The sequence below is a fragment of the Urocitellus parryii genome, chromosome 11 (assembly GCF_045843805.1).
Source record: "Urocitellus parryii isolate mUroPar1 chromosome 11, mUroPar1.hap1, whole genome shotgun sequence".
Lineage (NCBI taxonomy): Eukaryota > Metazoa > Chordata > Mammalia > Rodentia > Sciuridae > Urocitellus > Urocitellus parryii.
This window is the reverse complement of record NC_135541.1, coordinates 99511183-99583271: the sequence shown is the minus strand read 5'-3', so window position 1 is coordinate 99583271 and position 72089 is coordinate 99511183. Positions and strand designations below refer to the sequence as shown.

The 72089-nt window shown below is 33.8% G+C and overlaps 1 pseudogene; it reads left to right on the top strand.

Annotated features, from left to right (window-relative positions):
• Positions 1-41234: 41234 nt before the first annotated feature.
• Positions 41235-47610, top strand: LOC144249349 (nudC domain-containing protein 2 pseudogene; annotated as a pseudogene).
• The last annotated feature ends 24479 nt before the right edge of the window (positions 47611-72089 follow it).

Here is a 72089-nt window from a genome sequence, read left to right as displayed (position 1 = left end):
AAAGTGATATTAGAATGAAAAGTTATATATTTTTTTTCTTATCAACAGAATGACTTATCTGGTTACCATAAAAGTTCAATGAATGCTTTTTCAGAAACATCAGTTGATCATTCATAATCCTCAATAATATTGTTATTAAGAGGAAATTAATATAGGTATGGGTAGATTAAACTGCATTTATTAGCCAGCAAAAATATCTAAAATTTCTATAATATGCAAATTAAGAACAACAGCAAGGTAATTATCATAGTTTTGATATCTTGCAAAATTCTGTTTTGCTGAGGCTTATGAACCTATTGAAACAGTGACATGTGCCAATGGAAACATGTGATAGTAATTTTTATGTAACTGAAAATGGTAAGTGATACATCTAAGAATATAAATGCAGGGAAGACTTTTTTCAACTTAGAAATCTTAATTATCTACTCATGGAAGTCATATCAATATTTAAACAAAAAAAATCTAATTTTTTTAAGGTGCCAGGGAAATTATAAACATTTTTCAAGTGAAGACTCATAATATTTTCTTGTTATTAAAGACATAATTTTATGAGCATAAGAGATGGTGACTTTTTGTTCTTTCAAAGGTAGTGGAAATCCTACTGTGATCCGTCAGTGTCACAGCCTCTTGCATTCCAGAGGCTGGTGGTATGGTTCTTGTTGTTATAAAAAATTATTCAATATGATAAAAATTAATCTAACAGACTTGAATAATTAAACAATAATTTTTGAATTCAATATATTACTTGTGTCATACTTTAAAATAATGTTAACATTTAGAACAGTAAGTGATTATTAAACACTGTTACTATTAAAAACAACATTAAAAATTAAAAGCAAATTAAGCCAATAAATAAAAAAAATTCCTGTTCATAATGATTCTTTCCCCTTTTTTAATTAAAGGTTGTACAGGGTAATAACTTCATTTTTTTAAATGTAATTTTTGGGCTGGGGATGTGGCTCAAGTGATAATGTGCTTGCCTGTCATGCACAGGGCACTAGGTTCGATTCTCAGCATCACATAAAAATAAAACATAAAGATGTTGTGTCCACTGCAAAACTAAAAAAAAAATATTAAAAAATTCTCTCTCTCTCTCTCTCTCTCTCTCTCTCTCTCTCTATATATATATATATATATATATATATATATATATATATTTAAAAAATATAATTTTCTAATTGACTTTAATTAATTAATTAATTTTTGGTACTGGGGATTGATCCCAGAGACGCTTAATCAATTAGCCACATCCCCACACAGTTTTTTAACTTTTAATTTTACTGTATTTGAAATTTTAGACAGGATCTCACTCAGATGTTCAGGGCCTCACTAATTTACTGATACAGGTCTTGAAGTTGTGATCCTTCTGCCTCAACTTCCAGAGTTTCTGGGATTACAGCTGTGCACTTCTGCACCCAGCAATAGCTTCACTTTATGAATGGCATGCAGAAGAAACAATAGGTTATCAAGTTTCCCAGGTTTGAAACTGAAAAGCTGTAGAGTGAAATAGGCAGTCAGTGTTGTTATATTGGCTGCACTATGTAGACAAAAGCCAAATAGATATAACTAAGACCCCATAATTTAGAGTTGAGCTATTTTTCAAGAATTACTTATTCAGCATAATGAATTCAGTAGTTGTGATAGTAAAATTGAGGCATAAACTTTACCTTTTAGCAGCTCACATGAGCGAAGAAGAATGGAAGATAATTTCAATATGAAGTTACAGGTTTCTGAATCTAATTTAGAAAGCATTGGTGTAAATACATGAGGTTATGTGGATGTAAACAATTTAGTACACACCCCCCCACACACAAACACACACTTCTTTTCAATTCTTCTTTCCTCTTTCTCTCCTTTCCTCTTATTCACCTATATTTCTTTCTCTTTTCTCCCTCTCTTTCCATCTCCTTCTCCATCTGCATCTCTATCTCCCTATGTCTACTTTTCTGTCTGAATTTATCATTCTGTACCTTCCACTAAATGCTTTCAGAAGTTCTTTGTACAGTACCTGAGTTTAACTTGAAACTACATTGGGCTTCAAATACTCGGTTTATGACAGTTAAGAAAAGTTTTCACTCTTGGAGCATTCCAGTCTCTCCAGGGAGGACAAGAGGATTATACATTTTAATGTTGATTATTATGCAACCCTGAAGATACTAAAGACTCAAAAACCCATGTTTTCTGATGAGCTAAAATACTGATGTAAGAAAAGCAGGATGAGAACTGTCCCTTTATATTTGAAAGTTTTAATTGAGAAACTCAACATGCAGTTTAATTTTCTATTTGATATTTACTGTTATTTTGTGAAAAACACAGGTGCTTCAGGATGCCTAAATATCATAGAAAGACACAAACTAGATCTTAATAATCATATAGAGAGAATAAGGCATATACAGTAGTTTAAGCTGAGTGCTCTCAGAAAACCTAATATAAGTCACATCAGGCAGTCTGTTAGAGGAAGGAGTAAACACAATTTTGTTTTAAAGAAAAAAAATCTACCCCATAAAAAGCAATCATGAAATGTATCTGGAAATATAAGAGACCCAGAATACCTAAAGCAATCATTGGCAAGAAGAGTGAAGCAGGTAGCATCACTAAACCAGACCTAAAATTACACTACAGAGCAATAGTAACAAAAACAACTTGGTATTGGCATCAAAACAGATTAGTAGACCAACAGTAGAAAATAGAGGACACAAAGACTAAAACCAAAAATTACAACTATCGTATATTAGACAAAAGTGCCAAAACATGCATTGGAGGAAAAGATAGCCTCTTCCACAAATGATGCTGGGAAAACTGGAAATCCATGTGCAGGAAAATAAAATTAAACCCCCATCTCTCACCATGCACAAAACTCAACTCAAAATGGATCAAGGACCTAGGAATTAAACCAAAGAATCTGCATCTAATAGAAGAAAAAATAGGCTCCAATCTTCATCATGTGGGGTTAGGCCCCAACTTCCTTAATAAGACTCCTCTTGGGCAAGAATTTAAACCAAAAATCAACAAATCAGATGAACAAAAACTAAAAAGTTTCTTTTCAGCAAAAGAAACAATCTGTGAGGTGAATAGAGAGCCACATCCTGGGAGCAAATCTTTACCCCTCACACATCAGATAGAGCACTAATCTCTAGAACTCAACAAGCTAAGCATCAAAAAAAAATTACCCAATCAATAAATGTGCTAAGGACCTGAACAGACCCTTCTCAGAAGAGGATACACAAACAATCAACAAATACATAAAAATTGTTAATCATCTCTAGCAATTGGAGAAATGCAAATCAAAGCTACTCTAAGATATCATCTCCCTCAAGTCATAATGGCAGCTATTATGCATAAAAAACAACAATAAGTGTTGGCAAGGATGTGGGAAAAAAGTACTCATACATTACTGGTGGGATTGCAAATTGGTGCAGCCAATGTGGAAAGCAGTATAAAGATTCCTTGGAAAACTGGGAGTGGAACCACCATTTCAACCAGCTATCCCACTTCTAAGTCTAGACCCAATGTAAAACACCATATTACAGGGACACAGTCACATCAATGTTTACAGCAGCACAATTCACAATATCTAAACAGTGAAAACAACCTAGATGTCCTTCAGTGTTGCTTTGGGTCACTTGGCTATCTCAGGCACAGTGGGTGTGGGGGATCTGGAGTCAACACACAGACACTGAGAGCTGGTGAGATCTGGCAGGCGGCAACATCAGCTGACCTCCAGCAGGCTCATGTAATGCAGAAGTGATTACAATTGATATAGGGCATATCCTCCAATCATACATAAGCAAGCAGGTTATATAACATTTAGAAAATAATCATTTTATAATCAAAGTAACTGCACTTTGAGGAAGCTCTAAATATTGCTATGCAGTGGAAGGCAGACTGGTAGGATCATGGTCCCTATGAAAAGGGGGCCATATAAGTTGGGGAAATTATGCCCTAAGGCCTCTGTCTCTTGGATCCCTGGCAATGCTGACCTCAATCATTGAGGATGTGGTTTCTCAGACTGTTTGCAAGAAAGTAGAGCCCCATCCTGCAGGTGTTCCTGTCAGACCTGTATGAGTGTAGGTTTCTCAAGCACTCTGAGCTGCTTGTAGATGATAGCTGCAAACCAAGAGTTACTCCTACATTTTAGTAGATTAATGGATAAAAAACATGGCACATATACACAATGGAATATTACTTGGCAATAAAAGAGAAAAAATCAAGGCATTTGCAGGTAAATGGATGCAGTTGGAGAAGATAATGCTAAGTAAAGTTAGCCAATTCAAAAAAGACAAATGGTGAATGTTTTCTCTGATATAAGGTGACTGACTCATAGTGGGGCAAGGAGGGAGAGCGTGGGAGGAATAGAGGAACTCTAGATAGGGCAGAGGTGTGGGAGGGGAAGAGAGGGAGCAGGGGGTTAGCAATGATGGTGGAACGTGATGGACATGATTATCCAAAGTACATGTATAAAGACATGAATTGGTGTGAACATACAATATATACAAAAAAAAAGATATAAAAAACTGGTCTCTATATGTGTAATAATAATTGTAATGAATTCCATTGCCATGTATTTAAAAAATAAAATCAATTTTAAAAAGGTAGAACATCTAAAGATAGAATAAATGATGTTTGAGATCTCCATAAAAAGGTATTTCTTAATTTTTTCATGCATAAAAAACTTAGAGAAAAATATAAAGGATAAAGAAACTTCCTCCATAGTAATATCAATATAATATAATTATTACACTAATTTCTTTATTCCCCTTACATTATTTTTTGGTAAAACATAAAACTATATAATTTCTTATATTTTTGGTTTAACTAATGTGCTATTCTATTTGTAAACATAATGTATATAATAATCCAATTTAATGTTTATAAAATGTCAAATTGGTAGTTATCTTTCCATAATTTCTTCCCCTGTTGAGCATTTATGTTGTTTTAATTATTTGACATTATAATTTATAATTCATATCTTTCTCTATGTAGTTTCTTTTTATCCAAAATTGAGATTATATTCATAGGGAAAAACATGAAATGAAAAAGACAAGTCAAATATAAAAATCAGTGCTGGCTGTTGAACCTTGCATAGTTTATTCTTTTGGCTATTCAAAGAGGTTAAAATAATTCACAATGCTATCAGAATTTTTTTCTTTATACCAAACATAACAACGGGTCCAAATAAAATCCACATCTTTGGTAGTACGATACAAAAATACACTAACTTCCTTTGTATTTTTGAACTAATAGTAAATGGAAATACTTAACAATATGTTCATGTGATTTTGTTTTGAACAATTTGTTTGATTATTAATATGTCCTAAATGATTCTTTTGAATTTTCTTACTTTTTTTTTCAAAAATATGTTATATGTGTTATACTTTTTCCATTTTGCTGAAGAAGTTTTCAACTCTTTTTCTCTTTCAGTGCCAATTTTCATATTCTGAGTCATCTTAATGTTCCCAAATCTGCTTTCATTATCTTTTCTCCTTTACTTCTAAAGTGGGCATCACTCTATCAAGAAATTTTCATTTTTAATGGATAATTCTGATATACCTGTTGTTAATATTTTTATGTAATGTGAAATGAGATTCTGAATATAATATTTTAACAGTTGCTGAAAGGTCTTATAAAATATTATTAGTGATTCTTTCACCATTGATTTTCACTGTATCCCTTATTATAAACATTTAATTAAATATCACTGATAATAGTTTTTTTATTGGTTGTTCAAAATATTACATAGCTCTTGACATCTCATATTACATACTTTAGATTCAAGTGGGTTATGAACTCCCATTTTTACCCAGTATACAGATTGCAGAATCACATTGGTTACACATCCACATTTTTACATAATGCCATATTAGTAACTGTTGTATTCTGCTACCTTTCCTATCCTATACTATCCCCCTCCCCTCCCCTCCCATCTTCTCTCTCTATCCCATCTGCTGCAATTTAATTCTCTCCCTTGTTTTTTTTCCTTTCCCCTCACAACCTCTTATGTGTAATTTTGTATAACAATGAGGGTCACCTTCCATTTCCATACAATTTTCCTTTTCTCTCCTTTTCCCTCCCACTCATGTCTCTGTTTAATGTTAATCTTTTCCTCTTGCTCTTCCTCCCTGCTCTGTTCTTAGTTGCTCTCATTATATCAAAGAAGACATTTGGCATTTGTTTCTTAGGGATTGGCTAGCTTCACTTAGCATAATCTGCTCTAATGCCATCCATTTCCCTGCAAATTCCATCATTTTGTCATTTTTTTAGTGCTGCCTAATGCTCCATTGTGTATAAATGCCACAGTTTTTTTTATCCATTTATCTGTTGAAGGGCAGCAGGGTTGGTTCCACAGTCTACCTATTGTGAATTGTGCTGCTATGAACAAAGATGTGGCAGTATCCCTGTAGTACGCTCTTTTAAGATTTTCAGGGAATAAGTCCAAGAAGGGCAATAGCTGGGTCAAATGGTGGTTCCATTCCCAGCTTTCCCAGGAATCTCCACACTGCTTTCCAAATTGGCCACACCAATTTGCAGTCCCACCAGCAATGTACAAGAGTACCCCTTTCCCCACAACCCCTCGAGCACTTGTTGTTGTTTGACTAAATAATGACTGCCAATCTTACTGGAGTGAGATGGTATCTTAGGGTGGTTTTGATTTGCATTTCTCTGACTGCTAGAGATGGTGAGCATTTCTTCATGTACTTGTTGATTGATTGTATGTCCTCCTCTGAGAAGTGTCTGATCAGGTCTTTGGCCCATTTGTTGATTGGGTTATTTGTTATCTTATTGTTTAATTTTTTGAGTTCTTTGTATACTCTGGATATCAGGACTCTATCTGAAGTGTGAGGAGTAAAAATTTGTTCCCAGGATGTAGGCTCCCTATTTACCTCTCTTATTGTTTCTCTTGCTGAGAAAAAACTTTTTAGTTTCAGTAAGTCCCATTTGTTGATTCTAGTTATTAACTCTTGTGCTATGGGTGTCCTATTAAGGAATTTGGAGCCTGACCCCACAATATGTAGATCGGAGCCAACTTTTTCTTCTATCAGCCACAGAGTCTCTGATTTGATATCAAGCTCTTTTATCCATTTTGAGTTAACTTTTGTGCATGGCGAGAGAAAGGGATTCAGTTTCATTTTGTTGCATATGGATTTCCAGTTTTGGAACATCATTTAGTCACCACTGAATACCTTGCCATACTGCTGCAATGTCAATCTAGGGACATGGCTGTTGATGTTTATATTTTCTTTAAATAATATTATTTCTTTTTATAAAATTTGACTAATACATCTTATACATTGTTTTACCAGGTTATTATGTAGATATCAAGGTCAATTAATTTTTTTCTATTTTTGGTAGAATTTTTCCTCTATCTATATGATACAGTTCTCTATATTACACATTTCATTAAACAGAAAGGAATACATATCCATATTTATATACAATGTACACCTGCCAGTTTATAAAACAGCCCAAATTATCAATATCTTCTTTTAAAATTATTAATCATTAAAGTGGACCATATCTTATTTATTCTTTGTACTATAATTGCCTTTTAATGTACTTTTTATTGTGGCAACAAACACACAATAGAATTATCATCTTGTTACCTTTTAATTGAAGGAAGATTAACAAAATGTGAGTTAATTTTTCATAAGCTGAAAAATAAAATATTAGTTTATAGACATTTACTTAAGAACATGCATGTATACATATGTAATTTACTTTTATTTCCTTGGATGTCATAACTAATGTATAATGGAAGGGAACCAATCTGTTATGCAGAAATAAATGAAATGTCAGTTGATATTTATTTTCCAGTTATTTCCCTTGGGATACCATTTAAGACTGCAAGAAGACTGCTGCTATGGAAGGTTCCTCAATATGTTGGGGAGGGAGGGAGAAAGGGAAAAAGTGGGTAATTTGGAGAGATGTTAAAGAGGAAGTACATGTACTACTTTCTCTGTCTTTGAAGTCATGCTCATGCACCTTAGATCTCAAATTTATTAGAGTCTAATGCATTTACATACATTTGAAAAGCATAATACTGATTTTTGAAACATCTTTTGCTGACTGTATGTTCAATGGGCTTTACAAGAGAATTGTCAAGGGGACAGGAAGGCTGGAAGTTGTCAATGAATCCTACAATTCCTGAGATTGGTGCCAAGATAGATTTACTGAGAGCCACTTCTGTTGCTTGAGCTGGCAGCAGCAGGTGCTGATGTTGAGCTTTCAGTATGGTAATGCCCTTCCAGGAGACTGGGTCAGCTAGAAACTTGGTGGTAAAATGATGACATGCAAAAACTGAATGATTATCTTGATGCCTTTGAGGACCACTGCACTGGGATATAGATCCTCATGGAGTGATGCTTTTATATTGGCTGTGACTGTTTTTGCCCTTTGAGAGCCAAGTCATTGAAACAAAGACCATTGTCACCTACAAAGCCCAAACTATCTACTGACACTTTATATAAGTTTGCAGAAACCTCCATTAAACCTACAGGAACAGTTCCCCAAAGTTGGAATACTCAAGTCCATGAACCAAGCAACACCAGCCTCTCTCAGCAACATTTCCATAAACTAATTTGCAGAATTTATGCTTTAGGTCTCTGCACTTTTAGGACCTGATGTATTAGAGGTCCTGAATCCTGAAGATTAGGTAGACAGGGTCATACAGGCAATTTTCTATGAAATCTAACAGTGTCTGCCACTTAGTCACTTTGGGATTGCCACAGTGGTGTCACAGCAGCAGAGAAAGGAGTTATAATATTGGTCATCCCTGTAATCCTGAAGGCTGGGGTTACTGCCATATAATAGGCAGAGAATTCACAGAAGTAACTCAGTGTCTCTCTGCAATCAAGTCCCTGAGGCCTCCAGAGTGAAGGTGTGGATAAGTATACCAGAAAGCAGCTTAGAGTACAGCTGAAGCAATGGCCAATTATGAGGAAGTTCTAGAAAGGATAGTGGAAGACACATGTAGATAAATGTGATCATGATCAACAATGGGATCCAGCTAGTTCCACTGAACCTCTACACTTCTCCATGTTGTGTTTTCTAGAAACTACAAGTGACCTCTCCCTCAAGCTGTCCAAGTGGACTTAAAGTGAACATAAGTGGATCTGCATCGTGTGAGGGGTGGGCTGACATAGGTGCTGTTGTGCTGTCACATCTCTGTGCACACCCACTTTTGGTTGAAGCTGTGGTGGGCAGTTCTATGTGAGCTGAGCTCATTCCAACAGCATCACTTCTCCACCCTGCACCACATCTCTCTCCATGTTTCTGCTCTTAGTCCTGTTTTTATGTGGTAAGGTCCCCAGCTTGCAGGCAAATGTGTTGAGGAATTTCAAGGCTAACAACACCCCTTGAGAAATCATAACCAGCAGAAATAAGGTCAAGCAGAAATGTCCCAGCACAATGTTTTTCAGACAGGAAATTATGGAATGCTTTCCTTCATGTGGTCAGAATAGGAATCTAGATGGTTGCCTGCAGAGTCAACTTCCACAGACCCTGGGAATTGGCCTTTACTCCTTTTCTATCTCATTTTCTAATACAGGTTTCTAACATCAACTGCCTATAAATTACCTGGAACAAGTCCTTGTCTTGGTCTCTCTTTTTTTTTTTTTTTCACATAAAGGCAAACACAAACACGTTGTGAGCTGGGCTCTTCTAATTTCTTTCCCTCTACCTCTCATTACGGTTTACAGGATTGTAAAATGGAGTGCCTCTTCCAAAGAGAAAGGATTCCCCATGTTACTGATTATCGTCCCCTTTCTTTCTAGCTGCAACCTCTTTTCTTTTACAAACCAACCCACTACTCTGAAATTTTAAGTGCACTTAACCAAAGCCAAACCCTCCAAATTCACGTTGAGGTGTCCTGTTCAGGAGCCAACTGTGTAGCCCTCATCCAGCATGGGCTACTAAACCAGGGTCACTCAGATGAATTTGGGTTAGCATAAAATAATCGTGCAAACACACACAAAAAGTACCTTTTTCATGGGTGGTCCAAAAAGGCTTTTCCACCTCAGATGTAAGCTCCCACAAGGCAGGCAAGAGAAAATCAGGGGAGGGAGATGGGAGAGAGGGAGAAGGCACTTTTTGAAGCCCAATTTATTGATGGAGGGGCAGGTATATTTGATGGAATGTTCCATCAATAAAAGGAAAGGGTAATATTACAACAAACAGGTGGGTGTAACTCAGCCCCATAGGGTGACACCCAATCCAGAGCTGCACCTCACCTGGCTCACTGAGGTAAGTCCACATGCATCACAGTGGGTGCAATGCCAGTTCAGTACCTCTTTACTCAAGACTCAAAAGATGTGTGCATAGCTCCTGTTCAGGGTGGCCTCTGACAATATCTAGGACTTTTGTGAAGCCTGGCTAATGAAATGTGAAAACATTTGCACACTGTAAAATGTGATGAAAACGTGAAGGTTCCATCACTTCTCCTTTCACTCCTCAATAGAAGGTGCCACTTGGAATGTGGTACCCACCCTCCCTAAATGAAAGGAATTGTGAACAACACAGCTATAAAAAAAAAAGACAACCTGAAATAAGTGCTGGAAAGAAGAGAAAATTAACATACATTAGGTCAAGAACATGTATATATCTATGAGCACATAATCATTGTGACGCTTGGCTAATGTCCTAATGCTAAATTTCCAATTTTCCATGAACCACACTAGAACAAACAGTATGTAAACTTTCAAAAGCTGCCTATAAGGCATGGTTTATCAGTTTAAAATAGTTAATGGTGCTGTGGTTCTGATCACTGATGTGGTCAATTAGTTGCTCGGCTACCTCAGTCATGGGGGGTAGAGACACGGAATCAACACACAGACTTTAGGAACTGGTGAGAGAACTGGCTGGATACCCACCTCAAGTCTTTTTCCAGTAGCTCAATTTATTTTTAGAATGCATGCGATTTTTATAGGGTTTGAGTGGGGTGTGCCCATCAATCATATACATAAGCAAGATAGTATTCATAAGCCAGTTATCTTATGCCTAATGTAACCACACTATGATGATGCTCTAAATATTGCTATCATCAGGGTCTTTGTCCCTAAGGGAGTGGGTTTCTAAGTTAAGAGTTTCATGCTTGAAGCTCCTAGCTATCGGTTTCCTGGTCTGGCAGCTTGGCAATGCTAACCACAAGTGCTAAGGATGTGATTTCACTAACATCTCGCTAGAGCAGAGCATACCATCCTGCAGGCGTTCCTATCAGGCCTAAATGAGTGTAGATTCTTTAAGCACTCTGAGCTGCTCATAGCTGCTAGCTGCTAGCTGCTAGCTGTAAACTGAAAGTTATTCCAACATAATGGTATACTTTTAGTCTTAATATACTTGAGAAGATATACATACAAATATTAAATACAAATACAAGATATTTAGAATCCTATCTATTGTATAAATTATAATCACTAGAATAAGAGCAAATAAAGAATATTTAAGAAGAGAAAAATTAAAGAAAATAATAGGAGAGTGTTGGAAAAGGAAAAAATAAGATGGTTGACTTTTGACAAAAGCAAGAAATGTAAAAGGAGTTCCAATTAATGCTACAAAATGAAAAAAATTTCTGTACAAAATTGAAAACATGCTCAAAATAATGTTTAAAATAAATCTTTGCAAGTTGTAGGAGGGACAAAATGTTTTAAAAAGTCGTTATTTGATATTATACCCATCTGATAAATGAGACTTTAAGATGAACCTGGGGCCTGTTGAAAGATTATTTGATATTGATAAATGATACCATACTTAATAATTTGTCTACCATGAATCACATGGATTGAATAATAGAGTCCCAACATATAAAATAATACCTACTATTTATGAGAAGAATTAGCAAAATCACATTGCAACTGGAAAGTTAACCCTACCTCTCTCAATCTTTGATGGAGAAAGTAGACAAAAGGGGATTTAATTGAATACATGACTTACTATATGTACATCAAACTTTATGCAGTTTGAGCATATTTAGCCCCCAAATCTGAAATCTGAAAATGCTTGAAAATCTGAGAATGTTTGTTTGGTCACTATGACACCACAACTGGAAAATAGCCTTCCCCACATAGTAGCCCCTACCTTTTTGACAATGGACAGGGCCTAGAAGCAGCTGCATCTCTGAGCAGGCATCTCAAAGGGAGTGTGGGGTTCTCACCTTCAGCCCCATCTGTGTAAGACATTACTTCCCTCTTGGGGCACCTTAACTATTATCTCAACTTACCTCAGCTATTGCCACCACCACTTTTAGATGCAGTAGCATACTTTGAGGGACACCAGCAGGGTCTGGAAGCCCAAAATCAAGGTTAGGTACAGGCAATATGCATGGGTACTACAAGAATATAGGGAATAAACTGTAATATCTCAAATCCACACTGCAAGAAAGGAAGACACATAGACAACACGAAAAAACAAGAGAGGAAAGTGCCACAAACAAACCAGAATACTATAATAACAGAATCCATGGACAGCAAAGATGCTGAAATATCAGAGAAAGAGTTTAGAAAGTTCATAATTAAAATGATCTGTGAATTAAAAAATGAACTGAATGAGCAATTATAGACAAAAATTTATCACTCCAACAAAGAGATAAGGAAAAAATACAAGTAGCAAAAGATTACTTCAAGAGAGAAAGACTCTGAAAAAAAAAACAGTCAGAAATCCTTAGAATAAAGGATATAAGAAATCAAATAAAACACTCAATGGAAAGCATAATCAACAGACTACATCACTTGGAAGAAAGAATGTCAGATAATGAATACAAAGTATACAATCTGGAAAATAAAGTTTATCACAGGGTGAAGACAGTAAAAAACCAGGAACAGAACATCCAAGAATAATGAGACAACATCAAAAGACCAAATCTAAGAGTTATTGGGATAGAAGAAGGCACAGAGTTTCAATCCAAATAAATGCACAATCTCTTCAATGAGATAATATCAGAAAATTTCCCAAGCATGAAGAACAAATTGGTAAACCAAATACAAGAGACTTACAGGACATCAAACTTACAAAATTACAACAGATATACACCAAGCCACATTAAAATGAAAATGCCGAGCATATAGAATAAGGATAGAATCTTAAAAGTCACAAGAGAGAGAAATCAGATCACATATCAGGGGAGACCAATTTGTATCTCAGCAGATTTTTCATCCCAGACCCTCAAAGCCAGGAGATCATGGAACAACATGCACCAAGCTCTGAAAGAAAATGGAAGCCAACCAAGAACCATATATCCAGCAAAACTAAGCTTTAGATTTGATGATGAAATAAAACCTTCCATGATACACAAAAGTTAAAAGAATTCACAACTAGAAAGCTTGCACAAAAGAACACCCTCAGCAAAATATTCCAAGATGAGGAAATTAAAACAATGATGAAAATCAGCAGAGGGAGGGATTACACTAAAGGAAAATCTAATCAGAGGAGAAACCAAGTCATATTAAATACCAAAAATAAACAAAAATGGCTGGGAATACAAATCATGTCTCAATAATAACCCTAAATGCTAATGGCATAAACTCACCATTCAAAAGATATAGAATAGCAGATTGGATAAAGAAAATGCCCAATAATATTCTTCCTTCAAGAGACTCATCTCATAGAAAAAGACATTCACAGACTGAAGGTAATGGGAAAAATTATACCACTCACATGGAAACTGTGGAATCAAGCAGGGGTTTCCATCCTAATATCAAATAAAGTAGATATCAAGCTAAAGTCAATCAAAAAGATTAAAGAAGGACACTACATACTAATCAAGGGAACCATACACCAACAAGACTTAAAAATATAAATATATATGCCTAAAACAATGGAGCGACTATGTTCATCAAACAAACACTTCTTAAGCTCAAGAGTCAAATAAACCACAATACAATAATTTGGGGAGACTTTAACACACCTGTTTCATCATTAAATAGATCTTCCAAACAAAAGTTTAACAAAGAAACTATAGAACTCAATAATACAATCAATAACATAGACTCAACTGACATAAATAGAATATTTCATCTTTCAATGAGAGAATATACTTTCTTCTAGCACATGGATCCTTCTCTAAAATAAACCCTATACTATACCACAAAGCAACTCTTAGCAAATATAAAAACGTAGAAATACTACCCTGCATTCTTTCATATCATAATGGAATGAAATTAAATATTAATGATAAAATAAGAAATCAAATCCACTCCAACACCTGGGGGCTAAATAATATGCTACTGAATAAACCATGGGTTGCAGAAGACATCAAGGAGGAGATTAAAAAACTTTTAGAGGTGAATGAGAACACAGATACAACATATCAAAATCTCTGGGACACTATGAAAGCAGTTTTAAGAGGAAAGTTGAATGCATGGAGTTCATTCTTTAAAAGAAGAAAAAGTCAACAAATAAATGACTTGACACTACATTTCAAAGCCCTAGAAAAGGAAGGACAAATTAATACCAAAAGTGTTAGAAGACAGGAAATAATTTAAATCAAAGAAATTCAAATCAAAGAAATTGAAACAATTGAAAAAAATTGATAGAACAAAAAGTTGGTTCTTTGAAAAAATAAATAAAATTGACAAACCCTTAGCCATGCTAACAAAGAGAAGGAGAGAGAAAACTTAAATTATTAACATATGTGATGAAAAAGGAAATATCACAACAGACACTACAAAAATACAGAAGATAATTAGAAATTATTTTGAAAGCTTGTACTCCAATAAAATAGAAAATATAGAAGGCATTGACAAATTTCTAGAGTCATATAATTTGCCAAAATTGAATCAGGATGATATACACAATTTAAACAGATAAATTTCAAGTGATGAAAAGAGAATGCCATCAGAAGTCTACCAACCAAGAAAAGACCAGGACTGGATGGATAAACAGCCAAGTTCTGCAAAACCTTTAAAGAAGAAGAAATTACAATACTCTTCAACTTATTTTGGAAAACAAACAAACAAACAAAAAAAGGTAGTACTTTACTTACAAATTCATTCTATGAGGCCAATATCACTCTGATTCCAAAACCAGGCAAAGACAATCAAAAAAAGAAAACTTCAGATCAATATCTCTAGTGAACACAGATGCAAAAATTGTCAATAAAATTATGGCAAATTGAATACAAAAGCATATCAAAAGATCATGCACCATAATCAAGTGGGATTCGTCCCAGGGATGCAAGGTTGGTTCAATGTATGGAAATCAATAAATGTAATTCTTCACATCAACAGACTTAAAGATAAGAATCATGTGATCATCTCAATAGACACAGAAAAAGCATTTGGCAAAACACAGCTCCCCTTCATGTTCAAAACACTATAAAAATTAGGGATAACAGGAACATATCTCAACAACATAAAGGCGATGTATTCTAAGCCCAGGCCAACATCATTCTAAGTGGAAAAAAAAAATGAAGGCATTCCCTCTAAAAACTGGAACAAGACAGGATGCCCTCTTTCACAACTTCTATTTAACATAGTTCTTGAAACAATGGCTGGAAAAATTAGACAGACTAAAGAAATTAAAGGGATGCACATACGAAAAGAAGAACTCAAATTCTAACAGAAGCCACGTATGATCAGCAAGATTTTGACCAATCCTGGCAGATGGCACCACTGTTAGAGGAAAACTAAAGGGGCCAAGAGGCTTCACATGGATTCCCAAAAGTGATCTCTGTGGAATCTCAGCTGACTCTTAATAGTAGATAGGAACAAGGTTGCTTTGGACCAACTTGGTACAGTCCAAGCACAGTCTTACACAGACATTTAAAAGGAAAGCAATGTTGTTGTTTTTTTCCAATGTAACTTAAGAGGTACACTCATGTCAGCCCTACCAAAATTAAGTAAAGATGAAGGCTATAAAGGAAGGGTTGTGTTGTGGGGGTGCCTAATAATAATGATCACAAAACACTAGAGTTTTGAGTTTGTCCTGAGTTAATCTAATACTGATCTCATAGACCTGCAAATCTTCCTAACCTCCTACATTGATAAACATTATTTGTTCTTCAGTGATATGATTGAGTTACTACAGAGACGTGAAGCAACCTGTCAAACTCCACCAAAATAAACATCTGTGAAGGCATGGAAGGAGCAATTACACAAACCAACAGTAAAGCCCTTCCCCTAGCTGGAGCTATTAAATAATTCAGAACTTGCCTCCTTTAGGAATAAGAATCTGACTCCTTATGTTCAGGTTCTGCACACTGATCCAATGATGGACAGACAGCCAGATAAGATGGAGCCCCAATTCTCTCAACACTAAAGGCTGTACTAAACAGGAGAATCTGAAACTGACTCCCTTCAAAATTACTGGAATGCATCTAAAATTAAGAGAAATTAAAGCTCCAAACTGTCACACCTTCTGAAATTCCTCATGTAGAGAACAGAAACTACCCCTGCCCTGGCCAGGCCCCACTGACATGTTCTCTAACATAGACTAGCTAAACCTTCATATATATATTTTTCTCCCTCTTGTCTCACTTTAACACCTTCTCCTCTTATGAAAGCTTTCTTGGCCCTTGAATTTTCTGAAGATGTAAATTCAAAACAAAAGTTTTCTTTTATCTTTCTTCAAAGCTGGCTTTGAGTAAATCTATTTTCCTGCCCATTTGACTCTGAATAATTTTAGAGTATTATGATCAGTACATTCTAGATTCTGACTCATGTAGGGCAATACTTCTGGTGAGTAATAATTTGGTAATGAAGATTGAACATTCTTTATGCAAATTACTCAAAATATTTGGAACTAGGAGTGTTTGGATTTGGGGTATGGTGAAATTTCTTTGGGATGGACCTAAGATATTTGCACATTGTACACATAACCTGAATGTAATTTTAAACAATATTTTTTTTAAAAAATTAGGGGCATAAAAAAGTTTCATTTTCCAGTTGTGGTATCATATTGACCAAACAAACATTTTCAGTTTCAGATTTCAGAATTGTTAGGAATATTCAACCTGCATTCAGTTTTATGTGCATATAGTAAGTACCATATTCAATTCAAACTCTTATGACTTGGTAATTTTTCTCTAATATCTCCATCAATGATTGAGAGATGTAGGGTTAACCTCCCAGTAGTAATGTGATTTTGCTAATTGTTCTCATACTACTAGTAGGTGTTGTTTTCTGTGTTGAAACTCTACTATTGAATCCATATGATTAATGATGGTTAAATTATTGAGTATGGTACCATTTAGCTAGTTACTAGCGAGCCAATAACCAACATCCACAATCATGAATCTCAGTGGTATATATTCAGGATGGAGCAAAGTTGGAAATCTGGTTTCTATCATCTGACCCCAAACCAGGGGGTCATTTAACTGCCGCTTACATAGACTCATCGTGTTGCTGATTCATTGTGTTGCTGACTCATGGCCAAGTGAAGAACTGTCACTCAATGACATGTGGGACATCCCAGCACCTGCCCCAGAAAAAGGACTGGGTTCATGTTTAATGAAGTCTGTTAAAATGATCATCCTTAAAAAAAAAAAAAAAGATTCTTCAAAGCTACAAGGCATTGTTTCCCTGAATGTCCAGAAGGTGCGGTACACACCAAGGCCATTCATTTCATCTCCTTTATGAAGCAATGAAAGCTAAACAGATCCTGAAACCTTTAGGATCAAAATTCAATACTGGATATTAAGCACAATAAGCAAAAGAAAGGAAATATATCTTTAATTAATGGCTACAATATTTATATTTAATTATTATTTTTACTACACCATATTCAGCAATGAAAATATTAGAATAAATTTTCAACATTTCTTTTTACAAATAAAAAAATCAATGGCAAAATACTTCCAGAGCTCTGTATTAATCCATTCAAATTACTTTCTCATTTTATGTTAATTGAAGGTAATGAACTTAATCACTTGGTTGGTATTTTGAGCCTTCACTTATTATTCTTTCATGTCAGCTGTTTCCCCTCCATAGGCTCTGGATCCATGAAAAGTCTCTACAGAGTGTTTCATACTGTCAGTGCCTTTGTCAAAGCTGGGCAGGCAGCATGCTCCCTATTGCTACTCCCATCATGTCAAGTATGATAGAAAGAACAGGAAACTTGACAAGAATAGGAATCCTCACTTGTCACAGTTCCTCCTTCCCTGATCATCGCTGGAGCTTGTGTGGGTGCTGAAAGCTCAGGTTTCAAGTGTGGCCTCCCCTCCAGTACCAGAGGAGATAGTGATGCCTAATAGTGATGCCCAGGGCTTTTAAATGTCTGAAATTATGGAATTAAATATTATATTTCTAGATTGAAAATAGAAGGTGCTACCATTAAATGAATCACCTAACTTTCTCAGCATAACACCTATAAAATGGGAATTTGGCAAGAAAAATCCTTACCTCAGTTTCAGGAAAGCACTAAAGATCAGTGGCATCCCTGTGAATGTAAAATATGCATGCTACTATTTCAGCCAAGATGCATTTACTAAAAACTTATGAATCATTAAGCTCTGCCCAGGAGAGGAAGAGCATCCTAGTGGCAAACTTCAGTGCCGATCATGAGTTGTCTACTGATTGAATGAACGAGACACTTGGTTTCTATTGCAAAATATATATCCCTCTTCTCCACCAGATGATTTTTTTGCAGTGCATGGTTTGTGTCTCCTTTTTCTTCTTTCTACCTTGTAAAATATCTTTACATCCAAAAGAAACCTTAGAGTTTTTTTGTGAAGTTTTCATTTTAAAAATGTACAATATTTTGAGCAGTATATGTACCAGAAGACTTAATGGGGACCTGAAAAGGAAGGAATCCTTTGGGAAAGAGGCCTTGAGAAGTCTGGTTCTTCTTTTGGTGCAAGATTCTACAAGTATGAAGGTATTAGCTCATAAAATGACTTGCTGATAACTTGGAATGAGCGGATGTAGTTTTGGATGTAGTTTTTGCCTTATAAAGGCAGGGAAAGAAGAGATAGATACTCTTTTTGGACAATCTATGCATTGTTTTTGCTTTAGTTTCTCTTATTGCAGTGCAGGTTATTGGTTGAATTACCAGCAACATTTGGTGTGGTTCAATTTAGCAATTAATTATATTGGTAAAGCTCATCTAATACATCACCAATTTTGGTTCCTTCCTGGAAAACAGTGAGTTTTTTTTTTCTTTTTCCTTTTTTTGCCTCCTTATCATTTACTACATGGTGGAAGAGACAGTGAACATCTACAATCAGAAAGTATAATTTTTCAGGATTTCTGGAATTGTCTGGACACAAGTGATCATTGTGGTAGTTTGGAGAACATCAAATTTTCTACCCTATTCTAAAATATTATCCTTGATTTCCTTAGCATTTTGTATCTCAATATTCCCAGGAGACAAACTGAAATTTTATTTAATTGTGTACATTTTGGGTACCACTTATTTTCCAATTTGTGAGGTGAAACCTTTCTGAAGCTCAATAGGCATTCACAGTGAGCTCTCAAGCACAATCATCACACAGAAAAATTTGCTACTTCATATTTGTCTTTGGCGTGATACATGAGATTTGGGGAAAATTATTTATTTGGGGGTTTGCTAATAATATTTTCTCATCACACTTACATTTTTCTTTTACTGTGAACAAATACCTTTTATAAGAGACCAGTAAAAAAAATATTTTTTTTCCCATCATAGGCCTTAGGTGGTTGTGCTTAGTTTGGGTTGCTGTGTTTCAATTCCCAAAACTTGACCATTAAGATCTTTGATGCAGGGATCCTGACTGCACTTCTGACATCCCCCAGAGCTGTGCAGGTGTCCTATATCCAGGGCTGTGAACTGCACAACCTGGGCATACATTCTTGGGCCTTGGCTAGAGCAGTGCTCCAGGTGGCTTTGCCATTCAGACACAGTAAGTCCCTCCTGGCTCCTAGTCCCACCTAAATATGGGTATAGAAGGCCAGCATTTCAGTCACTGTGCAGATTCAAAGCAGTGACCTAAACCATTGTTTCATCCACATAATTAATAAACAAATATATGGCAGATACTGATACACAAATAGAATTTCCTGAAAACAATTCTGTGGTGTTTATTTGTTAGTTTTTTTTCTCTTTTGTCTTTTGAGAAAAACTATCATGAATCCTTGTAAAAGTAAGCAATCCCATTTTCAAGGTATTCTAATCATCCTGGAAAATTGTTACCACGTGAGGCTGCAGCTGCGTTCTGTTGGCTGCCTCCTCCAAACAATAAGAACAGTGCCTGTCATGAGTAGGGATTCATCAAATCCTTTAGGAAAAAGAGAATAGAAGTACTGGGTTCAGAAACAAAACCAAGTCTTTTTCTCTCTTCTCTCTTTTAGTCTTATTGTGATTAACATATGTAACTGAAAACTCGCCATTCTCACATTTGAATGTGTGGAGTGCAGTAGCATGGACTGCATGCATAGTGTGGGGCCACCATCACCACTGTGCACTACCAGAGCTTTATCATCCTCCTACAGTGGAACTCTGCCCATCAGCACTGACTTCCCATCTCGCCTTCACCTCAGCCCCTGGTAACATACTTTCTGATTTATTTATGAATTTGACCACTCTTAGTGTTTCATGTAAGTGCAGGGGTACAGTTTTGATCTTTTATGACACACAATTACCCTTGGCATAATGTTTTCAAGGTCTGTGCTGTACTGTATATCCAAAGTCCATTACTTTTTGTGGCAGAACATGTATTCCATTGTTTGCATGTGCCACATTGTGTTTATCCATTTATCAGTTGATATCTTCCCTCTTATACAGCTACTCAAAATCAAGAATTTTAGCAGGACTATAAGCCAAAAGTCCACACCATATATGTCAGTGTGCCAAAGGCCTCTTTGGGGTTTTTCATCATGTACTTAATTATTTACTTAGCTTAGGCTCAGTTAGTGCACCTTGTCTTTGGTGATCTGGTTGATGATCTCAGTACTTTCCAAGAATTTGTGAAAGCACAAATAAAATTAAGAAGGAAAATATAATCAGTAAATATAACAACTGTCATCTCAAGGATAAAGAAATCTTCACAGTTGTTATTTGATCACTATGACAGTGTTAAAAATATTCAAGATAATAGTCACCTTTCCAAAAACATCTATCAACAATGCAAAGTTGTTAATCCATTCTGAAATGTTGATGCTAAACATTGTAGCCCTTAAGTAAAGAGATACAGTGGAACAGCCACAGAAAACCAACACTATTCCAAGGCCAAGGTCTTCTTAGTGCTCCTTGCACATGAGAGGCTCTAAAAGGCCATTTGTGTATATTTTTATTCTGGTTTAATATGTTGCACTACATTTTGAACTTTGAGTTATAGGAAATAAGTATTTCAGACATTCTAGAAGAAATGTAGCAGTGCATAGAAATTTTCTCGCTTCTTCCCCAAATTTTTAAAATATGACAAAGCAAAACCAAAAAAAAAAAAAGAGCCAGTATCAGATTTCTGTGCCATCTACAAAGGAATTAGTAGTTAGGAAAGGAGAGGAATAACATGATGATGAAGTTGACAGGGTTTTGTGCATAGGGACCCCTAATTTACTTTGGTGTTTGATAAAAGTCAATAATGGAAATGATTTTATTAAGACCCAGCACTCACCACATCCAGCCACTTTTCTTTCACTTTGAATGAATGTTAGAATATAGGATTGTTGAACACATACAACTCTGGCCATCCTTTAAGAAATCTTTTCTTTTAAAAGATATTATCTTCAGGCCCAGAGTGACCATGGTAGAGATATAGATCTTCTAGATTTCACCCAGATTATGTTTTGGATTGTTAGAGCCAAATCCTATGTAAGTTATTTAGTAGTAATTATATTTAATATTAAACAGATGGAAATAACATATAGTATGAAAACATATTCTTATTACAGAACATTTCCATTGCTGATCTAAGGAGAAGACTTCTCCAAAGGAATTGATGATTTTCTATTATTTAGCAGCCATCCATTTTGCTGTAATGTGAAATCATCCTTAAGAAATGTTGCATCAGTTGCTGGACATTCTTTGTTTCTGTATTATGGTATTATGTTGTGTTTTGTTTTTATACCATTACCCAATTCTGTATCACTTTGAATGATATCAACTTTGCAGAGAAGCTAATCAAGACTTGGGATCCTTTATTATATTACTTTTGTGCTCTTTTTGTTCTTCATCTTTTGGTATGTACAGTTTTGTTTATAATGAAAAGATTTAAATTTTATTTTCATAAATCTTCCTCTTTTATTCATACTTTATTCCTGCTTGTTTCAAATAAACTAAGAAGTAGAAAAAATGTTGAGTTTGGAAAATTTATTTTACTTTTCTTTCATTTAGAGTTTTAAGCATTAAAAATATTTATTTTCATTGCCTTACATTTATCCATATGCATGTTTCTACTCAATGAAAAAATAAGAACAAGTGCAGATTAATAAAGTTATCTAAGACAGTGCTTTGCCTCAAAAGAAGAACATGCTCACTCACATGATTTTTAACACAAATGTTAACACTTCATAGTTACTTGGTAGCATGACTTTTCATTTCACTCTTTCTTTAAAAAAAAAAATAGAAACTGAAAAGCAAGCTAGATCCAGGATGTCACAGGAAGTGTTTGAGTGAATTATTGCATGCCAAGATAAAGACATTCTCTTTTAACTCATTCATATTTTACACTTCGTAAATATCTAAAGCCTACCTACAAAGAATATGCATATATTACCTGTGATACTCAACCAATAATGAATGTAAACTGTTTTAACAATTATTTAAAAAAAAATTTAAGTCTTTTGATTTGGTACAAATGGACACTTTTAACACTTTTATATAAGTTAATTAAGATAGCTTTAAAGGTTTTTTTCTCTGCACTCTGTCTTAACATCTGTGCATTCTCTTAGTCCACTGAAAAATATTAAATTATGTTACCTTAATTTAGGTACCAGGTGTTTTTCATCTAACACTAACGTTTTATGCTTTCCTTAAGAGTCATCTTAAAAAAATAACTAAATTATATCTGTTTTAGTCAGCTTTTCTGCTGCTGCAACTAGAAGTTTATTTGGGGGCTTATGGTTTAGGGGCTTTAGTTCATAGGCAGCTGTCTCCATTCCTGAGGGGTCCAGGTGAGGCAGAAGAGCATGGTGGAAGAACATGGCAGAGAGAGATGGCTCACAAGATGATCAGAAAGCAGAGAAACTCCACGTGCCAGATAAAAAATATAGACTCCAAAGACAAGCCCCCAATGATCCATCTCCTCCAGCTACTCCCTTCCTCCCTTCAGTTACTCAGTTAATCCCTAATGGTAGATTAATTCACTGGTTGGGTTAACCAACATGGAACTGCACACAATGGCTGTAACCAAAACCACCCAATTCAGCCCATGCTTTTATGAGGTTACCCATATTATTCTGTCTTACATAAAAAAAGAAAGAAAACTAAGTATTGTACAATGCAGTACATAGTGATAGCGGCCATATATACAAGCTTTGTGCATCTGGATTGTTTTAATCACAAAGATGAAAAAGGAGTTCCCCAAAAATGTTACTCAGTCTTTGTTCAAATATGTTGAACCAACATTTCTCAAGGATGTGTTCTGAGAGATGTTTATAGCTTTCACTAAATAAATAAATAAATAAATTCATAAATGTTCAATGTGTTAATAGAAAGAATGACTCTCAGACAAATTGATAATAATGTCTTCCAAATCAATTTAATCAGGAAAACTAGCACATTGAATAAACATTTTTATATAGATAATTCATTTATTCTAAGAACTTCTAAATACAACTGCTGGATAGGGGTCAAATCTGAATCATGTAAATAACTAGTTTAAACCAAGCATAGCTATCAGACAACAGTCAGGGTCTTATAAGAAGGAAGCCATAAGACAAATCTGTCTTAACACTTTAACAAATCTGTCTTCAAAACCTAGGCAGGAAGAACAGTCCAGTTTAAGAGTCCTGAGCCACAGGAATCATTAAACTGTGCCCCACAGGCCAAATGGGGACAGCCACTGTTTTTTCTTCTGACCACAAACAACTATGGGCCTGATAAATGTAAAATATTAACTATTTGGTACTTTCCAAAAAAATTGGTTTGCCTGTTCCTACACAAACATTCCGGCCTTTAAAAAATTGTGGAATATACTTTTCTGTGTGTTAGGCAGAAAAAATAAGCACTAGAAATGCAATCCCCTCCCTGCTGTAACCCCTGGGGGACTCCTTACTTCCAACCCTTACTTTCTGAGGGAGCCTGTTTTGATCATTCATATATATATCTCCTTAACCCTAATATAGTAGTATTTTAAATAGTTCAAATTTCACATACATAGAGAAGTTATATGCATACTCCCGTGATTTGCTTATCTTGTCAATGTGATGCTTTGGGGATTTATCCATGTTGCTAAATCCAGCTCTGGTTCATTCAGTAAATGAGTCAATATAAAGAACGTAGTATCTTTCACCTGACGCTACATGTTTGCTTATTTTTTTAATAGATAAAAATTCATTTCCACTGCAGAGTAGTAGAATGTTGTGCTAATATTATATTAAATGTATTTATCAGTGGGCTGGGTTTGTGGCTTAGGGGGTAGAGAACTCGCCTAGCATGCATGAGGCACTGGGTTTGATCCTCAGGACCACATAAAAATAAATAAATAGACAAACAAATAAATAAGTAAAGGTATTGTGTCCAACTACAACTGAAAAAAAATTTAAAAACAAATGTGTTTATCCTTTCTCCTGCTGATGAAAATTTGTGATGTTTCCATTTTGTGCTTATTATAAATACCACCAAGAACACTTTAATTCACATCTCCCTATGCATGTGAGTTTCTCTACAGTAGACAGCAAAGGCCTGCCTTGCTTCAATGCTACAAGTTACTTCCCTGTTGTTTTCCAAAATGATCATACCTAGCAGATAAGTTATTCTGTTCCCAAAATCCAACTGAGTACCTGTGCTTCTCAGATTTGTTACTTATTTTCCAGTTTAATGAGTGTGTAGTGTTATTTCTTTATGGTTTCAATTTGCATTTCCCTGATTACTAAAGAATTAAAGATTGGACATCTGTTCATATATTTATTGGTCATTTGTATTTTTCATTCTGCAAACTCCTGTCCAAAACCCTTCCCTAGTTTTCTATTGATTATTGCCATTTTCTTATTGATTTTCAATAAATCTTTATATATTTTGGAAAAAAAAATTGTTGAGATTTGTTCCACTAAGCTCAGGGATCTCTAAGAGTTCTCCCCTTATTCTAGAGACTACTATTCTCTGAATATTGCTGGACTTCCTTTTGCAGAACTGAGTTCACTGATGAGACCAGAAGGCTGAATATCAAGCCTGGAGGCACTGGGCTTCTGTTTGCATCTTAAGGACACCTAGGACCAAATGCACAATCCTGGTGTATTTGCACGTAGCTATGTCCTAATCATACTCTGTCCAGAACTACTACTTTGAGAAGCAAGTAAGAAACATAATACATAAATCATATGAAAGAATAAATGGATTACATCACATTGTTCAAAAACATATAATGCAGGCAATAATTACCTATGAAAATTATAATGATTAATGTTAAATAGTCAGTAGTACTTCATTAGAGCCTACAAAGGTCATCGTTCAATACTCAACTGAACATCAATGATTGATAATGTACATTTCATCTTAGACCTCCTTAAGATTCAGACCAAGCGCCAGGGTCTAGGCTAAACTGATTTCAGCTAAACTGATTTCCTTACAAATAATGGACAAATGAACTGGAAGTTAGAAAAGCTTTGTATGACACAGAGTTAAAAACAACAGAAAAACCTTGAAAACTGATAATCAACAATGACCACAGAGCTAGTCAAAGATGAAAAGAACATTATATCATCCTAGTTAAGAGGGTTAACCTGACAGTGAATAGCCTTGTTTAGTCTGGTTACTATCTGTGCATAAAATGCAAACTCTTTGAGGTATCTAGTGCTTTCTAAAGTTTAAAAATCTCTCAATAAGAAAGGTGAATTATAAGGAACAGCACTTTGCATACAGGATCCTCCACCAGACAGTGAGCAGCCCAGACAATGGTCAGCCTAGAGAACCCTCAACTGTATTCAGTAACATCAAGTTCTCTCACTGCCTCATTTCAAGGGCCAAACAACCTTCTTGCCCCTACTGCCTTTTGTCTCCCGCCCCTCTTCTCTCTCCATCTGTGCTTAAATTTTCTGTACAGACCTTTCTGCAATCTGATATATCAATTATCATGTCTCTACCCTCATAACAAATGAATTGCATGAGAACAGAAATGTTTATTTTTACTCATTTTGTGTACTGCTTTGTGAGTTCCCAAAATGCAGCATATGATCTTGTGAATGACTCTGCAAATGAAAGTGGACAGCTATGCAATACCCATACATATCCGAGATACCCTGTCTTTATTTTCTTTCTTTGAAGAAAATTTTTTTCTACTCAATATTACCCATTATAATTTTTCTAAATCAACAAAAATTCTGGGTGAGGTAATCTAAGAATCACTAAGAAACTTTCCCATAAGTAAAACTTGTGATTTTGTTGTTGTTGTTGTTCTATTGGCCATGATTACATACCAAATGAAGCAAGGATAATAAATGAATGGAAGAGAATAAACCAATTCCTGAAGTAGATCATATGAAAACCATGTTACTTCTACATGGGTATTTCACAGCATAATTAAAAGAGTCTCAGGATCTCTCAGCAAGTTCTTGAAAAAACACCAGATAATCCATCTGAGCTGATGATAGAAGGAGTGATATAGGTGGTCTCCTTGAAGGCTGAGCTCCTCTTCTTCTGACCATAAGAGTAAGGCTAAGTACAGGAAAAAAGTTTTGAGGGCCCAGATGCATTGTATTCTCTGAGTTGATCCAGGAAATACGGGAATGGCAGTACTAATGACAACAAGATAGCTTTTCCACCTATTAAATTCATATTTCAAACTTATCATCTGTCAATCTGTCATAATTCCAAAGAGGAACAAATCCTTCAGGGTAGCATTCTGGAGAGAAAATGACCAGTACAGTACACCTGAACTCTTTCCTCCACTTCTAGTGGCATAAATCATCTAAACTTTGCCTGTGGTCTGATTCCTGTCTCTTCTGGACTCCCCAGATCCATACATGCTTGATTATTTTTAAAGAAGGGATATTAAACAAAAACAAATTTAAAAAGACAACTATTTGAGGTCATAGAGAAGCATCTATGATCATACCCAAATATCTCTGAAGCAGATTCTATGAGCTATTTTTTAAAAATCACATAATTTAATAAAAAATTCAAAGAATTAGGCATCCCTGAAATATTGGTCCAATCAGATTTGGGATTAGCCATTCCATTGACTAATAGATCACTCACACCCACTTAAGTCCTAAATCTTCAGTCTAATGTTTCTAGAAAGATAAGTAGTATCTCCATGAGCTCTCGTGGAAGCAGAACAAGATTACATGCCATGGTAAAAACAAAAATAAAAAAGCATTCTTTTATAGGTCTCAAAATAATAATATTGGGCCATTCCATAAATATTTAACTGACAGAATAACTGGATATAAATCTAAGTAGTTAAATTTTGAACTTTAAGGGAAAGATCACTGTTACGGTTTAGATATGAATTTCCCCAAAGATTCATGTTGTTTTAATCAACTGTGACCAAAAGACCTGAAAATAAAAACATAGAGAAGGAAAAGTTTATTTTGGCTCATGATTTCAGAGGTTCAGTCCACGGTCAGTAAACGCCATAGTGGTGGGCCCAAGGGAGATAGAACATCATGGTAGAAGGGCATGGAGTAGGAAAGCAGCTCAGGTCATGATAATTAGGAATTAGGGAGAGAGCTTCACTCACCAGGAACAAAATATAAACCCAAAATGTACCAATCTAGATTATAAAATGTAAAAAAATAAGAGGTGTCAGGCTTAATATTCATAAGAAGTGTCAAAATATAATATTACCAACATAAGAAAGGTGAAAGAATTGCATAAACTGTACTCATAATTTTAAAATTAAGGTAGTTCATTTCTGGAATGTGACAAAGAGCTAACAGTAGGCATGTCAAAACTCAATTTCTTTACTAATAATTCTAAGTTTGACAGTTTTATGTTTCAACTTGAATCAATGGAGTTGTAGAGGAGTTTCCCTACCCCAAATGAGTGAACATCATCCACATCACTGAGGTACTACATAGACCAAAAAGCAAATGATGGAAGGTTTTATCATTTCCTGCCAAACTGCCTGAGCTAAGACATCTATTTCTCTCCACCTGGGACTGTGATTTATACTACTGGATCTACTGGTTTTCAGGTCTTCAGATTGGACTGAATTATAGTAACAGTTTTCCAGAGCTTCTAGCTTGCCTAGAGGAGATCAGGTGACTTCTCAATCTCCATGACTGTGTGAACCAGGTCCTCATAATTAAGCAATCTCTCTGTCTGTAGTTTCTTTTATTTTGTTTTGTTTTTGGAAAACCTTGCCAATTACATAAGGAAAAGTCACTCTCTGAGAAAGGGTATTTGACAAGTTAGTAAAAACTATATATTCAAACTGATTAATAATAAAACTTTAGACATGTCCTTCATATGTCATAATTTATTTAAAGTGTATATCAGCATGATTTTCATAATTAAAAATTCAGTAATAGTTATCTTGAAAATCAGAATAAAGTCATATCAGTGTTTTTGGTGAACAATGTTCTGGATATTCATGCAAAAATTTTAGTAGTAAAAAGGCAGCAGCGGTGCAGCAATTGGAAATATCACCATTATTTTCTGAAAATAATTATTAAAGTTAAGAACAATTTAAACACTCAAAATCCACCATCTGCATCTTCATCTCCACTGCTCAAATTTAAATAGTCATTTCTTTCTTCCTCTTCAAAATTTTCCTCATTTTTCTGTTTTGATCTTGGTGAGGGATGATGGTTGATAGATGGTGACATCTGAGAAATCTCCAGGGAATCCCTCCATTGAGACTTCCGCCCCTGCTTCTCTCCAAGGCCTTGTTGCAACTCCAAGCTTATGAGAACCTCTGGTCTATTCTTACATACTTGGATTATGGACCTCCTGTCCTGGTCATGTTCTTAGGCTTACCATAGCTTTTCTCTTTGGGCCCTTGGTTTGGCACCTCATGTAGACATCAGATGTCTTAGATTCCTGGGCTAGAACAGGGAGATTTTTTTTGAATTGAACCCGTTTTTCTTCAAACTCCCATTTCTCTTTCTGGAAATCTTCAATGTATTTCATCTTTATTTGTTTGGGGACCTCCTTTTCTTTCTCAGACAGGACCTTGGTCCACTCATGGTTGTTGTGCTCAGGGGGCACAATACTGGGTCCACTTCTCCTTCTAAAAGTAGATATAGGTAGTCAGAGGTATAGGGGGGGGGAAATCTGGGTGTTTCTCATATTTTTTTTTGCATTTAATGGGAATTTTAACACATTCTTTGGTTTCCAGAAATAATTCTTTCAATATATGCAACTTCCTCAAGAAAACTGTAACCCTTATGATTTTGCACATTTCTGTGAATAAAGCTTAAAACCTTTTTTTTCCCTTTCCATATGTGACAGAGTAGTCTTTAAGGTTTCTCTATCATTGTATTGGATGCTATTCTCCAATTTCAGTAACCTCAGGATGTTTTTGTCTGACCTGTGGCCTTAGCTATGACAGGATGCCATTTTGATATTTCTCCCTGGGCCACTGAAAAGGTCTCAGTTGTGCAAACACCTCAACAAGTGCTCAAATTCATTCAGTCTCACAATTCAGCAGATAAATGATTTCTAGAAGCCCTGTAGCATACATGATACTTTATTTCTAAAGAGAAAGAGAAAGTTACTTTTTTTTTCATTAGGGGTTAATGAAAAAAATCAAACCTCACTTAACATTATGTTACTTGAATAGTTTAGACTTAACAATGTAAATGGAAAATTATCTACTTATAAAATGGAATATGTGCTTGCTTTTTATATTCTGCACTTGCAATATTTAAAATCTCTACCTCTCCAGCCTTGGCTGCTTCTGCCAATTCTTAGCAGAGACCCCTTTAATAGAACTCAATAATACAAATGTTGGTCTATTCATTCAAAAGTCTTCAGATAACATAAAAACCCTGAATACAGAGTTAAAGATCTAAATCTAGAGAACTAACTAAAAGGGAAAGGACTTTCACTCTGTAGTGGCCTAAGTGAGAAGCCACTTTCTATGTGCAACCCAAAGATATGTTACTAATGCTAAAGATAAGAAACTGAAAATGAAACAAGATAATCCAATGAACTCCAATGAACTCTCCAGACATGCTTCCAATTGTGGTCTATAGGTGGAAGGTGAACCTGATGTCATTGACTGACAGATGCTTCTGGACCTTGCAGATGGAAACAAATATGTCTTAGAACAACTCCTGTCAAGTTAGCCCATTTTCATGAGAATTATAACACTCACAATTTTATTTGGCTTTCTGTTTCTTAAATTGAAATCTCAGTGAAACTTTTGCCCCTTCTATAGTCACTCCAGAACACCTATTACCTAAGAGAACTTAGACACATGGCATATCTGGTAGCTACTGTTCTCTTACCAATCTTGTCTTTTCTAGTGTAATACCTAGTTCATCAATATTTTTAGAAAAAAAAAACACAAACTTAATCATAGAAGAGAGAGCATAGCTGAGTTAAAAGTAACAATTAATCCAATAAAGTTGAAAAACAAATAAAAAATAACCCTGTATATTGTATTTATGATCAAAACTTACACTAAAATCATTGCAAAAAAAAAAACATTTGTTTTAAGCCTCCAGCTATTTTTAAGTGATGGTTATTAAAAATAAAAATAGTATAGAATATATTCTGATTGTTTGTATTCAAAAAGAGATGTGTAAAATTACCATTTTAAAGAAATGTGTAAGAGCAAGGCACCAACAATCATAGTAGACTTATGATATAAAAAAATCATCCACATTTGGAAATAGGAAAACCCCATGTTTAAATGGCAACTGGTGTTATCCAACACACTGTGCTTTTACAATGAATGACTGGAGGTCATCAAAATTTTCACTTCTAAACTAGAATGAATACTAAAAACACTCTCACGTTCTGCACCTCCTTGTTTCTCCAATGAATGTCATCCTTCCACAGCCATCACCATATCCTGGATTGCCATTGGGTACTTCATAGACCAAAGCCATAACCTGAAGTTCCTGAAAACAGCATTTTACACATTCTTCAATGTTTTCCAATTAAGCTTAGATCCCACTCCCAAAATAAAGGTATAAGACATTAAGAATTTTTTTTACTCCATAAATTCACCATTTAGGAACACATGGATCATAAAATAAAATATATTGATTTCTACATTTCAAAACAATGATAGGTTAAAATTCTGTACCTCAGTCATGAACTGGAAATAATTATATGGCTTTTATTTAATAGACTTCAGCATCTATTTGGAAAGCCCTCTGAAAACTGAATTAAAATAAAAGGAAAAATTATAAGTTTATTTACCCAGAACTTGGTACTCACCTGAAAACTCTTTAGTTGGCCTTTTCAGTGTTTGCAGGAAAATTCATCCAAGTGGCTCAGGGGTTCTGTGTCTTCTGAGCTCTCAGAATAACAGCTGTAACCTCTTTATGTTTCCAAAGTCTAGTTAACCTCAAGTGCCTCTGAAGAGAATGCATTTTTTCTTCAGTAAATTCTAATATTATTTTGGATCCTTAAAGTCCACCACCCTGATTAGATTTCAGCAGGACAGTGTATTACCATAAAGGACAAAAGGTCAAGACCATTTCTTGAACCAATTATCTTCTTTACTAATCTCCTCAATACATTTTAATCTTGTCTTAGTGCTGGTTTCTCTCTTTGTCTCTCTTTTGCACTGGGGATGAGACCCAGGCCAAGCTGTCTACCACAGAATCACATTCCTACTCCCTCTGATTTCTAAAAATATACTCCCAGGAAAATTTATTTCTATTTTTGTATAGTACCACATTCTTCCAATCCTGTTTCCCTATTTGATAGTATTTTAATATAATATTTTAACATAAATACTTTTTTTCTCAAAAATTTATGCCCTTTCTTCATTATTACCTAGAAACTTTTATCATCTTCACTTTTATCCAGGCCATTTAATTTCTTTCACTCCTAGCCAATTTCTACCAGCCTTTAGAACTGAAAATTGAAATACCAATGACTATTGTAGATAGTTTGACAAAAGTAAAAGAAGAGACTAAATGTCTGGGATCCTGATTTATTTAATTTTCAATTTAGGAATCTAGGAATATGATATAGGCACTTAAAAGGAAAAAACTTGTTGAAAAAAACAATTTTTATAAACTTAAATTGGTCAAAAGATGTTACAATTCAAACAATGACATGTGAAAAAAAGACTATTTGTTCATATGATTTTTTTTTTAAACACCAGAGATTGAAACCAGGGCCACTTAGCCTACTTAATCACTGAGCTTCATACAAGGACTTTTCTCTTTTTTTTTTTCTTTTTTTTTCTTGAGACAGTGTCTGGCTATGTTTCTGAGTTTGCCTCAAACCTGAGATTCCCCTGCATCACTCTCCCAAGTTCCTGGGAGTACAGACATGTGTCAACCACACCTGGCAGCTTCAATATGTTTTTAAAGATACACTTCATCCACTTAAAATTTTTATATATGAATAATTTACCAAGTAGTAATTAACTGATTATAACTAATAATGAATTCTTGTTTGGGAAAGACTAAGTAAATGAAATGTTTGAATAAACGCTTAGCTTTTCAAAATAGTAACTAAAATCACATTAGAGGGGTGCATGCCTGTAATCCAAGTTATTCTGGGAGGTAGAGGCATAAAGATTCCAAATTGAAAGTCAACAGGGCAGGAAATGTATGTCAAAGGGAGAATGCTCCTGAGTTCAATCCCCAGTAGCACAACAAAATGAAACAAACAAGAAATATTTAAATATGATTTAATTTTGGAAGCATTTTAAAATTATGGATAGACATCGACATAGACAAAAATGTGAAAAATAAAATATTTAGAAGACTAAACTCTTTAGATACTTCAATGGTAATAACTTGTTGGGAATCATTTTAAAAATTTACCATGAAGATTATATATATGTATTCATTACTGGAGACTAAATCCAGAGGCAATTCACACCTAAACTATTTCCCCAGCCCTCTTTGTTATTATTATTTTTTAAAAATAATACTTGCTAAACTGCTGAGCCTCACCTCAAACATGCAAGTTCACATTGTTTCCTACAATTAAATATTTCTGTAGAGGGCAGGAGGTAAAGTGATAAACTTTAAATGAGGGACTGGTTTGTAGAGTTGTTGCCTGGCACAAATGAGGCCCTGGGTTAAATCCCTACAACTGCAAAAAAAAAAAAAAAAAAAGGAAAAAAGAAAAACCTTTAAAAATATTTTAAAGACTATTATTTCATTTTAAATATCTGATTATTCTGAATTGTTAAATGTGGTTTGTTAAAGAAAGGAATCCCATGAAATCTAGATAGCATTACCATCACAAATTCTTTCCCCACCCGCATTTATAAAAATAAAATGTCCAAATTCTTACTTTTGGGAGAACTCTTGAAAACATGCATTATGAGCTTTTCAACATTAATGGTTCTTCAATATTTCATAATCTAGAAAAACTCGAAAAATCTAGAGATTTCAATGTTGTTAGATGCTAATTGTATTTTATAATAGTCTTAGAGTCAAAAGGGCCAAATGCTTCATTATTACTTGAGAAATTTAGAAAAATTATAGTAAAATCATAATGAAATATTTAAAACAAATAAATTTTAAAATTTTCTTGTTAATTCTTACTATTTCTAAATTCTAATAACTTCTCAGTGATAAAACAACTTTTCTTCACCAATAAATATTTAAGCCTTTCTTTGGCTTATTTTTGTGGTCTACATTACAATTGTGTGATCTGTGACTGTCTTCTACCATTTATTATGTGTGCATTTATTAACTTATTTATTTAGCAAGACCCTGTCTCATAAGGTAAAAAGGGTTGGTATTGTGGGGCAGTGGATAAGACTCCTCAGTTTCAATCCCTGGTGTCAAAACAAAAAAGTTAAAAATATTGTGGTTTAATATAAGAATATTAAAGGCAGCAAAAATGTACATAACCTTTCAAGAGTAAAAAAAAAGAGAGAGATGATTTTGAAAGAATGAGAATTAGATTAGCATCACACTTTAACTTAATATCCGTGGCTGACAATGGAAAGCTGAGTAGTGTTTAAATTACTAAGACAAAACATAAAGCCTGGAATCATAAATTTAACCAAATAACATTTAAATGTGAGGGCACAGTTAATATATTCTCAAGTATACTAGATTCAGAAGTTTGCTACAAAAAGATGTTTTAATGTTTTTTTTTTTTTTTTTTTTTTTTTTTTTTTTTTTTTTTTTTTTAGGAAGGATAAAATAAAAACAAAATTAAAGTATGTACAAATGTGTGAAACAAAAATGATCAAATGCCTTAAAGTTTATTAGCTTTAATATTAAAGCAAATAAAACAAACAGATATATATTTACTAAAATGTACATTTTAAAAATACGCCCATAATTGTTCTTTGAAAATGGAAATAGACATGAAGGCATAATTTTATTGATTGATGTTACCACGAGGGAAATAATAATAAAAAGAAAGGCCAGGCAATGTGGTGCACCCCTGTATGCCTAGTAATTCAGGAGGCTGAAGCAGAAGTTCTGGAAGATAGAAGACAAAGTTAGCCATTTAGCAAGCTCTAAATCAAAAAGCAAGAGAGAGAGAGAGAGAGAGAGAGAGAGAGAGAGAGAGAGAGAGAGAGAGAGAGAGAAATGATTTAGTATGTATTTTAAGGATAGATAGAGAACTCCTGGATCCATTACCTGGTACCAAAAGAAAAAGAAAAAAAATGATACAAGAAAAATGAGCTTCAAAAATTAAACTCATAATAACTAGATTTAATATAAATAGATTAAATTGACCAGTGAGCAAATAGATAATTTGATATCAGACCATAAAACTATAAATGGCAATTTGTTGCACAGAAGAGACACTTAAGCATTTTCATAAGGAAAATTTGAAAATCAAAGACTAGAAAATACAAAGAAAACATAAGTTTTTTGTCTGGCTGCCAGCTAAAACATTCTGTGATAAAATATAGTTGGTCATAAAAATCAGGTGCTAGGGATGCTGAGGCATAAGAAAGTAAAGTTTGAAATAAGCCTTAGAAATTACTTGACATCCTATCTTAAAATAAAATAAGCTAAGGATATATGCGTGAGCTATCTCTTGTCCAGTGAGGAGGTCCATGGAACAAGGTAGGGGAGAGTGTGGCTGTGGAGTTGCTAATCAAGACCTTCAGAGACCAAACAGGAAGCAGGTCTGATTTTATTGTGCAGTCACCATGTATATACTCAGACAGTAGCTAAGCAGATTACAGGCAGCCACCAATGCAATGTCTGCTAACTGTCCTTGTAGGAACCAATCAAGGAAAGGGCTGTGGAGCCAAGGCAGGGACAGCAACAGATGGCCTCAAACCCAGGGCTATGTCTACAGGGAGAGCACCTGCTGCTCATGCACCTAGTATGAGGGAAGTGGATTGCCATGCAGACACCCTTAACATATGCCATGTATGCAATACTCCATGCACTATGACTATGCTGCAAGGACTTCAGCCAGTGTCCATTATATGGTTACATAAGCATCTCAAAACAAGAAAATATTATCACTATTATGAACAGTAGGGCCAGTGTATTAGCATTATACATATTAGTTAAGTTGACTCAGTTTTCCTCTTTGATTACTTTTTTCTTTAGTTATGACCTCCCTCTGCTGATTTTCATTGTTGCTTTTCATTTCCTCTTCATGAAATATTTTGTCAAGGCTGTTTTGTAATGCTGCTTTTCTAGATATTAATTCTTTTAACTTTTGTTTATCATGGAGGTTTTATTTCCTCTTCAAAAAAAGCTTAATTTTGCTGGATACAAGATTTTTGGTTGGCACCCATTATGTTCCAGAACTTGAAATATGTTATCCCAGGATCTTCTAGCTTTCAGTGTCTGTGTTGGAAAAATCTGCATTATCCTAGTAGATTTCCCCCTATATATAATCTGATTCCTTACTCTTGTGGCTTTTAAAATTCTGTATGTTTCTCATTTTCATTATAATGTGCTACACTCTCAGGACCTAAAATTGTTGACCCAAAGGCTTTATTTACAGTTCTAAAACAAACTTTCTAGCACCGTCTTCTCCTCAGTAAAGTATATAAAATGATATATACTATGAAAATCCAAGCAGGAGTGTTGGTGCATGCCTGTATTCCTAGCCACTCAGGAGACTGAGGCAGGAAAACCAAAAGATTGAAGCCACCATCTGCAATTTAGTGAGGACCTAAGAAATTTAGATAGACTGTATCTTAAACATTTAAATAAATAATTATATTTTTTAAAAAAGGTTAGGTATGTAGCACAATAATTATTGGTCCTAGTTTCTATTCCAAAAAAAAAGAAAAATAAAGATTAAATTGATCTTTAGAATAATAAAAGGCTTGTGATGTAGTTCAGTTTAAAGTATACTCCTAGATTCAAAGAAAACAACAACAACAAAAACGAAAGAAATAAAGAAAGATAAAAGAAACTATTATATATATTTTCCCAAAGTATTTATAAAGTTTCTGTAGAAGTAATGAGAGTAAACTTATTTAATTTTATATTTTCTTTTTTGGTATTTTACAAAATCTTTATAATTCAAATTCATGTGTTTCTTGTGTAATTGCAAGTAAAATCTAAATATGTTTTTGCCTTGTTTGGGAGAAAAATAATGTATGATTCACCTAAAGTTTTCAAAGGTTTGAAAGCAAACTTTTAGTATTATCTAAAGAAATAAGCACCACTTTCCTCTGAGAAAATCTATCCAAGATCCTCTCAAGATGGATCTGAAAGTTGATAACAGAGTCAGAAGAAATGTTCAGGTATGTTTCCTTTTTCTTTGAACACTTCATTGGTATCTACTGCCACCACAGAAATGAGAATAAGATTGAATTGTTATATGACAATGTTCTTGCCAAACTCTTACATGGTTTTTATTTGTTTATTTATTTATTTACTTACTACGAAATCTTAGAACCAGACACCCTGAAATAAAGTTTTCTTAGAAGTTGCCAGTTGGTGGATGGCAGGAGCCGACAATGCAAAAAAAAATTTACTTTGGCACTTTTATTCTTTAACATTCTGTCCATGTTTACAAACAGACCTCAGTCCAAATTTGGGGCTAGTCCTTAATGAATTTCCTTCTGTAGCACTAACCAAGAAAACATTCCAGCTGAGCTGCCCTCCTTCAGAGAGCTCTCCCAAGATCCCCCACCTCAAGCTTACAGCAAGAGTGCTTGACTGGACTCTCAGAGCCATAGTTTTATAGTTAAACTGCATCCCAGGGTCTCATAAACTGACTTCCAGACCACTCAAGAATAATTGAATCAAGCCTTTATTGAAGCACAGCAGTGGTGACTGACCAGAGCATACAGCTGTTCCCCTGACCAGACCCTAACAATTGCAAGGGCATTCCTCATAAGCGTGCAAACTGAAAAAAAGGTTGTTTGGGGGTCTAGCCAATGCAAGCAAGCTAGGTTACAGAAGCAGAAGAGTGCAGTCAAGTGGAGGAAAGTATAGCCAATCACATTTATCCCAGTCACTCTAGTTACAGAAACAGAGCCCTTTACCCTAGTTACAGAAACAATAGCCCATAAGGAAGTTGTGTTCTTAAAGATTTCTATAGCAAAAGGAAAAGAACATTTTGCCCCAGTCATGATCCTTCTACTTGGCATGGTTGTTTTACAGGATGAAGTCATAAAACAAAATGGAGTCACATTTGCTTCTACTATCACAATTAGTTGTGGCACCACCACAGTTCTTTGGATGCTGGTACCCCACATTTGGGGCCCACCCTTTTTTAGCTCCATCCTCTCAGTGTACACCAAGGCTGTCTTTTATGTTTAGTGAGGGCTTTGGTATTAACATAGCCTGAGGTGATTTCTTAGAGGGGACTGAGGAAAAGAAAATGTCACACAAACCAAATGAGTAAATAGGCATGCCGAAGTACTAGAGATGATCCTTCTCTATCTCATTATTAATATTATATTTTTTTCTTTTCTTTAGGATTTGGGGATGTATATGAAAGGTGCGTTATATAATTTCTGGTTTATGAGACGTTGTTGTTGTTGTTGTTGAAAGGAGGATGTTCATGATTTCAGTTATTAACATCTTTTCTTGTGGTTACTTAATGTTGTGTTTGAAAAGAGGCTCCAAGAAAATATGTTCCTTGGTCTCAAAAATGTTCTTCTTACAAGGATGAATTCAATTATACCTACAAATGATTTAGTGTTCTGGGCTTTCTTTCACCCATTCCTTCTATCCTCTTCAGTCCAGTCCCAATAAATCTTAGAAAATAAAATGTTTTAAGGTATCCAAGAAAAGTGTTCTATTCTAGTAAGGTAGAAGGTAAACTAGACAGGAAAGAGTAATACTCCACAGGGATAGGAAATGGAGGAGGCTTCATTACCATAAGTAGAAACAGCACATTCTGTTTCAACATGGCACAGCCAAGGTAGACAGACCTCAGAGGGCAAGAGCTGCCTGAGAACCCTCACAATCAGTACTGCCAGGCTACTCTGGATCCCCTCATTGAGTAGAGATTATCAAAATCACTAGTTCAAGGTACCTTACCCTTTAGAAGTGACTATATCATCGCTGACCTATATGGAATGATATTTTAAAGGTTGAAGTTTCTGCTCTCTGTGAGATTCCAAGGATCTTTGTATTCCTGGAGGATGGGTTCACAAATAGAGGGAATGAAACTTATTAATTTTTAAGTTGGATAATGTTTGAGAAGAATAAGGAGATTGAACTTTAGTGCATTAATATTAGAAAAAAGTAGCATATTTTATATCCCCAAGAGTGTTGAATAAAATGTACAATTAATTCACCAAAATGGAAGATTTGTAAAATATCTTGGATTAAAATTGGTATTTCTGTGGATCCATTTCTTGAAAACCCCAAGCTTCTAAACTAACTCAAAACAAATAACTTTAATAGTGTTCTATTATTAAAACTGTATTAATAAAAAAAGCAATTTCTAGGTTCCTATGGATTAATGAGATAATTCTGTTAACTAAAGAAGAAACATTATAAAAGCTATAGAATTTTTTTCAGAAAATGGAAAAAGGAGGAAATACTTCATGATTCATTTTGTCAAGTTAGCATGACCTTAATACAATACTAAAGAGATCCCCACTTTCTAAAAAAAACACTACCAGAGAACGCCAAAACCTATATATCATTAACCCTCATGAATACACATGCAAGTTTTTAATAAAGTATTAACAAATTAATTTCAGCAATATACAAAATGAACAGTACAATAAAGAGGGTGTTTTTTTTCTTATATGAATTCAACTGCATTAGTAACTGGTGAGACATTTTTTTTCTACCAGTGTAAAAATTAGTATTTGATTCAGCACTGGAAAAGAAGATTCATCTTCACTGATGTGGATACATATTATTCAATGCATCCATGATTTCATAAAAAATAAGGATAGAGAACTGAGCATGATGGCTCACTCCTGTACTGCCACTTCTTGAGAGGCTGAGGCAAGAGGCTCTCAAATTCAAAGCCAGCCTAGAAAACTCAGTACGACCCTGTCAGAAAATAAAATAAAAATGGCTGGAATGTACCTCTGTGGCAGATAGCTTGGCTAGTATGTAGAAAGCCCTGGGGTCAATCTCCAATACTGCAAAGAATAAAAATATCAAGAATAATCAAGATGGTGGAATAACTAATTCACTTTGTCTTCTGGAGCTGGGACAGTCATCACTTCAACTCTGCAGTGAAAGCTCCCCTGATTTTTAAGCCTGTGGAATCAGACTGAATTACATATGGTTCTCTAGCTTTGATGGCATGTCATGGGACTTCCTGGCCTTTACATTTGTCAGTCAATTCTCGTAATGTATCCTCTCATATCTATATATCTTATTGGTTCTATTTGTTGGGGGAGGATCTCCTTAATTGCTGGGTTAACCCCAGGGATGCCTGACTGGCTCTCTGTAAATAATTAATTGTTGTAATTTACTATGTTGATAGTTTAAATACTAAAACCACATAATAATATCAGTTGGTATAGAAACTGTATTTGACAATATGTATTGCACTACCCAATTTTAAGACTTACTATAATGCTACAGTTAAAAAGATATTGTACTATGGGCAAAGGGATAAACACATAAATGAAAATAACAAAAAGATTAGCCTACACAAATAGAGCCCCATCAGTATGGCCAATTGATTATTGACAAAGGCTCAAAAGCAATTCAGTGAGGATATCTACTGGTGATTAAAAAATATAGCATATTAGGAATAGAAGAAAAAAATCCTCAAACTGATAAAAGATATCTACAAAATGGAACAGCTAATACCACGCTACCAAAAAGCTCTCCCAATCACACTGGTAACAAGGCACGGTTTCCACCCTCACCATTCATATAAACATTCTATGTCAGTCCTAACCAATGAGATAGTGCAGAACAAGAAAAGGAATCCCTTCTGGGAAAGGCAGAGATGAAACTATTTCTATCACAAATGATATGATTGTCCATATAGAAGATCCCAAAGATTCTGGGTGGAAAACTCACCAAAATATTAACACTAATGAGTGGTATTAGCTGAATTGTATGGTGCAATGTATATGAACAAAAATAAAATGTATTTCTATTAGTAGCAATATTCAACTAGAAAGCAAACTTTTAAAATCAATACCATTTAAAATGCTTTCCCCAAAATGAAATACTTCAAAAAACATATTAGAGGGTATAAATGTCAAAGAGTTTTAAGAGCATAAAAAAATTAGGTGATATAATGTGTTTATGCATTAGATGACCCACAGAATAATAGCTGAATAATATCTGTACTCAACTGAGGAAGAAAAACTGGGGCATGATGGAGCCTGAGAAAAGGCTTGCAAATCTAGCGCGAGTTGGGACTTGTTCATTACTGTGGTTCCATGCAGTAATGATGAGCACTCTGGACACTTTAAGTCCAACAATCAGAGTTCAAGTGTCAGTGGAAGCTTTTGTCTAGTTGGGGTAAAGTCCATTTTCTCTGACTCCTTAAGTGGGACTTGGTTTCCCCTCCAAGTTCTACTTTAGGGGACAGGAGGGATGCAGGGCAACGAAAGAGGCTGCTCAGGACAGTGGCTGCTCCCTGAGTCCTCCATGGTCCCCTGCTGTTTGCCCACTCAGCCCTGTACCCCAGCGCTGTCCCTAGCTCCTCATTAATTCGGTGCCTGAAGCCGAGACCACTGGGAAACTGGATAAATGGAATCTGTGTGTCCAAGTTTGGGACATTTTGTCCATGGTGACTCTGAGGGCTCCATATTTGCTGGCACTGGAGGTCTCCACCCCGTGGTCAATGGGCCCCCTGGCCCTGCAAGACCCCTCTCTGTCCTCAGGTGACTCTAAGCCGCTGGCCACTAAATCCTTCGCCAGGATACCTGCTTCTATTTGGACCTATTGTCCTATTTCCATACAAGTAGAAAATACTTGAAATAGGAAATGGTGTTCCTTAGCTCAGTGGTGGAATGATCAGACTCAGTTTCCAAGTCCTGGGTTCAAGTGGGTTGGGAACAGTTCATTCGGTTAGATTCTTTTTTTTTTTTTATTGGTTGTTCAAAACATTACAAAGCTCTTGACATATCATATTTCATACATTAAATTCAAGTGGGTTATGGACTCCCATTTTTACCCCAAAATACAGATTGCAGAATCACATCATTTACACATCCACATTTTTACATAATGCCATATTAATAACTATTGTATTCTGCTACCTTTCCTATCCTCTACTATCCCCCCTTTCCCTCCCCTCCCATCTTCTCTCTCTACTCCATCTATTGTAATTCATTTCTCTCCTTGTTTTTTTCCCATTCCCCTCACAACCTCTTATATGTAATTTTGTATAACAATGAGGGTGTCCTTCCATTTCCATGCAATTTCCCTTTTCTCTCCCTTTCCCTCCCACCTCATATCTCTGTTTAATGTTAATCTTTTCCTCATGCTCTTCCTCCCTGCTAAAGACCTCATAAGAAGCCAGGCATAGTGGTGCACACCTGTAATTCCAGTGGATCAGGATGCTGGGGAAGGAGGATTGTGAGTTCAAAGCCAGCCTCAGCCACTTAGTGAGGACCTAAGCAACTTAGTGAGACCCTGTCTCAAAAGAAAAAAATTAAAAGGGCTGGAGATGTGGCTTAGAGGTTGAGCATGAACACCCATGTTCATTCCATTGTAACAAAACAAACAAACCTACCTACCTGCCAAGAGTAACATAGAAGAAGAAAAGTTTATTTGGGGCCCCCAGTTTCAGAGGTCTCAGCCCATAGATGGCCAACTCCATTGCTCTGCGCCTGAGATGAAGCAGAATGTCAGAGTGGAGCAGCTCAGAACATGTCCACCAGGAATTGGAGAGAATTCAACTCACCAGACAAAAAAATTTAAACCAAAAGTCATGCACCCCAGTGACTCACCTCCTCCAGTCACATCCTACTTGCCTACAGTTACCACTCAGTTAATCCCTATCAGTGAATTAATGCACTGACTAAGTTAAGGCTCTCATAACCCAATCATTTCAGCTCTAAACTTTCTGACATTATCTCACATCTGAGCTTTTGGAGAACATTTCATATTTAACATTAGTAGACATTTTGATTATTGAACACAGTATGTTTTCTGGTTTGAAATTTAAGTGCAACTTTTTTTTTAAAGTTACCAAACAGTGATGATTAAATCATGGATTTGGGGCAGGAAAAAACTTATTTATGCAAAATAAATGTAAAAGGAAAGACATGTCCAAGATAAATTTACTTTCAGAATTTCTTCTGACAGTTTATTTAATAGACATAATTATAACTTCATTACTAATATAGAAGAGAAATGGAGCACTTTAAGTATTGGAGAGTAGGAAAAAACAAATTACATCATATCACATGAATATAGTATCAATTTCATCATTTAGAGAATATTTGAAATTCTTATGATTTCTTGATTTTTAAAAACACATTTTAATCTAATACCATTATTTTAAACCAATAAGTAGAAAGACAAATAATAATAAATAGAGATAAAGAAGTTCTTTTTTATTTCAGTATTCTTAAAATATATTCAAAATTAAAGAATAATGAGTGGAAAGTGCATTATTAAACTTGAATTCAACATGTTTGAGTACTTGTGACTTGAAAGAAGGAGTAAGAAAAGTAAAATATAGAAAGATAATGCAGAAAATAAATAGAAGAGATTGATGACAGCATCATACCATAGAATATTATCTTCCATAAAATTTAGAATTGGCATTTACCATAGCATATATAATATAAAAAAATCACTCTCTGTGGGAAGAAATCTGCTCACTGAACATAAATCATTATCCAAATGCCTTCACAGTGTCAAATATTTTTGAAGGAAGATGAGATGAGAACTGATGGTGACGAGACATACAGACAAACTCTCTTGGACCCGTCACTCTTAAAAATGTGAACAGGAGAGCAAAATTTAAAAAGTAAGATATTAGTAGTAAACTTAATTAGCATGAAGTGAATTTAAATGATATGTTTCAATATGCATTTTAATTGATGGAAAGTTATTTTGTGTCAAAGATAAATACAGAAATTACTAAACAATTTAGTTCATAGTAACTTTATCCAGAAATATGTAAACAAATGAAAAATACATTGAATCCTTTAATTATCTTAACATTCAATCTTTCTCTATAATGACCACAGATTACAGACAAGCAAAACTGAAAGATGGACAGCTTGTCTCTAGAAAATTTATTTTAGGCTATAGGATCCCCTTGAAATGTAGGACAAGAGGCTGTCATACAAAGATTGGTTAGATTATTGAAGCCATCAGCTGTGAAATTAGTGCATTTAGTTTAAACTTCTCTGTTCTCCTAAAAGTCTCTCTCCATTTGTGAAGATTCCTGCAAAGCATGGATACAACATCACAAGTCCTTTACAGATCTAAATTGATTACTCTATCAGACCAGTATAACAAATATCAGAGCATCACTTCAGGTAAATACAAGTAAAACATCAAACTAGAATTACTAGTTAACTAATTAAGGGAAATGTCATATATTTCTGAGTCATTGCCCTTACTCTTCTTGTATTTCTCCATATCAGCGAAGCACAAAAAAATTTAGTCTATAAAATGCAAGTCTATAAATCATCCATTTTTCTCATGTCTTGCCTTGCTATACATAGCCATCAAGTCCAATAGTTTACATCTCTTCATATTCCTCAAATCATCACCATTTCTCTGTCTTTGCACTACTAATGCCTTATGTGGTCTTTTTCCATAGTATGATGAGTATTCTGCCTTCAGGTATACTCTAAACTATCTTCTACTATCTGGTGAGTGTATCTTTTATAATATAAAATTCTAAATATTTTGATTGTTATTCATGAATATTTGGGTAAATCACATATTTTTAAACATTTCTCACAGAGCACCACCTGATGGAATTCCATGGTATGGTGTCTAGCCTCAGCTCTCAGAACTTCCTACTGCTCCTTTCATTCTTTCTCCCAAAGTCCACCAACTCCTTAGTACTACTTGCTAATTTATGTCTCCATGGCATGCCAGATAAATTAATGACAATACCAAGATTATAAAATATGCCCCTACTTTTTCAATTTAGAAGGCTTTCCAGTGTGCACATAGGAATTATTATCTATATTACCCAGGGCAAAATCTTTTATTGAGAGGTATCTCTTTTTTTAACATTTTTTATTTGGACACAATATCTTTATTTATGTTTTTACATGACACTGAGGATCAAACCCAGTGCCTCACAAACTCGAGGAAAGTGCTCAACCACTGAGTTACAATCCCAGCACTTGAGAGGAATCTTATGATATATTTCATATAAGATGAAAGACTATAAATACAATAAGCAGTAACTATCATTTTAGAGGAAAGCTGCAGGTACACTTTTATAATTTCAACTCATATTTAAATCTTATGCACATGTATAAAGCATAAAACTAAAAGCACACAGCTAAAATTTTTACTAAAGCAAATGTTATTGCCAAATCGGGCAAATATAAAAAATTACCAGCATGTAAGTTAAACCTTTCCAATAATTGTTCACTGATTAACCCTACTTTGCCCACACACACTCCAAAAATGAAAAGAAACACTGTGCTGACTTGTAACAATATCAATTAATTTTGCCTGATTGTAAATTTTATTTTGTGGCATACTAACAAATGTTTTCTTCACGAAGACCTTATGCTTTGTCCTGTATTGGTGAAGGTAATCCATGTTATCACAGGTAGCCATGTTTACTGGTTTTAATTGATACTTAAATTCTATTTTTTTGTATGGTCCATATTTTGTTGTATTCATTATACTTTTAAAGAATAACTTTTTCCTTAATGTTCGATTATCTATCTGTACTTTATTCAGTTTGTTCTAAAAGGAAACACAACTTGTGAAATTTTTTAAAGTGAGGAATTACAGGAAAAAAATCCTCAGATATTATTTTTAGAACATGTCTTTGTTCTCCCTTATTATTAGCGAAATACTTTTAAAGATATAGAATTCTAAGTTGGGAGAATATTTTCTTTAAGATTTTAAGTAAATAATTCTCTTGTATTCTGGTCTAGGATTGCTTCTGATGAAAAAAGCCAATGCTGCTCCCATATGTACTGCATCATTGTTCCTCTGGTTGCTTTCAAGATTTTTCTCCTTATTCTTGCTTTTAACAGTCCTGGTGTAATGCATCTAGATATAATTGACAGTATAGATTTCCTACTTGGAATATTTTTAGTTCCTTAGATCTGTATGCTGACATTTTCCTTCAAATTTGGGAACATCTCAGTCTTTATTCTGATTTTTTTTTTCTGTGTTAGTTTCCCTTTTATCATCTTCTGAGTCTCCATTTACATATGTGATTTTATATTTCACCAGAGGTCATTGACAATGTGTTTCTAATTATTCATTTTTCTCTCCATAATTTTTACTCTTGTACAATGATCAAAACATGATATTTAGCATATCCATGATCTAAAAAATTTTATCATTTCTTTTTTGCAAGAATATTTTGAATATTTAAAACTAGTTATTTTGAAATGTACTACATGCTAACTACAGTCAACCTACTGTATATAAAAAGACAGAAGGAACTGCTATAGTCATAGTGCTCCTCACAACTGTGCTTGTTGTCACTTTTGGCAAGATGACACCTTGAAGTTCTCATGCCTTGGACATTATGAAAATTGACAGAATAAAATTGCTTTCAATACCATTTGCCTTTGAATAACATCCTTTATATGCTGCTTCATGGAGTTTAAAACAAACAAAGTAGAGTGAGCTGGAGGCCATGATAACTTTGTGGGATTCAAGATTGATGCTGATGGTGCCTGGATCTGTGGCAAAGACTCCAAACAGTAGTAAACACAGAGGGGGTCAAGATGCTGCCAGAGGCTGGGCACCAGTCAGATTGTTCTAGGGTGTCACCATCTGGCACAGTTGTGAAAGGTTGCCAGCTCCTTGAGTTAGAGCACTGACATGTATCAGCAGATTTACCTGTCTTCTCTGATTGCTAACAGATTGGTTCAAATACAACATTTTATTAAATTATAGGGCTGATAAAACTGTTGTTACAAAACAACTCTCAAAATAGCATGTTTCATTGTACTTGAAATTAACCATCATTCAGACAGGAAGACAAAGCCCTTGTAAAACCTAATGGAACTATTGTAGCCTCTTATGATCATGAAAATATTTACTATCAATACAAATTATGTCTTTCTTAGAGAAAACTTGCAAAAAATCTCACCTTTCTATAACATTTTCCATTCTAATTAGACACTACTTATAACACTAGATTAATGTGGTAATAATATCCCATTACATAAATTTTTAGAATATTTTACAGGCAGTGCATCATCAGTATTACTAAAAAAAAAGTTCTGTTTTGTTTTTTTTAAAAATTTTACAGATGACTCAGTTTGAATGTTTGACAATTACAGTGAAATATTATTAAAATAAAATGTCTCATTTTCTCATAAAGAATAGAAAAGAAATATCCTAAAATTATAACATTCAAGGGATTCATCTTCAAGAACTGAAGCTGAACTCAAAAAGGAGATTATGTTAAAGAAACTATAAGAACTGTTACTTTTGTGGGATTTTAAAAGATACCCTCTAATTTTCTTTTCTTAAATAAAAAAATGATGTTGGAATTATGAAGTGTGTGAACAATTAGTGTAATGAATTCATAATGTTTTTCTATTGCTCAGTATTAAAGTCAAAATTGATATTGAAGGTGTGGCTCGGTGCAGCAGTGGCTGGAGCACATCAGCCCCAGTTGAGGATCGCAGTAGGGTAGTTCTATGCCAGAAGCCCTGGGGGCAAACTCTTTGATTCTACAATAGCTGATGAGGGAATGTGAACTTTGGAGGATAGAAAAATGGTTCCTATTGTTCTCTCAAAGACAAATAGAGCTGTGGCAAATTGTTGGACTTCTCTTCTAGAATCTGAGTATGCAGTTGATCTTTCTGTACAAGACCAAATGCAGAGAAAACTTACATTAGAGAGATTCCAAAAAGAAAATCCTGGTTTTGACTTCAGTGGAGCAGAAATCTCAGGAAACTATAGTAAATGTGGACCAGATTTTTCAAACCTTAAGTAATAACTTTTTGGGGGGTACATTCTGTGGATCCTAGCAGATGTTGCCAACTTAAAGGAACAAATTATGTGCTAGAAGAAAAGTATGGATGCTTGCATTTAAATTGCAAAATACATTTAAATATGGTTCTAAAAATTGCATTCAAATATGATTTACATAGGAAACAAACAATGGGAACTTTCTGTGGACATATGGTAATTTTTTGGACTTATTTTTGCTCAGTATGGAGTTTTATACACTACATTTTACCAGTTTCATATTTAAATGCCTTTTTACTACAAAAAACATTGGGGTGCTGATCATATTAAGTGAAAGTGTACCTTCAAGGAAAATTAAGTTTTTCTTTTGATAAGTGTGACGCAGGAATAAAGTTCAATAACCTTTTTCAGAAAGAGAAAAAAATGATATTGTAGCATTAAGAAGAAAATAATTATCCTCATCAGCATTTTTGGTGGCATTTGAAATAGTATCATTGTAGGCAGAGACAAAATTTATGAAGAAGATAAATAAAAGAACAAGGACAAAAGATGAAACTGGTAAAAGAGAAAATGATTGATATTTTTATAGCAGTTAATCAAAGAGCTCAAGGACTAAATACAGAATGAATTCTTTTCATTCTTTAATTAAAGGTTTTTGAGGGATTGGTTGAAAACTCATTTCTTGAGTATCTGGAAATAGTGCTGGCCATAGACAGGCCTTTGTAGTCACTAAATTCTGAGTGTGTAGAATACCACTAGACTAGCAAGTAATAGAAAAATGAACAGAACACAGCAACATGAAAAAAATTAGCATACAACTTGAAAAGATAAGACAATGCAATAAATTACATTGCATGCCAGTTTTTAAGCTTTAAATATATCCCCAAATATCTAAGCAAAACAAGAATTCTGGAGAATAAACATTGTTCTCAAACACAAAAGCAAAAATTTTAAATTAAATATAAATTATATGAAATGTATCAATTCATATATTATGAATGAAGATATTTATCAGAAAAAAATTCCCACCAAAATTGTTTATTCTTGAAGGTGTTTAAATAGGGAAATTTCTTAATTTATTTATCTTTTCCCAGGTATCTTAACTTTATATGTAAAATAGATACAAAAAGCTTAATAAACCAAAAATAACTTCTCCCTGATTAATAGTGGTAAAGATTTGGTATAATTTGAGACTTTTAGTGAATGGGTCCTTCTTTTCCTTCTAGTTCCATGTGTGTATAATATTAATATTATATTAAGCTATAGTTTGAAAAGTATTAGAATATGGTCTCTTTTACAAAAGAATTCATGTCAAAATTTTGTTTAACTAGGTTAACAATGAAGGAGAAGTGATATATGTGCTTTAATAAATAAATAAATAACTGTTAGACTGTGATTACTCCATTACATTCAGAACTGTTTAATGTTCAATAAGTCCATAATCGATAAATATTGGAATTTTCTGTTCCACATGACAGGAGTTAATGTTGATTCTTCATTGAGGAAAACTCTGCAAATTAACATGTAAGGTTATTAAATCTTTGACTCTAAATCAATAATAAATAAGTCTTTATTCTCTAGATAACCCTTAAGTTCCCTTTTATTGTACAACATTGAAAAAGATCTTTTAACTTTAACTAAACTTCAAATAATTTTTGAATTTCTCATCTTGTGATCAATGCAATCTCCAAAGATTGTCCTGTAGCACAAGAAGGTTAGTGAATTTAGATTTGTTCTACTTTTTGTATACAGATTGTGAAGAATATTACTTAACTATACATGGAATCTTGGGATTGCTCTGTAAATCTAGACTTTCAGAACCGAGCAAGCAAAGTACCAAAGAATTGACTTCTGCCTGAAAATTTTGAAACCAAATCTCAGATATCATTTGGAAATTACCTTTTCTATCAAGAATCTAAAAAAAAAACCCCAAAGGACAGTGTTTAGAAACTTGCTCAGCCAGATTTCACCTTTAACACTCATAAATTAGTGTAAATTCCTTTTTTCTTGAATTTTTACAAATGTAGAAATATCCCTTTACTGATAAGAAATAAATATAGGACCAGTCATGAAAATAGAACCCTGCAAAGGAGATTTCAAGCCAGAGGGGCTTACATGCTCCAGGATAGTGACATTTCCATCTGCTACAGGACAAACCCCATGATGTTAAGTCAACCAGGACTCTCCATACATAGTGGGCTTGCTATGCCTAATTAAATGAGAGTCATTCTCAAGTGTGACTCTTGAGATACAGCCTTGGTTTCACAATAACTTTGTCCAATTATATGCTGATAAACAGGAAGAAAAAAATATTGAAAGGATGTGAATGACTTTATTGCCCTAAAATGTAAGATAGCACGGAGAAGGTGTCTGTATTTTCTAATTCTAAGTAAGGTCTAGGGGAGGAAGGGGGAATCAACAATACTAAAGTTAACATTTTAAAAAAAACTGTTATTTCATTTTCCCAAACCCAAGTCTGCCAAATTGAGGATTAGCAATAATAACTTCTTAATACATTCTTAAAAATATTATTAACAGTATTTCAAAGAGTTATACTTAAATTCTACTCTCAATTGCTTAATCCTGGGTAATTCTTGTTTTTCTGGATAATTGATCACCAGTATGTTTTTATGGAGTTCATTTCTGGACTGAATAAAAGTCTAGATATGATGACTCAGTCAACTGTAAAAGTCAACATCAAAGTCTTACACAATAATGTATTTTCTTAATTTTAGGAGTTCAAAATACATGAGATAGTCTTTCCATATATACTGTAATTGTTCTTTTTTAATGCAAAATTCTAGACTTCTGCTTGTACCAGAGCTTCATTTAACCATCACAGAAAAGCAAAAACTTATTTTAAAATGAAACTAAAAGACTGTGGACATTAATTATGGCCACCAATGATAACAGAAAAAAAAGTGTGAAATTATTTACTGGAGTAGACTATGTACACATGTCTTAGAATATAACCAATGTTTCTTTCCATTGGAGATGAAAATATTTATAGAATGCAGAATCATTAACAAATTCCCTAGGTATTCATATAAAGTATACAATTACTGAAAATGTTTTTATTAAAATTATTTATTACTACAAATTTAACTCAGGGTAGTTTAGTTATCTCTTTTAATTTGACAATTCCTAAGCAGTCTTACAATTGTACTGAGCTAATTTAAAAATATAGAACACAACAAAAAATCTGGTGTCTCTTTACAAAATGAAGGAACAGAGCTATATGATTTTCTGTGGGCCTTCTGAAAAACATAAAATATTGTTTTAGGTTAAAGAAATATTTATTATAAGTTTTATTTGTCCTAAATAGAGGGTCTAATATTAGAGCATCTGTTTTTTAAGATAATATTTAATGTTAAATATTAGATTATTTAATAAATTATTTGGCCATTGGATTAAGATAGGATTCTGAAAACTTGAGCACTGCAATTTTAAGGAAGCTTAGTTCTTCCTTTTGTAAATAAACTTAGTTCTATTTTTAATAAAGAATGATATGATGAAGTCATCTCAAAGAAAATAAAACTATTTTGGTAATCCACAGATTTTCTCATATATGCACAGATTGCACAGAAGGTAAAAAAAATGACTGTTTATCATTTAAGAATGAGAAAGCAAAATTCCAAATATTTGGCATGCTTCATAGCATTTTTAGAATAACTACTTCAAACTAAGCCAACTCTGGAAAAAAATACTTACACAACCCTTTGTGTCTTTACAGATCCAGTACTTGAAGACTATAGAATTCAAGGCAAGTAAAAACCTCCTTTTCATAACATTGTGAACATTTTAATGATCTTGCTTTTCATGACCCTCTTTCACATTATAGATATAGGTGCTACAAGACTAACTTATTTGAATATTGATGAAAGTAAAAACACACTAAATAGTTAAGCTTCTCTATTAACTTTTCTTCCAGTATTAACTCAATGATGTGTATTAAATATAGCATTCAGCTGAAAGAAATGATATCACTTTAAGAGGTTCCTTGGTGATGAATCATTGAGAAATATCTGTCATATGTGAGCATCTTAGCAGACTCAACAGTCTTGAATTTATATAACACAATTTTTATTGACACATGTATTTCTTTTATATTTTTAAAAATAAACAACATAACCTTAAAATGACTCAAAGGTAAATCCCTTGAAAACAGAAAAATATGCCAATCAATTTGTTAGCATTTGATATCATTGAAAAATTAAGCAAATATCCAAGAAATATTAACATATTTTTGTTTAACACTTATTCGAGGTTTTGGGTTATATAAAAATCTTAGAAATATTGTTTGAGCTAAAACACTAAAAAATATAATCACTACTGTAAACATATTTATCAAAATATTCACTCTGATCAATTTTGGTGAAGCCTTTGTACATCTTTTCAAAATGATTGTTCGATGAATAATCATTGTTTACCTTTTGTGAACATGAATGAGTAAGTAACCTAAATTTTTTAGTAAACCTACATAAGACGTTTTAAAAATTCAAATTAAGTAGCAAAATGGATAACAAAATAAACTTTATTTTTATAAAAATAAAATGTACTCTAGTACCATATTAAAAGTGGTGAAGCAGTCAAAAGATAGGAAGCAGCTTTTTAAAAACTTCCTTAAAGCAGACATTAAAGATTCTCATTTATCCAAAGATCCATTTTAATTAAGTGAATCAGAAATCATTAAGTGTTTCTAAGAGAGCAATTTCTCTTCGAATGGTCTTATGTTTTAGCCCAGTATTTTTTATATTAAATATTCTGATTTCTTTATTTTTGTGAAAATTTTATATTTCTCTATAAATATTCTCTATAAATTAACCAGAAAAGAATTCATTTAATTTAAAAGATATAATAATCTGATTCATCAATATGCCTTAGAGAGAGAAAAACACTTCACACTCACCTGAAAAAAGGTAAAGTCTCAATTACGGACATATAGACATCAAGAGCAGGAATAGCTTTAGAATTACAGCTTCAGCCAGCCAAGACCTCAAAAGAAAGCTCTCCTTGCCAACCAACATAATATTCTAAATTCACTTGAACTCCTGAATATAGAAATAAGCAAATACACAAAGAAAAATAAAATACAGAGGAGATTCTTATCTTTCATGTGATAGTCTTGATCTCGATTCTTCACCTAACAAAGGGTACAAAATGGCCAACCATGAGACTGAAGTTTTTATTTGTTTTCACCATTGCAAAGTAAATATTCAGTCTACATGAATCAAACAAAAACAGAAATGAAATTATCAATTGAAAAGACTAAAACAGGAACCTGGAGAGACCCACAATTAGCAGAATTGAAGTTCCATTGTTCTGTCTTGTGCCCAATCTGGGGTGCATGCACTTCTTCATAATGGCAGTTTAGTGGGCCCCATTAGTTTGATTCACCTGAGTGTCTCAGTAGATGATCAAAAAAAAAAAAAAAACCATTTAAACTCTTCCAGACTTTATGTATAACTGCAAAGTAAACATAAAAATTAATGCTTCAAATATTTTTATTTCATTTGTTAATTAATCAGGGAACAAGTAGATATTAAAAGTTGTCCAAAAAGCAGTTAAGAAGTTAAAGAGCAGGACAGAAAAGAGGGTTGGGAATGAGAAGAAGAAATGTGGAGAGGAAAGAGGAGAATAAAAGAGAGAAAGAGGAACAGAAGTACAGGTAGAGTCATAAAATTTAATTATTGAATTTTTAGAATAATGTAGGCATGAACACTTTATAATCCCCATAATTTTTTAAATTACTCTTACAGTCTATGATCAGTATAATAGGTTTTATAAACAAGACAGCTGAGTGGCCTGCCTTTTTCTATGTCATCAGTATGCTAAAGACCAGACATGCCCAATTTGAAGAGTACACATTCATAGAGGAGATAGTTATTCCATTGGCAAATCAGTGGAGACAAATTAGTTTCACTTGGTACAATGGGACATCTACCACACAACTACTTTAAAAATTGTTCTTTTGTTGAAGTTTACTTATATTTAGAATGGATTAAGGGCAAAGTTCCTTGGAGACTGTTTAATGGAAATCCATCAAAGTATCCATTTATTTAACAATTCATTTGCTCACTGATTTGAGAGGAAGATCTTGGTGTTTTGGTCAAAGAAGGCATCTGGCCAAGTGTAAAATGGAAGGCAACCCAAAACAAAAAGAAAACATAGAATTAGATTCTGAAAGCTGGATGGAACTTTACAGAACACCTGATCCAAATTTTCAATTACTGTTGAGAAATTTCAGGAAAAAAGAATAAAAACCCTTTTCCAAACTTGCAAAGTTCATCCTAAAATCAATAATAATAATAGTAACAACAACACAAGTGACATTGGGGCCACATGGACCTTTTATTTTTTTTCAAATAATTATGTTCAATTAACGTCACTATTAAAGAACAATGGGTAAGAGGTACATTTGGGGAAATGTTTCTCTCTGACAGAGTTCTCAGTATATCTTACCATGAGTCTGTGGAGAGGAGAATAACTGAGATAAGGATAATTTTTTTTAATGAAAGCATCCAGGGGAAGCAAATTTCAGCAACCAATCAAGTGACAGCAGGTGCACTACTGATGTTCAGTCTGGCCATCCTGCCCTGGCAGAAGCAGTCAAAACAGGAGGTAGAAATAAGTTGACAATCTGAGTTTAATTACAACTAAGAATGTGAGTATAACCTAACAGCTATTGAGGTTCTATGTTAGCACATGTTCTCTATGTACTTAATCTTTTGCATTCTTCACAATAACTGTGAGATAGATATTGTGATCATCCCTATTTTGCACATGAAAAACAAAACTGGGGCTTAGAGATAAAAAAGTATTAAATTAAACTATTTTGGCTGGCAATTTTTTGAATTGCTAATTCCCCTGATATGCTAACAAAGACAAACTCAATCCTAGAGCTATAGCAAAATGGAAAATGCTCACTGTTTTACTCATTCAAGAGTAAACCTGAAAAGATACCAGACCAATTACCAGGAATACATTGTCCAGAATTCATTCTTTTCTTGTTATTAGTTTCATGTGTAGTCATTCTACATGTGTTGGTATTCTTGGTATACCAGGGATTTCTGAAAAAACGAAGTTCCTTTGTTAAAAGAAGCTCCATATGCATGATCCATCTCAACTATATCTTTATTCATGCAAGCTGTTATCAAGCTCCCATTGGTGTAATAGTTGGTCTCACTGGATAATTAATGAATGCATTGTTTTCTTTAAATTTTATTTTGGAAAGAAAAGTTATCTGGTGTGTGTATCATATATAATTAAGTTCTTGAATTATTTGGGTTTCTGAGCCACAGAGCCTGAGCTTTATAACCTCCTTTGGAATATAGATCTACAATGAAGCTACCTGAATCACAGGCTTAAATGTAAAATTGAAAGAGGTAGAGGCTGATCTGGTGAATTCATTTCTATTTCAGCACAGGAAAATTATGCATCCAACAGTTTAAGTAAGCATCAATTTTCTTCAATCACTTAGAAGTTCTTCCATGATCAATTTAGGGAAGTTTTTCAGTTATTTATAAGCAAGTAAGACTTCACAGATATGAACAGTGAAGTTCATTTGATTATTCACCACAGTTCTGCTTTTTTTCCCTTTTGGAAATAGCAATAACATCTAAGATTTGAAGAAGTTCAATATGAGAGTAATAAATTTCTACACTATTGCTTTTGTTCCTATCTGTGGTGGCCATTGAAAGGATGGCAATCTCACATTCCTGTTCTTTCCCAAAGACTTGAAATCAAATGTGATGGTTGCTTTAAGTTTGGAGACGAATGGGAGAAGAGTACATCAACTTTTTGTTAGATCCTTTCATTCTCCCAGCAAAACACACTTCCATCTCTAAATGATACACCACGTGGCTTGTATTTTATCAATGGGAAATATTTAATCTGTCTTCCTTTCTTCAGCAAAGATTTCCTGATCTTTTGCCTTATGAAAGCCACTATGTAAAGGTATTGGCTGTAGTACTAGTTTTCTCCAGATGTACTGTTGTTCTCAGAACAGCTTCACTGCAGGCTTAGCTAAGGACTATCTTGCTCTTTGTTTGTTGGGATTTAACCATGCTTTTTTTGTGGCTGATCAGATTTTCACATTATACTTTCTTCTCCAATGAAAGTTTAAGTCCCTTACCATGTAGATGAGAAGCCTTGGAGGAACATCATAAAACCCCCTACACAAGGACAGGTGCAGACTTAAAATATTATCATTATGTTTAAGAAAAATGCTATAAAATAAAACAGAATGGCACTTGTAATGATAAAGAATCTATTCTTCTGTATGTATTTATAAAAAGAGAATTTCTTAAATCATGGCTAGAGCATCTTCATTGACATGTTTGCTATGACAGTAATGTAGAGTTCAACAAATATATTTCTTAGACCCACTGCAATATTTGCTGATTGTATTACTTTCTTATTGCATCTATGCCAAAAAAGGCAACACAAACTTAGCTAAAACATTAAAAATGCATTGCTTTATATTTCTGGAATTCAAAAATGTAAAAATGATTCAGTGAGGTTCCTTCCTTCTGGAGGCTTCAAGGCAGAATCTCATCCTTGCCTTGTCTGGTGCCTCTGTCTAGAGGCTACTCACATTTCTTAGCTCCTGGATCCTTCCTCCATCTTGAAAGACAGCAGGGTAAGGTATTCAAATTTTTCTGCTTTATACCTCTGCTTAAGAAGATGGCTACAGTGGTATTGAGTTCAGCTAATAATCCAGGATACTCTTACCTTCTCAGGATCATTAGTTCATTCTTACCTGAAAACGTCCATTTTCTATGTTACTTACCATATCTTTGTTTGGAAAGATTAGAACATTAGACATCTTTGAGAGTGAGTTTTCTGCCTATACTAGTCTCTGATCATTTTTTTTAGTAATGCATATATCTAATTGTTTTCTGTTTTGTTTTGTCAATAATTCACCTTCTCTTTTTTGAAATTTATTTTTAACTGATACTGAAAAGTTGTATATACTAATGGTGTACTATGTGATGTTTTGATGAATATATATGGAGTATATTAAATCATGTTAGACAGCTCTATATCTTTAAACATTTATCATTTATTTTGGGTGAAAACTTTCATAAAATTTCTTCCAGGTCTTTGAAATATATGTTTTTATCTAGAGTAAACCAGATCTCCTTGTTCCTATCTAAGTGTAACATGGTACCCAGGATCAACCTTTCCCCAGACCCCACTCTTATTCTCCTGGCCTCTAGTTACCACCATTCTTCTTTCAACTTTTTTTTTATATAAAAATCAACATTTTTACATTCCACATAGGAGTGAGATTATGCAGGATCCTTTTTGGTTTGTCTGGCTTATTTCACTTAACAAAATGATCTTCATTTTTCTGGCAAATGACCGAATTTTCATTCTTTCTTGTGGCTAAATTGTGCATATATACTGCATTTCTTTATACATTCATCAATAGATGAACACTTAGATGCTTTGCATTTCTTGCATATTATAAATTTGGGTGCAATAAAATGTGAGTGCACATCCCCCTTTGACACACTGATATCATTTTATTGCACATAAACTCAGTAGTGGGATTTTGGGGGTTGTATGATAATATGTTAATTTTTGAGGAAACTACATACTGTTTTCCAGAATGACTGAATTAATTTACATGCCCACCAACAGTGCTCAAACGTTCTTTTTTCCTCACAAACTTGCCAGCCCTTGTTATCCTTAGTCTTCAAAAATACCCATTCTTAGTGGGATCGGGAATTATTTTATTGTGGTTTCATTTTCTACTTCCCTAATTGATGACATTCAGTATTTTTAATGTATTTGCTGTCAATTTGTGTGCCTTCTCTTGAGAATTGTCTATATAGAACTATTGCCCATTTTTTAAAAATCATTTTTTTGCTATTGAGTTTTTTAAAAAATATAGTTCCTTATATACTCTATATACCAATGCCACATGGTATAGTGTACAAATATTCTCTCCAATTGTGTAAGTTGTCTCTGCAGTTTATTGACTGCTTCCTTCATTGTGAAGAAGCTTTTTAGTTTGAGATAATTCTATCTCTTCCTTTTCACATTTGTTTTCTGTGCTTTTGGTGTGTTGACCCAAAAATCTTACCCATTCCAAAACTTTGAAGTACTTTGCCTGTGTTCCCTTCTGGTAATTTCATAGTTTTAGTTCTTACATTTATGTCTTTAATTTGCTTCAAATTGATCTGATGCTTATATATCATGGATTTACCTCTGGACTCTAAATTCTGTTCCATTAGTCTCTGTGTTTGTTTTTATGCCAATAACATGCTGTTTTCATTACTACAGTTTATACTATATTTGGAGTCAGAAAGTGGAATGCCTCTTGCTTTATTATTTTGCCTCAAGATAAATTTGGCTCTTTTCTGTGGGGTGTGTGTGTGTGTGTGTGTGTGTGTGTGTGTGTGTGTGTGTATTGTATTTACATATATATTTAGGGATAATTTTATCTAGTTATGTAAAGAATGCTGTTGGCATTTTGATAGGGATTGTACTAATTATGCAAATAACTTTGGGTAGTATGCAATTTTGAAAATTTTGATTGTTTCACCCATGAATCCAGCATACCTCCCCACCTTTTATATCCTCATCAATTTCTTTTATAAATGTTTTTTAATTTTCATTGAAGAGATCTTTTACTTAATACATATATTCCTAAATGTTTTAATGATATGTAGCTACTATAAGTAGGATTGCTTTCCTGATTTGTATGCCAGAAAATTTGCTATTAACATATAGTTACTCTATTGATTTTTTTAAAAAAAATATTTGTTATTACTCATTTTTATTTATACTTGGACACAATACCTTTATTATTTATTTATTTATATGTGGTGCTTAGGATTGAACTCAAGGCCTCCCACATGCTAGGCAAATGCTCTACTGCTGAGCCACAACTCCAGCCCTACTCTATTGATTTTTCTATATTGATTCTGTATCCTGAAACTTGTTGAATTCATTTATTACTTCTGATGAATTTTGGTGAAGTTTTGGGGATTTTTTTATACATATGATCATGATATTTGCAAATAATAATAAACCAATTTTCTCTATGACAGTTTGAATGCCTATTTATCTCCCTTGCTTGATTATTATGGCCAGAACTTCCTAAACTATAGTGAAGAAAAGTGGCAGAAGGGGACCTTCTTGTATTATGTTGGATCTTGGAGAGAAAGTTATCATCTTTCCTCACTCAGTATAACATTTGCTATTGGCTTATTATAAATGGCATATCATCTTTCTTATTACCACTCACTGGCATGGAAGTTTTATCATATTTGGGGAGAGAAAAAGAGATTGATGGGACTATTCAGAAAATTTCAGGGAGGAAGAAGCAAAGAGTGGGAGGTAATAATTTTTTTGCCAAACCAATACTTAGACTACAAATACAGATAAGGTAATTTATTTTTAATGTGATGTTTTAAATATAATTTTTAAATTAATTTTTATTGATTTGTGCTTGCTATAAAACAATTTACCACCTTAAAACAACACACATTAAATATATAACAGTTTTCATGGGATCTAAAACAAGTCAGCAAGGTCTTCTGCTTGGGGTCTCACACGGCTGCAATCAAGGTGGGAGTGCACCAACTTTCATGCTTATTAGGATTATTTGTAAGTTAATTTCCTATGCTTGCATGACTGAGTGCCATCAGTTCTTACTGGCAGATTCTTGACATCCACCTTCAGATCATCGAGATCCTCTTAATTAATTACGTGATATGTGGGGTACAAGTCAAAGTGTCATCAACGTGAGAAAAAAATACTGAGGAAAAAACAACCTAAAGTAGGAATGGTTTATTTTGGTTCAAGATTCCAGAGATTTTTCTCCATGGTCAGCTGGCTCTGTTCACTCTGGGACAGTGATAAGGACCATTATGTTACTTCTATGATGAGGGTGTGATTGGACAAAGCCACTCACTTCATGGTGGCCAAGAAGTAAAGTGAGAGGAAGAGGCTGGGGACAAGTTATATTACTCAAGGGCATGGCCCCAATGACCCATTGCCTTGAACTAGGTTCCCAAAGTTTCTACCACCTCTTAATACTCACTCTCAATGGACTGATCTATTGATACTATAAAAGCCCTCAAGATCAATCCCCAAATCCCCACCTCTGAGCATTGGTGCATTGTAATTTATACCTATTTTAGTTTGGATATGAGGTGTTACCCAAATGCTCACAGGTGAGACAATGCAAGAAGACTTCAGAGGAAAATGATTGGGTCATATCTTTAACCTAATCAGTGAATTGATTCCTGATGGAATTAACTGAGTGGTAACTGGAGGCAGATGGGGTGTGACTGGAAGAAGTTGTTCATGGAGGACTTGACTATGGAGTATATATTGTGTATCTGGCAAGTGGATACCTCTCTCTCTGTCCTTCCTAATCATTATGTGAGCTGCTTTGCTCTGCCAAATACTCCATCATGATGTTCTATCTCTTCTCATTCCCCTAGGAATGGCGCCAGCTTTCTATGGATGGAGACTTCTGAAATTGTGTGGCCCACAGTAGACTTTTCCTCCTCTAAAATTGTACTTGTTGGGTCCTCTAGTCAGAGCAGTGAAAAAAATACTAAAACAATTTCTTAAACATGTGAGTCTCTGGAGGCCACTTCATATCCAAACCATAACATGTGCCTGTCTCCATATACGACTCAGGAAAAAACAAAGCTGTTCTTCAAGCCCAACAGAATTTCTCACTGCCGACTACTGAGAAAGAGTCTTATAGTTGATTACACCCCACAGTCTTTACTTGTAGAACAAAATCTAGTCAATGGAATACCATCACCATTTTTTTGGAGGAGTTAGAAATCAACTATGGGTTATATCAATATTACATAGGATGTAATACATACTGCTTTTCTATGACTTGAGAATATTAAAGTAATTTCAGGGAAAAATCTTACAGCTTATGTCATCACAAACAGACCAGAAGATCACATAGAGAGAATATTTGACTATACAAAGTAGATAATTATAGGACAATTGAGTTTCTAAGTAATTTGTTATTGGCAAGCCTCATAAATCTACAATGTAATTACTCTTGATTCTCAATGCTGTTGTACTTTTGTGGTCAAAATAACATCATTTGTATAAATAATAACATCATTTGTATAAATGATGCTATTGAGTATTTAATTATATGCTGCCAGGTATTAAGAAAAAACATGAATATAGTAAGGGTCACTGCTTTCAAAAGTTTATTGTCTTCAAAATATACTAACATGTAAAGATATTATTATAATGTACTGTAATAAATCTTACAATAGAAACTTTTACATTGATTAAAGGATAAAAGTATTAAATCTCTTTGTATTTGGAAATTATTATTAGAAAAGTTTATTTGGGGGTTTATTCTTACAGAGAAAATCAACATTCATGAAGGATATGGGTAAAATAGTATTTTTTTCCACACAAAATCTATGGGAGCAAGTTATAGATTGGCATCCTTATGATACCTGTTATATTGAGTTAGGGCCCACAAACATTACCTCACTTAATCTTAATTACCTATATAAAGACCTTTTCATTTCCAATACTGTCACATTCGGAGGTATGGAAGGTGAGGACTTCAGAATAATATTTGGGGTGGTGATACAATCAACCAATAGCAGCTACTCTTTTCCCATTGTTGCTCAATCATGATTACAATATATGTTTTTTATAAGTCAAGTGATACATAACTCAGGAAACTGATAAATATTTTAAAAACACAATTCCTTTAAATCATTGTAAGCCTAGATATAAACAATGCCAGAGAAGGGAAATTCAGTGATAACATAAAACACATTTCAAAGGCTTTCTAGATGTAATAAAAAGGAAGGAAGGAAGGAAGGAAAAAGGAAGGAAGGAAGGAAGAAAGACTAACTTTCCAGACTTTTCCAATCTGATTTATTCTACCCTACAGTACCCACCATAATAATAGTAACTTCTGTGGAAATTTTCTACAAGGATATGTCTGAAAGTTTTAAATGGTACCACACTTAATTTATATTATTATAATAGTACAACTTATTTATCGGATTCAGTAGTTGCTTTACACTAAACATCCATCGTTATACATTGTAGAAGAGAATGAATAACTGAACAGGATTATAGAGTTTTACAACATCCAAAGTATGTTGATGGAAACTACAAAGAGTGTCACCAGAAAAAAAAGTTATTTTTGAAAAAAGTAGAGATAATAAAGGCAACAAACAGGTTTCACTAATTTATTGTGAATGCTAGGGGTCATTGTCAGTCACTCCCAGGATCTCCTAAATGCCTATTAATTCCTCAGTGGCTATCATTTTCTCTTTATTAAAGAATCTATACACACTTTCAAGAGCCAACCTGTTCTAAGCACAGATTCACTCTTATCCCATTACAATTACCTTTTTATTTTGGGCACAAGGAAATCTGGTTATCTTAGTTCTATAATGTACAAAATATATGGCTTATTGGATAATGTTCACAAAGAAGTTGTTCCATAGTGGAAACACATAATATATACACAATATCAACTGATGCAAGGTATAACATGATAAGAAAAATGTGATTAAAAAATAGTTTCAGAATTTAGGGAAAAAAAAAGGAGATTTTACCTCTAAATATTTGGAAAGGATTTCTCATGAAAAGGACAACTCCATTGGGTTTTGAGTTGCCAGATAGGTAGATTTTAATTCCAAGCAAAATTGCATGATAAACAAAGCAAAAAGATAAGGCCTCCATGAGGAACATTGGGGTTCATTTGTCTGAAAGAAAGGGAAATTTAAAGGCAATAACATTTAAAAATTTAGACTTAATTTCATAAAATTTGAGTTTCATCATTTACACAAATAAGATACAGTGAAAATTTCAGATAACAGATTTGCCTCAAAAGGATTAATGCTGCAGCAGTACATAAAATGGACTTGAACAGGGTGGGTAAACAGTAGATTTAGACAGTGTAGACAAGCTGTGTGGTACCAGAAATTAGCTAAACACTATTTCAAACAACTAAGTCAATTGTTTATGAGGGTTGGGTACAAATTTTGAGCCTAGCTGATTGAGAAGATATGATGTGTTTAATAGAAGCAGATGCAAGATGTAATTTGGTAAAGAACACTATGAATTCAGTTCTATTTATTGTGATAGCAAAAAATTTAGGACAGCTTTTGTCTTCCTCAAGTACAGACTGTGCATGATCCCACAGGCTGTGAGGGTGGTGATTATACCTATGTGATTAGATTATGTTGTATGAACTGCTGACTTTAAGAAATGGAGATTATGCTGGTGGATCTGACCTAATCATATGAGTCCTTAAAAGGAGAGCATTCTCCCTGGCTAGGGGCAGAACAGGAAGCAGCATGTTCAACACATCAGGAGGACTGAACGTTGGAATTGCTGGCTTGAAGACTGAGAGCTGTAAGCTACCTGGCAAGGATGGCAGTTGGCTTCTGAGAGCTGAAAGCACTCTGTGGGTGTCATTCAGAAAGGAAAATTGACTTTGATTACTGTACCCACAGAGAACTGAATTTTGTTAACAATAAGAACAAACTTGCAGTGGATGATTCTCTGAAGCCTTCTGATGAAAACTCAGCTTGCCTGTTACATTTACTTAGAATGTTTTATAACCTGAGCAAAGAGCCAGTTATGTTTGGGTAGATCTCTAACCTAAAGAACTGTGATGTAGTAAATAAAAATTAGCTACTAAATTTCTGGTACTTTCAAAAGAAAATGAATGCAGATATACTGTCTTTGAGTCCTCCAGAAAGTATGAGTGCAGAGATTCTTGGTACTATTGACATTTTGTGCTGGGTAATTGCTTAATGTGGAGGTTGGTTGTGAGCACTGGAAGACGCTTAGTTGCATTCCTGGCCTGGTACACAAGGGATGCCAATAGTGCCCAATGTTGTGACAATAAAAATGCCTCCAGACATTCTGAAATATCTTCTTAACAGCAAAAATTTCCTTAAACCGAGAAGTACTGATTTAAGGTAAGAATTACCAGTCCTTTACAAATAGAGAATGTCTCATTCTGCTCACTATGCTATGGAAAAATATTATAAATTTGGATAGCTTATAAATAATAAAAACTGATTACATGTTTAGTGAGGTTCTGTTTCTCATAAACCCTAACTTCTCACAGTCTCCTCAGAAGGTAAAAGAATCAAGGCAGGTATCTAAGATATCTTTTATAAGGGCATCAATCCCAGTCATGAGGACACCATCCTCATGATCAAATCCTCTGCCCAAGGCCAAACCTCTTAATTCCATCATTTGGGAAGTTAGGATTTCAACATACAATCTAAGAGGGTGATAAAAACACTAAGACCATAGCAGGATGCTGGAATTTGGAAGATAAGGTAAAAGATTTGAACAATTTGAAAATCAGCAGGCTGAAGATGATTGTTGAAATTGTGAAGCTTAACAGATGCATAGCAAGAGTTTCAAGAAAGATGTCTGGAGTATTTTTTCTACAGAATGTTATGAAGAGAAAGGATATCTCAGACTAGAGAGGAAGCAAACAGAGATATGAAATAAGAAATCAAAACTTTTCAAAAAATCCAAAGAATGAGAATTGTTGGAAAGTCCAGAATAAAAAGATTATTGAAAATTGAACTTCAGCTTCGTTGATTGATTAGTTTTGGATGACTGGTTTGGTCAGAAGCACAGCAACAAAAACAAAAAAACATGAATAATTTATTTTGAGGTGATTTTAAATGGAGTCGTTTTCCTAATTTCTCTTTCAGTGGATTCATCACTGATGTATAGGAATACATTTGTTTATGGGTGTTGATTTCATTTCCTGCTATTTTGCTGAATTAATTTATTAGTTGTAGAAGTTTTCTGGTGGAATTTTTGGATCTTCTAGATATAGAATCCTGTCATCAGCAAATAGTGATTTTTTGAGTTCTTCTTTACCTATTTGTACCTCTTTAATTTTTTCCCTCTAATTGCTTTGGTTAGAGTTTCAAGGGTGATGTTGAATAGAAATGGTGAAAGAGGACAGCCTTGTCTTGTTCTAGTTTTTAGAGAGAATGCTTTAAATTTTTCTCCATTTAGAATGATGCTGGCCTTGGGTTTAGCACATATAGCATTTACAATGTTGAGGTATGTTCCTACTATCCCTACTAGTGTTTTGAATATGAAGGTGTCTGTATTTTGTCAAATGCTTTTTCTTCATCTATTGAGATGATCATATGATTCTTGATGCAATCTAAAAAAAGAGGTGAAAGACTTCTACAATGAAAATTATAGAACAACTACAGAAAGAAATTGAAGTAAACTTCTGAAGACAGAAAGATCTCCCATCCTCCTTGATAGGCAGAATTAATGTTTTCAAAATTGCCATACTACCAAAACATTTATACTGATTTAATGTAATTCCTATTAAAATCCCAATGACATTCTTCATAGAAATAGAAATAGCAATCATGAAATTTACTTGAAAAAATAAGAGACCCAGAATAGCCCAAACATTCCATAGCAAGAAGAGTGAAGCAGGAGGCATTAAAATACCAGACCTTAAACTATACTTCAGAGCTATAGTAATAAAAACAGCATGGTATTGGCACCAGAATAGACTTGTAGACCAAGGGTACAGAATAGAGGACACAGAGACAAACACACATAAATATGGTTATTTCATACTAGAAAAAAGTGCCAAAAAGATACACTGAAGAAAAGAGATATTCAACAAATGGTGCTGGGTAAACTGAAAATCCATTTGTAGCAAAATGAAATTAAACCTCTCTCACCCTGCTCAAAAATCAATTCAAAGTGGATCAAAGACTTAGGCAGTATAACAGAGACCCTGCACCTAATGGAAGGAAAAGTAGGCCCAAATATGCACCCCATAGGCCTAGGATTTGAGTTCCTTCACAAGATTCCTAAGGTGCAAGAAGTAAAATCAAGAATCAATAAATGGGATGGATTCAAATAAAAAAATATTTTGCTTTGCAAAGGAAACAATTAATAATGTGAGGAGAGCACCTACAGATTGGGACAAAATCTTTACCACATTCACTTTCAATAATCTCTAGGACATATAAACAACTAAAAAATGTAACACTAAAAAACAAACTAAAAAAACAAAAACAAACAAATAAACTGATCAATAAATGGGCTAAGGAACTGAACATACACTTCACAGAAAAGAAACACAATTGATCAACAAATCTAAAGCTGTTCTTAAAAACATATAATCCAGGCCTGGGGATATAGCTCAGTTGATAGAGTGCTTTCCTCCGATGCACAAGGCTCTGAGTTCAATCACCAGCACCACCAAATAATAATAATAATAATATCTGTTAATTAAAATAATTTATCCCTGAGATATTGAAGAAATTTAACTACTTTCCAGAAGTTTCTGACTTTTTATTTTGACCATTTTTTTTGTTCTGCAACTCTTGTTTGTTTATATGCATGTTTCTCCATAATATACTTTATATTTTAAACACTAAATAAAACTTTATACTATGATTTTCATTTAAAAAAAAGAAAAAAAATGTTCAATATCTTTAGCCATTAGAGAAATGAAATCAAAACTACTCTAAGATTTTTTCTTCCTCCTGTCAGAATGGCAATCATCAAGAATACAGGCAACAATAAATGTTGGTGAGAATGTGGTAAATAAGGTACACTCATACATTGCTGGTGGGACTGCAAATTGGTGCAACCACTATGGACAGCAGTTGGAGATTCCTCAGAAAACTGGGAGTGGAACCATCATTTGACCCAGCTATCCCACTCCTTGGTTTATACCCAAAGGACTTAAAATCAGCATACTGTAGTGATGCAGCCATAGCAATGTTTATAGCAGCTCAATTCACAATAGGGGATATGGAGTTAGGAAAGACGGTAGAATAAAACACATTATTACTGTATGCATATGTGAGTACATGACCAATATGATTCTGCAACATGTACATTCAGAAAAATAAGAAATTATACCCCATCTATGTATGATATATCAAAGTACATAAATGCATTCTACTATCACTAATTAAAACAAAGAAAAAATTAAAATAAAGAACAAATGATTTAAGACAATAGCATTTAAGAGGAGATAGGGAAATGGTTTTCAAGATGGGAACATAGACACTGCGGAGAAAAAAAAGATGTGGAAAGAATTAGAAAAGAGCATATACTTTCAACATATATGTGTGGTTTCTAAACTTGCCTATAACAGTTACTTTTTCCAAATCAGGAGACTCTAGGCTCTTTTTCTGTTTCTACTGTAGTTCCTGGAAACTTCTTGATGTTCTGCCAACTAAACACTTCAGCTTTCTCTTGCCTAGCTTCCACTTCAATTCCTTTGATGTTGATTGGTTTCTTGCTACTCTGAACTTTAATGCTTCCAGAGACTTGACCCTTAGAACTCTTCCTTTGAATTTCTAGTTCATTTTAATCTGTTTTTCAGTTTTTTTACCTTTACTCCTAATACTGAAGCCATGTTGTTGGATTTCACCTATTTCTGTACTAAACCATCCCTTCTTTCCTGTCTGGGAGAATATTTTGAATGTTGTATGTAAAAGTCTCATATTGGGAAATTTGTAAATGTACACTCACAATATTCGTATAACATCATTACAGATCAATAATCAAATTTCAACTGGAATATTTTTCATTTAATTCATCAGTTCAAAGCAGAATGGTGCTGAGTCTAATCTATGTCCTGGGATATTATATTGTTTCATTAATGTTTAACTTTGTGAGCTGGAGGAAAATTTGTTTAAAATTGTTAGGTAAAATAAGATAGTTAAAGCAAAATTGTTTATTGTTTCTAACTGATATATTCAGTATAAGTTATCATTCAATAACATATATTCTTTGAAGTTAAAATTCAATTTAATTACAAATTTATCAAGTGATAAAAATTATTAAAATATGTTTTTATGTATATTTAGGTTTTAAATTCTGCAAACTCTTTTTTTTTTTAAATTCTGCAAACTCTTAATAGTTCACATTGATATTTTAATGGATAAGATCTAAAGATTCTGTTCAAATGTATATATTACATACATATAATTTTCACCAAAATATAAAAAATGTGTATTTTGTAAATACATAAATATTTTTAATATAATTATTTTCTTTTTTCAGGATGGATTCATAAAATATAACTAAAAAATTTATCAAGATGTTGTTTATTTTTATCAAACTTAAATGAGAAGAAATTCTAAAAGAGAATAGGTATTCATTACCCTCCAAAATTTGGAAATGTGAAAAGACTCATTCTCATATAAAAATATCCATCAAGATACAAGTAAAGTGAATTTTATTAATTTAGGGAAGCAAGGCAGAACCCAAATATTGTTCTGAAATAAAATCTCTATTAAAACCATTGAATGAAACTTACTGTTTATCCTTTGGCTCATAAGTTATTAGAGTGGGTTAAGTGGAGCAAGTCTTCATTAATTGCTTTCTTAATGTAAGAAAGGTTAGTTCTGTGGCATGAAATAATTGTTATTGATTTTATATGACATCATTTCATTGTAATTGTATAGGTGAGGAGTTTGATTCTTTTGATTTTTAGAAAGAGCAGCTTGCTCATTCCATTTAAGGAATGAGATGGATATACTTTGTGTTGATGTTGACATTCAGTGATAAAGCAAGAAGAAAAATCACCATTTATTCTCTGAACATAGTAATTATGTAGAACCATGTTACATTTACAAATAAAATTCAAAAATGGAATGAAAACAATGAATAAGGTAATATTTCTGGAATTATCTTCAAATAGTTTAGAGCTCTGTTGTTCAATGTAGGGGTCACAAGATGAAGTGTTTATTTAAATATAAAGTAACTAAACTAAAGTGGATAAAACTTTTATTGAAGTTGCCATACAGACCACATTTCAAATGTTCATCAGCAGTATGTTGCTGGTGGCTACTATACTGGAAAGAGAAAACAAAATATTCACCTATTGCAGTGTTCATATTTCAATGCTGTTTTAGTACTATAGGATTAACACATTAATTGTGGTTAAAAAATTAGAGATTTAGGAAACATGTTGATAAAATGTGAACATGTATTACAATTTCTTCAAATATATCCTACAGAGCAATGTAAAGGGTTAACTAATATAGTTTAAGATTAAAAATTAAATGTGTATAACCAAGGTATATTTAATTTTATGCAAATAATGCAACTATGCATCATTTTTTTTCAATGCTGGGTATCAAATCCAAGCACTCTTCCACTGTGCTATGTCCCAGATCTACACATCAATGATTGAATTATGCATCATTGTTTGATTTAAAGACAGTTTTTCCCAATTTGTTATCTTTCTATGTGGCAACAAGGAGAATGCTTCCTATCACATTAAAATAAATTCCCACTGAATCTGTCACTTCAAGATGAAATGTGATGAAACTAAGGAGTAATAAAATAATTGCTCGTTAAGACAAAAAAAAAATAAGAATAAAAGTGGTCAAAGGCCTGATAGAATTTTTCTAAAGAAGACAAACAATAAATGTTCAATAGATGAATAAAATGGTGCTAAACATCATTAACAATAAAACAAATACAAATCAGAATTACAGTCTGATATCCTCTCCATCTTTTGAAATTTAGATGCCTCTCCAGACTCTCAGCCCTGGCACCTCAACTTGGAGAATGTGCTAGACTTCAACTCAGATTTCACTCTACACAGTAGTTTGGAAAGTTTTTCAAATAAGTTGGGTAAATACAGTGTTCACATGAATACTCATCTCTCTAACCTTCCGTGATCAAGGGCCAGTGTTTTGGAAAAAGGAGAATGAAATCCTGTTATTTAAAGTAAAATGGATGGAACTGAAGGACATCATACTAAGCAAAAGAAGCCAGAAATAAAACAATGAGTATCATTTGTTATCTCAATATGTGGAATCTAAATAAATTAAATTAAATTAAAAATAAATAAAAATAAACCTAAAAGCAGGTTTCTAGGGATGAAAAATGGTGCCAAAGGGAGGGAGATAGGGAACAAGAAATTATTAATTCAAGCTGAATAGATGTACGGAAATATCAGAGTAATTCTTATTTATATATACAATTAATATGCACTTAACATGTGTTAATAAAATAAATATAAATTAAGAAATCCTGTTTTCTACTGCGGATGTTCAGTCTCTGTACTTCATTTTTATCAAAGGAGGAACTTTCTGGTCATACTTTCAGAAGAAAGTTTAATAAAGGAATCTATTTTTCACTAACAGCAGAGTACTTTAAGCTAATACATACCCTCCATCTTTCAAGCTATGGCCTATTGTTTTTCACATGATACATAGGGGAAGCCATGTTCATTCCAGATAATTGGCCTCATGAATAAAGAACAGGAGTTTTTAAAGGGTATTGACTACTTCACAGATTAGTCCTAGCTTTAATGGCCAAATCTTAAATGATTAAGAATGAAAAAAACACAGGGTAACATTATTTCTACCTTCTCTTTGGTATTGATGCACAGGACATGCTGTTCTGTTCTGCCCTATTTTATCACTTTCTCATGTCAGAAGGGGTCTTTATTTGATTAGTACTTTTAGGTGCAGGAAATCAAGCCTCATTTCTCCTATTATTTTTTTTAATCTTCAAAACATGACCATACTCTTTTACTCTTCATAATGAAATCTTTATAAAGAGAGTCTCTCTGGTTCTGAGTCTTCACTACATGATGTATTAAGAAAATCCCAGGAGCAAATCTCCTGAAAAGTAAAGAAAATTATCAAGCACAACTTTCACAACTCTGTCTAATTTTTTGTTTGTTACTCTATTTTATTTTATTTCTCCTCAATACATTAAAAGCTCATATAAATAGGGTAATAACATTCTTGACAGGAAAGATTGTGGACAACCAAATTACATAAAAGGATAGAAAAATATTTTAATCAGAATCTCACTTATTATATGGCTCTTCCAGAGTCTATTGCTACAGGATTTCAAAATCTTCCAAGAGTTTCTGAGTCATTAAGACAAGAGGCAGTAGTTGGTAATAAAATAGTTTTCCAAATTTTAGAATAGGGTCACATTTAAAAAAAATTATTTTAATGTCTGCTCTGAGATTTTTTTTCATATTGAAAATAGATAGGGACACTCAGGGAGAATAGTTAGTTTTTATAAAAGGCAATAAGAAAATTTCACATTTATCTATGATTATCAAAAGAGCATTTCAAAAATTCAGGAAAGAATACAGAAGCAGACAATGTTTGGAACCTAAGCAGGGATGGAGGGGAATGAGAGATCAGTATCCAAAACACTGTGCTGGTTTTCTTAGACATAGAAGTTCAGTTGCTACAGGAGTAAAAAGGAGCAGGAACAAAGAGATTGGTGTTCATCAGATTTCTCCTTTTCTCCCTTTACTTTCCTATTCTTCCTGACAATTGAGTTGCAGCCAGGTGGCTAACTCTGGACACTGGAATACCAGTAGGTAGGATTTGATACATTCTGGCTAAGGCATTGAAAAACCTGTGGGTAATTTTCCAATTTTGTCTTTTCATCCCTAAAGACAGAGGAACTCACTCATTTCATAATGTGGGGTGTTCCGATTTCATAGAAATCTGAGGGAATCTAAGGAACCAAGATCTCACAGGACTCATGCAAAAAGTATGGTATGTGGAAGAACAAACTTGTTGAACCCCTGATATTTTGGATATGTTTCTTGCCACAGAATAAATTAGTCCATTCTGATAAATACTATCCCCAAACCTAAAGAGATACAAGGTACCAAAACACACACACACACACACACACACACACACACACACACACACAAGGCAGCAATGTGTATTAGAAATAAAACAAGGATAAAGCTAACAAAACTTGTGTATAAGATCAGGATTAAACTTAATTTTGCAAAACTTGGATGTAAGTTTTGAGCATGTTTCATGTCTACACTCTATATAATTTTAATAAATATATTAAAATGAGTTTCAAAAAAACATAAACTGAGGGTGGGGATATTATGTAAGGTTAGCAATCAACAAAACTGGTTATGAGTGTTATTAAATTAATGTCTAATAATATATTAATAATGACAGCATATTTTTAAAACGTGGTAAGAAAAGAAAATATATATTTTATAATGACTTTTGGAGAAAATCTGCTTTGTTTTTCTAAAAGTTTAATCTGATACCCTTAAAATTATAAATATTAAGTATTGATTCTGGTGGAACTCACTTAAGTTGAACTTTTGCACAGTTTATTTACATTTTCTTCTTGCAAAAGATCTATAATGCTTCCAAACCTGCTGCCATAGAAACTCAGAATGAAGCCCTATTTTAATTTTCTTTTTATTAAAAATTGCAGTATCATATAATACTAACCTTGTCAGATTTTATTTCTCTTTGAGAAAGAAAAGATTTGAATGCTGGATATTTTCGGGAGCTCACTTTGTTTAAGAGTAGAGAAGAATGATTATTTTTACTACATGTAATGCAGGAGTTATTAGAGGATGGGAAATTGCCCAGGGTTAAAACAACCAAAAGTAACAAAATGGCTTGAGTTTGTTTCCTATAACTATAAGTAGACCCACCAAGAAAACAAAGACTCAAATAT